Here is a 72089-nt window from a genome sequence, read left to right on the forward strand (position 1 = left end):
CAGGGACAGTAATAAAGCTGACAGTTTAGAGAAGAAAAGTTACAGGCAGCGCTAGCAGTCACATACAATGCAGAGAAATAACAATTCCTGCACTAACAGCGCTGATCACTCAACTACACAGACACAGGGCCTGGTAGGACACAGCGCTGCATACACAGACCTGAGCCACAGCGGAGGAGAGGTATGCGGGGGGACCCAGACCACGATGCTTCCGTCCAGCGCTTCCAGCAGCGTTCACCATGCGTTCTGGAGAAGATGGCCGCCGAGGAGCAGAGAGGAGGCTGGCCTGGGGGAGGAGCGCTGCCACAGGACCAGTCGGCAGCATGCAGAGAGGGCTGTGTGCAGCGGGGGAGGCGCCGGCTGTGAGACAGGGAAGGCGCGCTCCCCTGGCATGCATTTAACCCCTGGGACGCCGCAGCGCTACCGCTCTGCTGCGGTCCGCTGTCCCAGGGGGTAGTGGAAAGCGCAGGTTGGTCGCCTGGCTCCACGCTGCAGCCAGTCCCCAGGGAGCCCCCTGCCTGGGGACTTAGGACCATGTGACCAGCAGGGACCCACCGCGGGACCCCGCTGCTTACCTTTGTCCCCCTTGGATCCGGCCATGGTCCGGAACATCTGGGGTCACCGCTGTGACCCCAGATGCTCACCAGCATCTCCGGATCGGTACCGGCGTTCTGGTACCGGCGGGGGTGTAGGGAAGACAGCATGGACGTCAGGACTGACTGTCCATGCTGTACATCCAGATGTGCAGCCACAGCTGCACTGAAGAAAGCTTCAGGGGCTCTTCTAGCCCCCACTCCGACAGGTGCACCCGACGCCGGCCAGGCACCAAACTAAACTGAGGTGCCTTGGCTCGGGGGCGGGGTATAGGAGGGGGACCCTAGTGCATCCTGGGAGGCTGAAAAGCTTAACTCTATGGTGCCCAGCGACTGACGTCACACCTATACCCCAAGGTATCCTGTGGATACCCTATGGACCCTGAAGTAGAAAGTTGTATTTTGAGTCTTCTGCGACCCCGATGCGCATCCCCGTCTAGTTGGATCGCAGATCAGATGGTTTTGCAGAGAAACCTCAACCTATCGTGTATGATTTCAAATCTTATGTGAAGTCTTCTGTGAAATCGTTGCATTTTCAAAACAAATCGTCCAGGATCTTAAGGGAATAATTTCAAGGGAAATCGTACAACTCATCTTACCAACTTTTGAATCTCACCGTGTATGGCCACCATTACACTAGCCCCATTGCAGGGGCAGTTTCTCTATGTGACCATGGCCTCCTATGTCTGCAGCTGTTACCAATTATATCTCACAACCTCCAATTAAGTCATTATTATTTAATCCCCACATTATCAATTAATTCCATTTATATTCATTAACCTCCCATCATTTCCCACAGAGCGTGACTCAGAGGTGGGGGCAATGCTGATGTCTGTGCAGATTAGCGATTATTTGCTACTGCACATGCGTGAAAAGTCTTGAAAACCACTATGGCGCATACGTTCCAGAGTGTACATAGAGTCCTCAGCTGTGTTTGGTGGTGCTGGCATCAGAACCAGCGAGGCAATACCATGGGCGTTCCTGGGTGGTGTCTGGGAGGTGGCCTGAAGTGAACATACAAAAAGACTGTTTCATGGGCATCTTATGGGAGGTTCCTGAATGCAAAACCGAGGCCACAGAGGCCATTTTTATCCAGAGTTCAGAAGGATACACTGTGCCTGCCATAGGCTGGCACAAGTGTCACTGAAAGTGGGCGTGTCAGAGCTTCTAATGTCCGGCACACACTAGCACACAAGGGGAAGGCTGATACTAACCCGCGGTGACTCTGAAAAAATCTGCAGCTGTGCATTAGTGTCACCTCTAAATCAGGACTCACTTCGGGCTAGTCCTCCAGAAGAGTGGGTGGGGGATCTCGCGTCTCGTAAACTTCCTAGTGCAGTGGGAAAGATGGGAAGAGTACTGTCAGGATATATAAATCCGTGGGGAGGGAGCGAGGCCAATATGAGGCAATTCTATGACAATCACATCATTTTAGTTCCACCCTCTCTTCTTAGACTTGCGATTTGCGGGATTATATCACTATGGTGCGGTGCCTAAGGACAAACAACAGTGCCCGACCCCTGTCCCTTCAGTAGCCAGCTACTTCTCCTGAAGAGGAGTTCAAAAAAAGTCAGCAGGTATGGTGCCTGTCCCTGTACACATGCACTAAGCATGTATGTCCCTGTAAGGATTCAGTATGATTTACCGGCGGCCGCATGGCCGGCAGTTCAAATCCCCACAGCGGCAGCCCAAAAAGGATGAAAATCCTGATCACCCAAGGTAGGTATTCACTAACCTAATTCCCACTCTAACCCTCCCTTAGGGTGCCTAACCCTAACCTTCCCCCTAAGTGCCTAACCCTAATCCCCCATCTAAGTGCCTGAACCTAACCCCCCCTTCCCCTAACCTAAGCCTAACCTCCCGTGGGGGGTGCCTAACCCTAAGTTCTCCCCGGGGACCCTAAACCTAAAACCTGCGGCTGTCTGTACCCGACGCCCGGCTTACCTTCGATCGGTAAGCCGGGTGTCGGTCTCCCGGCGTAGGGAAAATGACGCCTGCCATTTAACCCTTGCCAGGATTATACAGTCGGGAAGCTGGCGGTCGGGAGTCCGTCGGCTTCCCAACTGTTTCCCCCCTGTAACTATGCCCCCAGTGTGCCTGTCCCTGTAAATGTGTGCCCAGTGTTCCTGGGGCAGGTGAGGAAGAAGGTGCTGGGGCAAAAAAAAGTAGATGAGGAGGTGGCTGCTGGGTGAGAAGAGGCAGGTGAGAGAAGCCGCTAGGCGGGAAGGGGCAGCTGAGTGGCAGAAGCAGTAGGGCGGGAACGAGTAGGTGAGGGAGAAGCTGCTGGGCGGGAAGGGACTGTGGACAGATGAGGGGAAGAGGATGATGGACAGGAGGGGGGCAAGTTATTTGGAGATGTTGCTGGGCTGGAAAGGGACAGGAAAGGGGAGAGACCAGCCCTGGGCGGGAAGGGACAGGTGAGGGGTAAGTAAACTAAGTAATAGATGGAGGGCGGCTGGGCATGTATGGAGGAAGCTGCCTGGAGGTGACTGTGTCAGGTCTCTGTACTGTACGGACCGGCGGCTGTGACAGATGATGATGATGACGACGACATTGCTGGGGGCAAAGTGGCTATTGGGACCTCCTGTAACGTTCAGCAGCAGCAGAGGATACACTATAATCACGTGATGTTTTCTTAATTCTTATGCGGGACAGTGCCGCCTTTTCTCAAGCAAAGTTGGTCTTCGGGAAAATGGCCGACGCCAAAGAAGTTTAAAACTTTGTCACTGCATAACTCTAGTGTTTCTCTAGTAATCCAACTCCGTCACTTAACTCTACTGGCGGCGGCACTAGGACCCAGGCTCTCCGAGTCCGCGGGGGCGCCGCCCGGTCTGATGGCTCTTTGCCGCATGATCTGTCCCGATTCCCACACACCGCGCCGCTGAGGAAGATGAGCATTGAGGCTACCCAAGGAGATGGTGGGGAAGAGTGGGTTGTCCCTTGTTGTGAGTAGGCCTGAGGGACGGGGGGCTGGGGTAACGGGGACAGAGTGACAGGAGGCAGGGGTGATGGGGGACCAGAGTGACAGGAGGCAGGGGTGATGGGGGACAAGAGTGACAGGAGGCAGATGTGATGGGGGACCAGAGTGACAGGAGGCAGGGGTGATGGGGGACCAGAGTGACAGGAGGCAGGGGTGATGGGGGACCAGAGTGACAGGAGGCAGGGGTGATGGGGGACAAGAGTGACAGGAGGCAGATGTGATGGGGGACCAGAGTGACAGGAGGCAGGGGTGATGGGGGACCAGAGTGACAGGAGGCAGGGGTGATGGGGGACCAGAGTGACAGGAGGCAGGGGTGATGGGGGACAAGAGTGACAGGAGGCAGATGTGATGGGGGACCAGAGTGACAGGAGGCAGGGGTGATGGGGGACCAGAGTGACAGGAGGCAGGGGTGATGGGGGACCAGAGTGATGGGAGGCTGGGGTGACTGGGTACCAGAGTGACAGGAGGTTTGGGTGATGGGTGACCGGGCCAGAGTGACAGGAGGCTGGGGTGATGGGAGGCTGGGGTGACCGGGCCAGACAGACAGGAGGCTGGGGTGACCGGGCCAGAGTCACAGGAGGCTTGGGTGAAGGGTGACCGGGCCAGAGTGACAGGAGGCTGGGGTGAGCGGGCCAGAGTGACAGGAGGCTGGAGTGAAGGGAGGCCGGGTGACGGGGCCAGAGTGAGTGACAGGAGGCTGGGGTGATAGGAGGCCAAGGGGCACAAGACGGGTTAAACCTCTGTTGTATGATAACATTGGTTATATTCCTTCCTACGCAAACAGACATCTTTCAGATGCCTCCTACATGAATAGTGAGTACTGACTGAAGACACTGAGCCTGATTCAGTAGTGCATGCATGCGAGTGAGGCTTACACACACACACACCAGTTTTGACCGTTCGGCAATCCGTGCCTTTCACATGCAACGGCTTTGAGCCGTTTTTAATGTTGTGGTTTGTTTTCGTAATGTAGTAGGCATGCGCAGCAGCTCTATTCAAATATAATATTAGTTTATATACAATAAATTGAAAACAGTACTACAAATAAAAGTATTAACCATATATGTGATACCCTAAACTATGAGTTTATTCACAATGTAATCATACAATATAGTATAACAGTAAAGATGACAATAGTGAATCCTTATGTTTATTATACTTTGCAAGAACAAAAACACTTGGCAATATTCATATATCAACAATGCATTTCAGTAGACGGTAACACACACATTAACACTCATGTTTATTTTATTTTTCAGGAACCAGCAGATCACTAGCGAACGCTGGACTTCGAACCTGCAAACTATAACTGGGTAAGTATTCTCTAGTGGCTATTAACAAATTACTAATTTTGCAATTCTCTTAACATCTCTAAAATAAATTAAAAAAAACCTCACGTGAGTAGGATAAACGGACAAGGTTACGTCAAGTATACAATTGCAAACTTGTGTTACTTTTCTATACACCTTTTTAGGAAAACGTTTTCCTCACACTACTGCTCTTTACAAGTCTCATACAGTGCTAGTTCAGCGCTGAACTAGTTAATAATGTGCACCCTTCGTTGCCCGGGATATGAAGAACAGTTCTTTGGGAATTATTTAACTGGCAATCTACTCTGTCTTTGCCAAGTCCTGTACAGACTTTCTTAAACTGCTCCAGCTACAGTACTTGTCTCTAATAATGCAACACTGTAATCCTCTGTAACTTATCCTGCTGCGATGGTGTTGGTGTTACAGTCAGTACCTTCTCTGCTTAGCAACCTTAGTTCATAGCGAGAGTATTACAAGTGCTGGCACTGAAGTGTCACCCTAACACTGCTGGTAACTGTTGTACCTAACCTCCAATATGCGGTATCAGGGGGGGTTACTCTTACTATTATGAATGCAGTCTATAAACCCCACGCTGATCCCTGCAGGGACTGCTGTGCATATGTAACGGTGGACAACTGTAGGCCTCCAGTTAACAGGCGCTAATGTCACTGAGTGTCTATTTGGGAGGTTGCAGCAGCTTTTCTTAGCCCTCCAGTATCGGCTCTCAACCTCCGGCTCCTTTACAGACTCAGTCTCTCTCTATTTCCGCAGCTCCGCCTGAGGCACTCCCTTAGGGGTCGTCCGACACACCCCTCTTAGGCTGATTGCTCTCAGGAACCTCCCCGGATGACACAGCTTGGTCCCACCGGATGTTCCCCGCCTCAGAGACCTCCGCTGCTTGGTCCCGGAGTACGGCGGCAGCCCTCAGGTAAGCATCAAGGCAGCGCAGCCCCTTCTCCAACTGCCCACACCGACTGCCGTTTTTCTCTAGTTCAAATCCTTGAGCCTGCTGCAGTACTCGCTGGTCCCCTAACGTCCACCACCGCTGAGGGGGCAGTGCAAATAGTCCCTGAACCTTAATGAAATCAGTTAAATCATGCCCTATATTAGACAATGGCAGGAGTCACATTAATATTTTTAATTTTCATAGAGGCACATCAGCGTGGGTAGGAACACAGGGTGTTGGTGGGGTGCCACATATATATATATTTTTCCTTGTCTCCCAACACATTGAAATCTTTAAATTCAAAGCAAACCGCTTGCTACTCCTTTCCAGTTGAATTTTGTATCTTTTATAAATATCTTGTGTTTTGTCCCATTATTTATTTATTAATTAACAGTTTCTATATATAGCGCAACAAATTCCGTCGCGCATAAAACTGGTCTGGCTTCTACTAATGATATCAACCTCTCAGTATCTGTCAAAGATGTCACTCATGTTGGACACTCGGGTACCACAACACTTGGAAAAGAGAGTTGTGGCGGGTACAAGCTCAGAAAACCCAGTGTGTGTAAAAGCAAACATAGCAACAGGGGTGTATCTATAATGGGTGCAGGGTGCGCAGGGCACACGGGCCCCTGCACCCATAGTATACTAACCTCTTCCGGAGTCCCACGTCGGCGCAGGGGCCCGGCGCTGTGAAAATGGCTGCCGCAGCCATTTTTCCTGTGACTCGCGCATGCGCTATAGACTCCAGGCACACTCTAGTGCCCAGAGTCTATAAGTGCGGCGCTTGTCGTGCACAGCTCAGTGCGCTACCAGCCGCAGGAGGGAGAGGAGGGGGCCCACGTCAGAGACTGCACATGGGCCCCCTCCTCTGTAGAAACGCCCCTGCATAGCAACATGTACTTCAGTGACGGCACGGCAGCCGTCATTGTCAGTGGATATTCCCGGCTGCAACAGCGACCGTGCCATCTGAAAGGACCCATCTATTTACATAGTTCACTAAAATTAGTACACGGCAAAGAAACGCTCGTTTTTGTGCCGGCCTGTCAAAACCGGTGTGTGTGAAATAGCCCATGCTTGGCTGGCCGGAGCCCCGGTGCCATCCACCATCGCGACCATCGATGATCGCGATGGTGATCCCAGCCTGCGACCTCCGTTGCAGGCTGGGATCGCAACTGCAGCATACACCTCCTGCTGCATTTGCATTAATGCAAGGACGGAATTGCAAAGCTGCCTGCTTGCAGCTTTGCAATTGCGATCCTTGCTGAATCAGGACCACTGTCTGCCCAGGCAGGATCAAATTCTTCAGAGGTTCCCCATTACAGGGAAACTACCATATAGGTAAGGTGCATTTTTATTTAGTACATACATAAAAAAACAGTATTTTTTTAAGGAGGGAGCCAAAGGTGCTTTTTTGTCCTGGGCTCTATTTGGTCTAGAACTGGCGGATCGGACAACTTATCCACATCGGGCAGTGTGTACCCGCTGTGTCGCTGACGATGCGCCATCTCGGGCGTCGTCAGTGACATCGTCCGTCTGGCCTGCATGCCGTATGTAGCGTGGCCCCCGCTGTCGTTCCATCGCTGCTGACATCGGCAAGTGTGTACACACTTGCCGATGCCTGGACCCGCCGCAGACAACATCATGCTGGGTACTCATCAATAAGTGTGTTCCCAGCATTAAGATGGTATGTCATAGTGATTGCTCTCTGTGGGTCTTATACAGGGTAAGTCACGAGTGTAGGATGAAACTTTTTTTCGGTGTCAATTTAAGATTTTATTATTTTATTTAAATGTGCATTTGTGTCTTCTCGTAGTCCGCGTATATTTATTTGTTTCATGTCTCTCCCTACGACTAATAATGGGTACACAATGAGCGATGTGTACCAGTACGATATGTTAGCTCGACAGACCGACATACAGTACATCGGGTACACATTAGAAGGAGGTAATGAACGACGAAACAATCCCTCGTTCCATCCTTCATTACCTGCAATGGGGCCACATGCAATATTGTCTGGTTGTACATGCAGCAAAGCCGACCGGGCAATTCCGCATGTGACCGTGGGATCGTGTATATGTCGTTTCGATTCGTCCAGAAATTGCATATCATGCCGACGTCGTCTCGCTGTGTACCCAGCTTAAGACTGTGGCTGGAATGGTCGTGTAATTGCAGGAAGTGGGTGTACAATCGCGGAAAGTGGGCATGCAGTCGCAACCAAAGTACCGCAAGAGCGTGTTCTGGATGGGTGTGTTACATGTTGTTACATTTTTTTTTTTTTTCATCAGGGTCCATAGGGATCCACAGGGATACCTTGGGGTATAGGTGGAGGTTAGGACCAGACATTTAAAGCTGTTGACTCCCAGGATGCACTGGTCCTTCCCTCTTTACCCCACCCCCAAACTAGAGGGCCTCCAGTAAGTTCTGGTGTCTGCAGGAGCTAGATCACCACAGTGGGCTGCTTTTATTATTTTTTTTTATTTATTACTACACTGTGTTCAGCATCAGACTGTACATGACACGTCTGTGCTGACACTCCATCACCCCTTCGGGCGTCGTGACTCCAGTGCTGTGTGGTACTCTCAACGGGCTCCCGGGGACCTTGCTAGCTGGCCCCGCGGGATGACCGTAGACTGCAACTTGGAATTATGGGCAGGTAAGGCGGGTTACCGCGCTTATGCAGTCTTTCCTCCGGTCTCAGAGGACGAGTGTGTACACCGGGGTAGTCCGCGTGCTCCACTAAGACCACCAGGGTTCATATGGTGCGGGAAACCAGCATCCCTGGGGTCATTTATCAGTCAGGGGAGGTCAGCTTTTCCTGTTTAAGCGGCCCCTCCCCCAGCTCAAGGCGCCATTCCGCAGGTCTAAACCGCTCAGAGCTGCATTTTCTCTTTGGCCACGCCCTCTCAGCGGTCTCCAGGCCCCACTGACATCAGAGCCGGAAGCTCACTGGGGCTTGCGGCCATAAGACACTACCACAAGGGTCTCGTCGCAAGCCCGAAGGTCAACCTGGCCGCTCGCAATAGCTGTGGGTGGACACCCACAGCTATGCGAGCGGCCAGGAGGCTGCCCCCCCCAAAAAAAACGCCCTGATTCAGAGTGAGCGCTCTGTCAGAGCGTCCATCTTTGAATCAGGGCCTTTGCGCCATCCGTTATAATACCCTGGGCCCATCTGTTCTCACAGACCCTGTCCAAGGGCCCCCTGGGCTTCCTTTACTCAGGTGCTAAATACATTTGTGGACCACCTAACAGTCCCGGCAGTGGTTCCTCCTTTGGGATTGCCACAGCAGGTACAGGCTGTAATTCCCCCTATGGGGTTGCCACAACAGATACAAACTATACCAGTGCCTCCTCTGCCCGCTACCTTAGAGATGAAGGTATCCACAGCTGTTAAAAATATATTACAGGGTGAGAAATCATTACTCAGTAAAAATAAGCGTCCTCTGGTTTCCCCTCAGTCTACGTTCCTCTCAAATTCTGAGGTGTCCTTTGATGAGGCGGGAGAGCCTGATTTATCTACTACTGAGTCCCCCTCAGGGGAGGAGGAACTGTAGGCAAAGATCAATATCCCTGCCCTAGTACGAGCAGTTAGAGATATACTTCATATAGAAGATAAACCCGCTCCAAAGTCAAAGCACCCTCTGTTTAAAAAACAAAAGGTTAATTCTACAGTGTCTCCTATTTATGATCAGCTAGTTGAACATGTGATGGCTGCCTGGCAGACACCCGGTAAAAGGTTTCAGCCACATAAAAGACTGACCCATTGTTATCCTTTTCCAGCTGATCATTGTACGAAATGGGAGACTCCCCTGGCAGTGGAATCTCATATCGCGTGGTTGATCAAGAGTTCTACCTTACCTATTCCGTCTGCTCCCTCGCCAAAGGATCCCATGGATAAATATGTAAAAACTGGTCTGAAAAGTATGTATTCTCTTTCAGGAGCCTCCGCTCGCCCATCCATGGCTATTGCTTGGGTGACTAAAGCAATTGAAGGCTGGACAGATGCCCTCGAGGAGTTCCTCCCTGAGGACGCCTCTCGGGACATGCTTTCCCTTGTTTGCTCACATTAGAGATGCAGCTTTATACATAGGGGATCCTACGCTGGATGTGAGTCTTTTAACCTCCAGAATATCGTCCATGTCAGTGTCTGTCCGCGGCTCTCTGTGGTTATGGTCCTGGAAGGCGGATGCAGACTAAGGAAGGCCTTAGAACCGCTCCCTTACACGGGGGACATTCTTTTTGGCCCTGACTCTGACAAGATTGTCCCCTCTTTGGCGGCCTCTAATGGTGCGTACACACTGGGCAATAAAGTGGACGACTGAACGATATCGTTATCGTTCAGTCGTCCACTTTATCGTCCATTTTTAACCCCAAAAAGATGAACGATGACGACGACGCGCGTTCCCGCGGGTCGTTCGTCATCATCGTTCATCGGGCTGACATGCAGGCCAACCTGACGATCTCGTCAGGTTGCTGCATGTCAGGGAATGGGGGAGAGAGCCCGGCGCTGAACGATATCGTTAATGATATCGTTCAGCGGCTGTGCTCAATGTCATGAACGACATTGAGCACAGCCTGCCGGGGACAACACTACACGATATAGCTCAGGGAGCATATCGTGTAGTGTGTACCCACAATAAGACTGCTTTTATGCCATCTGCAATAGCTGCTAAACGGACAACGTCTTTTAGAGTCTTTCGTCCCCAAGAAAAACCTAGCAGTCCTTTCCTTGACAGCAGGATTCCTCTAAGTCAGCCAAACCTAGGCCCAAGCAGGCCTGGGCCACCCGCCGTCCTGCTGCAAAATCAGAAGATAAACTGTCCGCCTGATGGGACGGGCCTCCCTCTGGGGGATCCCAGGGTAGGAGGCAGACTTCTCTTTGCCCAGCGCTGGCGTCAAATCACCTTAGACGCTTGAGTACAAGAAGTGGTATCTTACGAGTACGCCCTCTTTTTCCTAAGACGACCACCCCACCAGTTTTTCTGCATGGGCTTTTTCTCGTACCCAATCAAGGCCCTGCTTATACAAAAGGCTATTCAGTCATCACTGCAGGTGGGGGTGATGGTTCCGTTCCCTCTATCTCAGAGAGGGACTGGTTATTACCGACCCATTCTCAACCTCAATTCCCTGAACAAGTTCATCAGGGTGCCCAGATTTTGGATGGAAACCCTGCGCTCTATAGTCCTAGCTATGTAGCCTGGGGACTTTATGGTGTCGCTGGATATTCAGGACGCTTACCTACATATACCTATAGCGCCTTGTCACCAGAAATTTCTCAGGTTTGCTGTTCTACAGCAACATTTCCAGTTCCAGGCTCTGGCCTTTGGACTTTCTACAGCCCCATGGGTTTTTACCAAGAATACGGAATGATCGGGCCGACCTTCCAGGACCGCTGGACACCAGTCGAGATAGTTCTAACAATCAACTCCGAGCAGCATACAAAGCCCTCATTGTGGCGCAACATATTCTTCAGGGAAGACCTTAGCAGGTACAGTCCGACAACGCCACGGCAGTAGCCTACCTCAATCACCAAGGAGGCACTTGAAGTCTGGCAGCCATGTCAGATGTAGCTCACATTCTCACATGGGCAGAAAACACCTTCTGGCAATTTCAGCAGTGTTCATTCCCGGTGTGCTGAATTGGGAAGCGGACTTCCACAGCCATCATGATGTACAGGCCGGAGAATGGTCTCTTCACCCAGAAGTGTTTCAAACGCTTATGGACAAGTGGGGCCTCCCAGAGGTGGACCTCATGGCCTCTCGAAACACAATCACAAACTGATGGTGTACGGATCAAGAACAAGGGATGCCGCAGCAGCCTTCGAAGTTGCATTGTCCATAAAGTGGACGTTTAGGTTGGCTTACCGGTTTCCTCCAGTCCCCCTCCTTCCTGGAATCCTTCGGAAGTTCAAGCAAGATGTAGCCACTGTCCTTCTAGTGGCTCCAGCGTGGCCCAGACGACATTGGTTCTCAGACCTTCAGAGGCTCTCAATCGATGCTCCTCTTCTGCTGCCTCAATGGTCGGATCTGTTATCTCCGGGTCCTTGTCTAGTACTACAGACTATGCTCAAGGCACGTAACCCGGCTTCTTCCCGGATCTGGCATACATACTTCCAGTGGTGTAACGCCAGAAGTTATGACCTGCATATCTTTGTGGTTTCAAGAGTCCTTGCCTTCCTTCAAGCTGGATTGGACCTTGGACTTCGCATGGCCTCACTTAAAGTTCATGTCTCTGCTATGTCTAACTGGTTCCAACGCAAATTGCTACATTACCGGATGTTCACACCTTTGTACAGGGTGTTCTCCGCATTCAACCTCCTTTTGTCCCTCCTGTGGCTCCTTGTGATTTGTCTGTTGTTCTTCAGGCTCTGCAGAGCCCTCCTTTTGAACCCCTGGAATCAGTGGATCTCAAATGGTGAACATTGAAGACTATATTTCTACTTCAGGGTCCATAATGTATCCACAGGATACCTTGGGGTATAGGTGACGGCGGCAGACATCCGGGCACCACAGAGTTTAATAATTCTCCATCCTCCCAGGATGCACTGGGGTCCCTCTCCTGTACCCCACCCCGGAGCCGCAGGCACTAGGTTTTCGTCGGTGCCCGGCCGGAGTCGGAGGCACTGTACAGAGTGGGGGTCCTGAAGTTTTCTTCGCAGCTGTGGCTGCACACTAAAATGAGTGTACAGCATGGACAGTCAGTACTGACGTCCATGCCGTCACTCCTACACCACGCTGGTACCAGAACGCCGGTACTGATCCGGGGATCCTGGTGGGTAACTGGGGTCACAGCTAGCGGTGACCCTGGTTACCCGGACTGTGGCCGGATTTACGGGGGTTCAGGTAAGCGGCGGGGTCCCGTGGCGGTCCCCGCCGAACAGCACAGTCCTAAGTCCCCAGGCAGGGGGCTCCCTGGGGACTGGCTGCAGCGTGGAGCCAGGCCACAGAAACCTGCGCTTCCACTACCGCCTGGAACAGCGGGCCGGACGAGAATCAGAAAACGTCCAGCGTCCTGGGGGTTAAATGCATGCCAGGGGAGCGCGCCTTCCCTGCTCAGCAGCCGGCGCCTCCCCTGCTGCACACGACCTCTCCACAGCGGTTTGGCTTCAGCAAGCGCTCCTCCCCCGGGCCAGCCTCCTTTCTGCTCCTCGGCGGCCATTTTCTCTGGACTTGGCAAGCGCTGCTGGATGCCGATAACGGCGGCATTGTGGTCTGGTTCCCCCTGCATACCTCTCCTCCGGTGCAAGGTCAGTGTGTGCTCCGCTAGGCTGATGTCTGTGTAGTTGATGAAGCACTGATAGTGCAGGGTTTTTCTTCTGCATTGTATGTGACTTAATGCTAGTGCTGCTGTCTGTAACTTTCACTTTCTACTATCAGCCATTTTAACTATCCCTGTCTTCTCTGCTAAAGCCATTGCGATGCGGTGTTGCAAGGGGTTATTGCCTCACTATACAATTATTTGTTGGTGTGGTGTGTCACATACAGCTCCGGTCGCTCATCATGTCTGACAGTGAGCATGATTTTTCTCTTCAGCCAAAGTGTACTATATGTCTCGTACCACTAGTGGAGGGTGATGGCAACTCTGAGGGGTTATGTAAGGCGTGTCTTAGCCAGGCAAGGCTGATTTCTGTCACTGTACCTGTGCAGGATCCGCCCTGGGCTTGTTTTGCTAAGGCACTTACAACCCTAGTGTTCCAGCTAGCGACACCCCCTGCGTTTCCCCAGATGGGGTTTTCACAGCAGTCTATGGTGTCGTCCCCTATACAGGGGTTCCCCAGACAGTAGTACCCCAGAGTCTCCTGATCTCGCCCCCTCATGTCGCACAAGAACCTGCGTGGGTTAGTTCATTGTCCACCTCGGTACAACACCTGACGGACGTTTTAAAGGGGAAACCATCATTGCGGCCGCACAAGCGACAGCTGCAACCTCAGACTGATCAGTGTGATCAGGATGAGGTGACGTCCGATGACGGAGAGCTGCTTGACCTGTCGGACCAGGAGACTTTCCGTAATAAAGAGACGGAGTCTAAGGTCTATATACCGGGCCTTATACGTTCGGTCCGCACGGCCTTGGTTATTGAGGATGACGTACCTCTCGTAGCCAAATCAAAATATGCCTTTTTCAAGGATATCAAAGGGGATGCTACTGTGTTTCCCCTTTCTGGTCAGCTAGTGGATCATTTAGAGGAGGCGTGGAAAACGCCAGGTAAACGTTACCAGCCCCAAAGACGTTTGGCAGTGGCATACCCCTTTGCGGAAAATTATTTCTCCAAATGGGAAACCCTGCCACAAGTGGATTCTCACGTCACACGTCTGGTGAAGAGTGCTACATTGCCAATGCCTTCCATGTCCTCCTTAAAGGATCCCACGGATCGCAAGGTTGAAATATGTCTCAAATCCATGTATTCCCTTGCAAGAGGTGTATCCAGACCGGCTATGGCCGTGTGCTGGGTGGCTAGAGCCATGGAACATTGGGCTGATACTTTGGAGGCGTCTCTGGACCCGGACTGGTCACCTGATCAGGTGGAGTTGGTGGGTAACCTACATTAATGAGGGGGCTCTGGATATAGGCCTGCTTGCTTCAGGGATCTCCTCGGCAGCAGTGGCAGCCCGTCTTACCCTGTGGTTGCGGTCTTGGAAGGCGGATGCTGTTTCCAAAAAGGGTGTGGAGGGTTTACCCTTTAATGGAGAAGTTCTTTTTGGCCCTGATCTGGACAAAATTGTGGCTACTCTGGCGGCAGCTAAGTCTGCGTGCTTGCCATCAGCTACAGTCACGTCAGGGTCGGGTTCTTCGTCCTTTCGGCCCTACAGAACCCAGAGTAAGTCCAGGGTACAGTCCTTTCCGAGGAGAACTGCCACCAAGAAACCTACAAAGCCTAAGAAACAGGCTTGGAGTACCATACGTTCTACTCCCAAGTCCGATGACAAACCTTGGGCCTGACGGGACGGGCCTCTCTTTGGGGGACCCCAAAGTGGGAGGCCGACTTCTGCAATTCGCCCCAAACTGGTGTCTGACCACTTCAGACACGTGGGTAAGAGAAGTGGTTTTTCAGGGGTACGCCCTCTCCTCCCGCAGGAGGCCTCCCAGCCGGTTTTTCACCACGGGTCTTCAGTCCAATCAGGACAAGGCCCGGGAATTCAAGAAGGTCTTGCACTCTATGCTCCAAGCTGTGCCAGTTCCTTTGTCTCAGAGGGGATTGGGGTATTACTCCAATCTTTTTCTGGCACAGGAACCAAATGGGTCCTACCGGCCAATCCTCAACCTCAAATCTCTCAACAGGTTTTTGAGGGTTCCACGGTTCAGGATGGAGACTCTGCGTACCATGATTTTAGCGATGGAGCCTGGGGATTTCATGGTGTCACTAGATATTCAGGACGCTTACCTGCATATCCCTATTATCTCAGCGCACTAGCGCTTCCTCAGGTTTGCAGTGGTTGAGGACCACTTCCAGTTTCAGGCTTTGCCCTTTGTCCTGGCCACAGAGCCTCGTGTGTTCACCAAAGTTATGGCAGTCATGGCAGCTCACCTGCGGATGCAGGAGGTTCGACTATTACCCTATCTGGACGATCTCCTGCTGTTGGCGGAGTCTAGAGAGATACTTCAGTGCCATCTGCAACTAACAGTCTCGTAATTGCAGACTCACGGCTGGCTGATAAATTGGAAGAAGTCCTCCCTGGTACAATCGCAGAGGATGCTCCATCTAGGAGCTCTGTTGGATTCCCAACATCAGAGGATTTTTGTGACGGAGGAAAAGATCTCTGCGTTACAGGCAAAAGTTTGCTTTTGCCTGCGGAGTCGCCGGGTGTCTATTCAGTCGGCGATGAGGTTACTGTGTTCCATGGTGTCGATGTTCGACATGGTGGAGTTTGCCCAGTTCCACTCGAGACCTCTGCAGAAGCTGATCCTCTCCAGATGGAATGGGTTGCCCCAACGGATAAAGACACAGACTATGGTGCTTTCCACAGAGGTATGGATGTCTCTGGCCTGGTGGCTACAGACTGCTCACCTGAACAGGGGGCACCCCTTTTAGATTGCAGACTGGGTCCTTTTGACGACGGACGAGGTCTCCGAGGCTGGGGAGCGGTGACGGGTCAACACTTCTTCCAGGAAAGGTGGACACTAGTAGAAGTTGCGCTTCCAATAAACATATTGGAACTGCGGGCAGTGTTCAAAGCTCTCCAGCAAGCAAGACAGGTCCTGCAGGGCAGACCCGTGCAGGTACACTCAGACAATGCCACCACGGTGGCTTACATAAACCGCCAAGGAGGGACCTGCAGTCAGGCGGCTCTGACAGAGGTGTCCCGCATTCTAGCTTGGGTGGAAAGACATCTCACCGCAATATTGGCAGTGTTCATACCAGGAATCCTCAACTGGGAAGCAGACTTTCTCAGCCGTCAAGACGTGCATCCAGGTGTTCCAGCTACTGGTGAACAGGTGGGGCCTAGATCTCATGGCCTCCCGACACAACAACAAGCTGCCGTTGTTCGGTTCAAGAACAAGAGACGCAAAGGCTTGTCTAGTGGACGCCCTGTCGGTCAGGTGGACCTTCCAGTTTGCTTACCTCTTCCCTCCGTTCTCCCTTCTTCCTCGAGTGATACGCAAATTCAAGCAAGAAGGCAGCACGCTGCTACTGATTGCTCCAGCGTGGCCCAGACGGCACTGGTACACGGACCTTCGGAGTCTCGGTGGACACTCCGATGTTGTTGCCTCAACGTTAGGACCTGCTATCTCAGGGCCCTTGTCTTCATCCGGACCTGGGTCGGCTGTCTTTGACGGCGTGGCTATTGAGACTGCCCTGTTGAGGTCCAGAGGTTTTTCTGTCTCGGTGGTCAACACCATGCTACGAGCTTGGAAACCTGGATCTGCCAGCATCTACCATCGAGTATGGCGATCTTTCTTTCAGTGGTGTCACCCTAGAGGTTATGCTCCTCAGGTGTTCAGATTGTCCAGGGTTCTGGCTTTCATACAGGCGGGCTTAGATAAGGGTCTTCGCCTTGCTTCTCTGAAGGTGCAGGTATCTGCCCTATCAGTGTGGTTTCATCGTGGGATTGCTATGCTCCCTGATGTCCGCACCTTTATGCAAGGGGTGCTACACATTCAGCCTCCCTTTGTTCCACTGGTGGCACCTTGGGATCTGGCTGTGGTCTTAAGGGCTCTTCAGGAGCTGCGATTTCAATCACTGGGCTCAGTGGATTTGAAATGGCTGACCATTAAGACTGTGGGCCTCATTCAGAGGTGGTCGGAGGATGCAAGCGGTCGCTCAGAAACTGGACGGCCACTTGCATCCTGACCGCCCGCCTCTGTTGCGTTCGTTACACTGTGGGTTAACACCCACAGCTCTAACGACCGCTCGGGTGATGGTCGCGATGGTCAGAGACCATTGCGACCATCGGGGCTTACGACGAGACCCTAGGGTAGGGTCTCACTTGTCGTAAGCCCCGGAGAGCTTCTGGCTCTGTCTGATGTCAGTGGGGCCTCCCCCAAACGGCAGGCGTTCCCATAGGAACGCCTAGGAACGCCTCCGTTTGGGCTGCCACCCCCCCGGCCCGCCTTCCAAACGGGGCGAGCTGTCAATCAACATCGACAGCTTGCCCCCTTTGGAAAGAGACCCGCTACGACCAGCGCTGTCGGTCGTAGCGGGTCTCACGCATGCGCACGAGGAAGCCGGCTCCCTCGTTCGCATGCGCACTGGCAAAACATCGAGGCGGCCTCTGAATAAGGCCACGTGTTCCTTCTAGCCATTGCTTCGGCCAGAAGGGTCTCAGAATTGGGGGCTCTCTCATGTAGGCCTCCATTTTCTAATTTTTCATAGGAACAGGGCTGTGCTTCGCACTCGTCCTGGGTTTCTTCCGAAGGTGGTATCTAGTTTCCATATCAACGAGGAAAGTATTGTACCGTCCTTTAATTCACCGGACCTTTCGGCTGGTGAGGCCATCTTGGATGTGATTCGGGTTTTAAATAATTTATCTTGACCGCACTACTTCTTTTAGGAAGTCGGACTCTTTGTTTGTCCTTTATGGCTTCCACAAGAGAGGTTGGCCTGCCACTAAACAAACATTGGCAGGATGGATTCGCCTGGCTATTTCTGAAGCTTATGTTCATGAAGGCCTTCCTGTTCCATCTTCTGTTAGGGCTCATTCCACTAGGTCTGTGGGTCCTTCGTGGGCAGCTCGACGTGGCGCCTCAGCGGTTCAGCTTTGCAAGTCAGCCACGTGGTCATCTGTCCATACGTTCGTACGGTATTATGCATTTGATACCTACGCCTCTCAGGATGCTTCCTTCGGGCGGCGGATTCTCCTTTCAGCACAGGAGCGTCCCCACCCTTAAAGGATACTGCTTTGGGACATCCCGAAGGTATCCTGTGGATACCCTATGGACCCTGATGTAGAAAATAAGAGATATGGGCCCTGATTCAGAGCCGGACGCTCTGACCCGAGCGCTCGCTCTGAATCAGGGCCCTCCTCCATTAAAATGGAGCGTCCTCCTGGACGCTCGTATAGCTGTGGGTCACCACCCACAGCATATACGAGCGTCCAAGAAGATGGTCGGACCATCGCGACCATCGGACTTGCGAGGGAAACCCTGCGGTCGGGTTTCCCAGCCGCAAGGCCAGGAGTCACTAGTGATGTCAGTAGGGCCGGCTTCAGACGGTAGGCGTTCCCATGGGAACGCCTCCGTCTGGCAGGCACGCCCACCAAAGGGGGCGTGCTATCAATAAACATCGACAGCACGCCCCCTTTGGTGCGAGACCCCGAGCGATGGAAAGCCCGTCGCTCGCCGGGTCTCGCGCATGCGCACGACGGAGCTCCCTCCGTCGTGCGCATGTGCAGTGGGGACCATCGACCCACTTGCGAGCGTACTGCCGCTCGCGAGTGGGTCTGAATGACCCCCATGGTAAGAACTTACCCTTGTTATCTCTATTTCTACGAAGTCCATAGGGTTCCACAGGACTCCCGCCCTGTCGCACCTGTTCAGCAGATGGGCTTTGCTCTGGTCACCGGTTTTTCAGTCTCCCTCTGGTGAGAATGTGATTTCTTGTGTGTTCCAGACTTCTCTCTCTTTTCTCCTCCTCCGGCCTATGGCTTGTGACGTAACTGAGTGCCTGAGGCTCGGGGGCGGGGTATAGGAGAGGGACCCCAGTGCATCCTGGGAGGATGGAGAATTTTTAACTCTGTGGTGCCCGGATGTCTGCCGCCATCACCTATACCCCAAGGTATCCTGTGGAACCCTATGGACTTCGTAGAAATAGAGATAACAAGGGTAAGTTCTTACCATATATCTTATTTTATTCTGCCTATTGCCTCTAGTGTCAGACTATGGGGCACTGTCGTGTCTCTCCCCATATCTAATTTTTCATCCAGATAGGGCAGTTCTTTGTAATCAATGAGGAAATTGTAGTCCCTGCCTTCTGTTCACCTGACCTTTCGGCTGGTGAGGCTTCATTGGATGTTGTCCATGCCCTCAGGATCTACGTGGACCATACCTTTTTCTTTTAGGAAAACAGATTCTCAATTTTGTCCTCTGTGGATTCCACAAGAAAGGCTGGCCGGCTAACAAACAGACCCTGGCCAGATGGATTCGCATTGGCTATCTCACAGGTTTACTGTCAGACGAGTCTCCCTGTGCTCATTCCACTCGCTCTGTGGGACGCCGTGGCTAAACAGCTTTGTAAGGCGGCCACGTGCTCCTGTCCACACCTTTCTGAGGTTCTATGCCAGGGGTCAGGGAACTTTTTTACCTTTTACCCCAAAATATATATAGATACGCCGACATTACCCCCCTTGATTTGAAATGAAGGAAATCATATAGTAGTGCCCCATATAATGCCCCTGTAGTAGTGCCTTCATATAATGCCCCTGTAGTAGTGCCCCCATATAATGCCCCTGTATTAGTGCCCCCGTAGTTGCGCCCCTGTAGTAGTGCCCCCATATAATGCCCCTGTAGCAGTGCCCCCATTGTTATGCCCCCATATTATGCCCATATATAATGCCCCTGTAGTAGTGCCGCCATTCTTATGCCCCTGTAGCAGTGCCCCCATTGTTATGCCCCCATATAGTGCCCCTGTAGCAGTGCCCCATATAGTGCCCCTGTAGCAGTGCCCCCATTGTTATGCCCCTATAGTAGTGCCCATATATAATGCCCCTGTAGCAGTGCTGCCATACTTATGCCCCTGTAGCAGTGCCCCCATATAGTGCCCCCATATAATGCCCCTGTAGTTGTGCCGCTTGTACAATAAATAAAATAAAAAAACACCTTAATCCCCGCTCCTGCATCCGCCGCCATCCTGTTCACCCGGCTGCTCCTCGGGACTATGGGAGAGACGTCATGATGTCTATCCCATAGTGCGCATGGGGAGAGCCGGAAGCTGGAGTCCAGAACAGAACTCCAGCCTTCGGCTAATGCAGCGCTGCAGGGAAGGAGCCAGGCACCCGCTGATAATAACATCTCAGCGGGCATCCAGCTTAGGGCCTCCCTGCGGCGCCGGGCTGGAGGTCACTGGCGCCGCAGCCGGCGCCAGTGACCTCCATTCCTGAGGGTAATGGACGGACAGTCGGGCATGCAATGATTAATATGCATTCCCGGCTGTCCGTCCATTACCCCCAGGAATTTCATTTTTACCCCATTTGGGGTAATTTACCCCTGTTCCCCGACCAGTGTTCTATGCCTTTGATACATTTGCCTCTCAGAATGCTTCATTTTGGGCACCGGATACTCCTGTCGGCTCAGGAGAGTCCCCGCTCTTGAATACTGCTTTGGGACATCCCTAAAGTATCCCTGTGGATCCATATGGACCGTGATGAAAACAATGAGATATGGTAAAACTTACATTCGTTAACTCTCTTTTTTTCAAAATCTATAGGGTCCACAGGGCGCCCGCCCTGACGCCCATGGCTTCTCTGGGTTGGTTTTCCTGGTCACTGTTCTCCGTCTCCCTTGTATGAGAGTGTGTTTCTTCTGTGTACCAGTCTTCCTTCTCTCCTGTCCTCCTCCTGCCACTGGCTTGCTAACTAACTGAAGGGCATCTGGTTTGGGGGCGCAGTATAGGGGGAAGGACCAGTGCATCCTGAGAGTCGACAGCTTAACTGTCAGGTATCTGGTCCTAACCTCCACCTAAACCCCAAAGTATTCCTGTGGACCCTATGGACTTCGCAGAAAGAGAGTTAACGAAGGTAAATTTTACCATAACTCTAATTCTTTTTGTCTTCTACCGCTGACATCTCATATTGTACAGTCTACAAGCGTGGGACTAGCAGAATTAGTTAGGAAGTGAATAATACAGAGTTGCTATATGACTATGGTGCTTGTAAACGCTGTAATATTTATTTTAACGGTTCTATTTATTCCTAGAATATTTAGCTGCGAGGAACCGGAGAGTCTTTCCTAGAAGTCACGTAAATTACATCACGGAGGATGAACGAGGACAGGAGTCACATGACTGAAAGAATATTAAACCTCGCTCTGGAGATTATCCAGCTGCTTATAGGAAAGGTGAGGTGTTCTGGGAATGCCACAGTGACATCACTCTTATCTCTATTACGAATACAGGGACCTGACTGGGGAGGTGAGGGAGTTTGGGAGTGGCTCTGTGACATCACTATTACTAAGGGTGGGTACACACCTGCACGATATTGGCCCAATTTACCCAGATCGTAACGACAAATCGGGCATATGGTGCAGTGTGTATGTCTGATTTGAGCGCCCCCGCGGTAGTGTGTGATATCGTCTGATTGGTTGTGCTGTCCAGCCAATCACACGATATCGCATGTGGTGCCATACATATTAATGAAGGACGGAACAAGTAATCGTGCAGTGTGTACCCGCAATCATGCGATGTCCAGGGTGAAGGCAAAATGCCCTGAACATTGGCACGATTGCCGGTCGTTTAGGTGTGTACCCACCCTAACACAGGGACATGACTGGGGAGGTGAGGGAGTCTGGGAGTGTCACAGTGACATCACTATTATCTCTATTGCTAACAGAAGGGACCTGACTGGGGAGGTGAGGGAGTCTGGGAGTGTCACAGTGACATCACTGTTATATCTATTACTAACACAGGGACCTGACTGGGGCGGTGAGGGAGTCTGGGAGTGTCACAGTGACATCACTATTATCTCTTATTACTAACACAGGGACATGACTGGGGAGGTGGGGGAGTCTGGGAGTGTCTCAGTCTGATCACTGCTGATTATTGGTAACATTTTAAAACCATTTCCAGAGATACTATGATGAACACCTGAAGGAGTAATTGTAAATGTTGTGTGTAGGCCACTGTATACAAAGGACACGTTCACCCATCTGTACATGATCATATCATAAGCAACTGATATAGCCCAAAGTCCCGCAGGGTGTAATGACAGTGGTCTGTGCCTGGAGATGGCCTTAGGATGATCAAAACACCCTTGCTAACATTAACTTACATATTATACAAATGAAAATACTACACAGCACAATGCAAATTATTTTAGGGGAAGTGTTCCTGATGGCAGGTTGTATCTAGTGGGTGTAACTATTAGTAACCGTGCAGGGCACTAGTTGCTCTCATCATAGGGTGTTATTATAGCGCATTCCTCCCATGAGTCTCTGCTTCCTGGCCCCCAGGGTGGCGTATGTTCTCCCTCTGGTACCGTCTGTGCTGCCTGAGTCTTCTCACCTGCACAGCTGGAAGCGGGCACCATGTAGTCAGTGTCAGATACAGGTATCAGTCCTACAGGGAAGCAATCGGGAAGCCGACTGCCTATATACCGGCAGCGGGCTTCCCGACTGTGTTATCCCGGCAAGGGTGAAATGCCGGGCGTCTAGATGTAGACGCCCGCATTTCCCCGACGCCGGGAGACCGGCGCCCGGCATCACGATCGTAGTGATGCCTGGCGCCGCGAGCGGACAGCCGCGGGGGGGAGAGTTAGGTTTAGGGCTCCCGGGGGGGACTTAGGGTTAGGCACCCCCCCGGGAGGGTTAGGGTTAGGCTAGGGGGAGGGAGAGTTAGGGTTAGGCACCCCCGGGGGGGACTTAGGTTTAGGCAGCGGGGAAGGGGGTGGTTAGGGTTAGGCACTTAGAGGGGGGATTAGGGTTAGGCACTTGGGGGGGGAAGTTAGGGTTAGGCACCCCTAAGGAGGGTTAGGGGGGTTAGGTTAGTGGATACTTACCTATCCACGATCGGGATTTCCAGCGCTGTCTGGCTGCCGCTGCGTCGCACTCTGCTCCTGTCGGGCTGCGGCCGGCGGTATATCATACCCATTCCGTCCTACAGCACATCTGAAACTGATACATTTAATACATTATGGGGGTTTGTGTTGCCGTCCTGTAAGGTGTAATTACGTTTTACAAGTAGGTGATGAGGCAGAGCAATTACATATTGTGTAGCTGTACAGTGTGCAGAACTGCTCCATGTGCTCAGAAAGGAGGAGCGCGCACACATGCGCCTATTGGGACGTCCGAGGGTCTGCCACTGCAGGGCAGGTGTAAGCGCACACTGGTAATGATGAGTTGTCACATGCCAGGCGAATATGCTGCCGGCGCGGCCTCATCTGATGGGTGCGGCTCTGCGTGACTGGGGAAATGCACTATTTTTCTGCATTATTTTTTTTCTGTTATGTCGGGTACACACGGAATGATATGCTCCATGAGCGATATCGTTCAGTGTTGTCCCCTCACCTGCCGGGCTCAATGTCGTTCCCGACATTGAGCATACACGCTGAACGATATTGTTCTTACCGACCCATCCTCAACCTCAAATCCCTCAACAAGTCCTTGAGGGTGCCTCAGTTCAGGATGGAGACCCTGCGTTCCATTATCTTGGCGATGGAGCCTAGGGACTTCATGGTGTCATTGGACATTCAGGACGCTTACCTGCATGTCCCCATTATCTTAACGCATCAACAATTCCTCTGGTTTGCATTGCTCGACCAACATTTTCAGTTCCAGGCACTGTCCTTTGGTCTGGCAACGGCGCCTCGAGTCTTTACCAAAGTCATGGCGGTAATGGCAGCCCACCTGCGGATGCATGGGGTCCGCTTGTTACCTTATCTGGACGACCTTCTGTTGTTAGCACAGTCTCTAGAGGTCCTCCAGTTTCATCTGCAACTGACAATCTCTGTATTGCAGAATCACGGCTGATTAATAAACTAGAAGAAATCCACCCTGGTTCCCTCGCAGAGGATGTTCCATCTCGGGGCCCTGTTGGACTCTCAACAACAGAGGATCTTTGTGACGGAGGAAAAGATCTCTGCATTACAAACAAGTGTACGCAGTTGCCTTCAGAGCCGCTGAATGTCTATTCACTCTGCGATGAGGTTACTGGGCTCCATGGTGTTATTTTCTACATGGTGGAATATGACTAGTTTCACTCCAGACCTCGGCAGCAGTTGATCCTCTCCAGATGGAATGGGTTGCCCCATGGTGCTTTCTCCGGAGGTTCGTCTGTCTCTGGCCTGGTGGTTGCGGACGACTCACCTGAACAGAGGACGTCCCTTTTGGGTGGCAAACTGGGTCCTTCTGACGATGGACGCCAGTCTCCGAGGCTGGGGAGCAGTGACGGGTCAACACTTGTTCCAGTGCAGGTGGACCCCGGCGTAACCTGCGCTTCCATTAAACATCTTGGAATTTTGCGCGGTATTCAATGCTCTCCAGCAAGCAAAACATGTTCTTCACGGAAAACCCGTGCAGGTACAATCGGACAACGCCACCACGGTGGCTTACATAAACCGCCAAGGAGCAGCGCTATCAGAGGTGTTCCGCTTCCTGACTTGGGCGGACGACCTTCTCCCTGCCATCTCGGCGGTGTTCATCCCTGGAGTCCTCAACTGAGAAGCGGACTTCCTCAGCCGTCAGGATGTTCATCCGGGAGAATGGTCTCTTCACCAGGAGTTGTTTCAACTCCTGGTGGACAAGTGGGGCCTTCCAGAGGTAGACCTCATGGTCTCCCGACACAACAACAAGCTGCCTGTGTACGGGTCAAGTACAAGAGACGCGGAGGCTCTTCTGGTAGACGCTCTGTCGGTCCTGTGGACCTTCCAGTTGGCGTACCTCTTCCCTCCGTTCTCCCTTCTTCCTCGAGTGGTTCGGAAATTCAAGCAAGAAGGCGGCACACTCCTGTTGATAGCTTCAGTGTGGCCCAGACGTCACTGGTACTCAGACTTTCGGAGTCTCTCCGTAGACACTCCAATGCTGTTGCCTCTATGTCTGGACCTGTTGCCACAGGGTCCTTGTTATTACTCGGACCTGAGTCGTCTGTCTTTGACGGCCTGGCTGTTGAGAAAGCCCTCTTAAGGTCCAGGGGTTTTTACAGTTCTGTAGTTAACACCATGCTAAGAGCTCGTAAGCCTACGTCTGCAAGAATTTACCATTGAGTATGGCATACTTTCTTTGAGTAGTGTCGCCCTAGAGGCTATGATCCTCAGGTGTTCCGGATATCCAGAGTGTTGGCTTTCCTACAGGCGGGCTTAGATCATGGTCTTCGCCTTGCTTCTCTGAAGGTGCAGGTTTCTGCCCTGTCAGTGTGGTTTCAGCATAGGATTGCTACTCTTCCTGATGTCCGCACCTTTATGCAAGGTGTACTTCCTATTCAGCCTCCCTTTGTTCCACCTCTGGCTCCTTGGGATCTGGCTGTAGTCCTGAGGGCTCTCCAAGGACCGCCATTTGAACCACTGGGATCAGTGGATTTGAAATGGCTTACAGCTAAGACTGTATTCCTGCTGGCCATTGCTTCGGACAGAAGGGTCTCAGAATTGGGGGCTCTCTCATGTTGACCTCCCTTTCTCATTTTTCATAGGGACAGGGCGGTGTTTCGCACTCGCCCTAGTTTCCTCCCAAAGGTGGTGTCTAGTTTCCACATCAACGAGGAAATTATTGTGCCGGCCTTTAATTGACCAGACCTCTCGGTTGGTGAGGCCACCTTGGATGTGGTGCGGGCTCTAAGGATTTATGTTGACCGCACCAATTCTTTTAGGAAGTCGGACTCCTTGTTTGTCCTATATGGCTTCTGTAAGAAGGGTTGGCCTGCCACTAAGCAAACTGTCGCAGGATGGATTTGCATGGCAATTTCTGAAGCTTATGTTCATGAAGGCCTTCCTGTTCCATCTTCTGTTAGGGCTCATTCCACTAGGTCTGTGGGTCCTTCATGGGCAGCTTGACGTGGTGCCTCTGCGGTTCAGCTTTTCAAGGCCGCCTAGTAGTCTTTTATCCATACCTTTTTTATGAGGTATTATGCATTCGATACCTTCGCCTCTCAGGGTGCTTCCTTCGGGCGGCGGATTCTCCTTTCAGCACAGGAGCGTCCCCACCCTTAAAGGATACTGCTTTGGGACATCCCCAAGGTAACTTGTGGATACCCTATGGACCCTGATGTATAAAATATGAGATATGGTAAGAACTTACCATTGTTATCTCTATTTCTACGAAGTCCATAGGGTTCCACAGGACTCCCGCCCTGTCGCACCTGTACTGCAGATGGGCTTTGCTCTGGTCACCTGTTTTTCAGTCTCCTTCTGGTGAGAATGTGATTCTTGTGTGTTCCAGAACTTTCTTCTCCCTCTTTCTTCTCCTTCGGCCTATGACTTGTTACGTAACTGGTTTGCCTTGGCTCGGGGGCGGGGTATAGGTGGGGGACCCCAGTGCATCCTGGGAGGTTGAATATTTAACTCTGTGGTGCCCGGTGTCTGATGTCATCGCCTATACCCCAAGGTATCCTGTGGAACCCTATGGACTTCGTCGAAATAGAGATAACATGGGTAAGTTCTTACCATATCTCATATTATCTGTAACCATTGGTACAGTCACTGTCTAATGTATGAAGCAGTTACCACTCCTGTCATCTGTGATTGGCCACCTGTGCTCAGTACTCTGCCTATGGCTGGACCCTACAGATGCATTGTCAGCTTTGAGCCAAGTAGTGCAAACAGCAAGGGGATGTGGCTGTCGTGGCTGTACATAGACCAATACTCCGAGCTGCTGACCAATTGGATATAGTCAGAGGGAAGTGCTGTATACACTGTACTAGAGAGTATATAGTATACATGAGGTTGTATTCAGAAAATATACCATTCGTATCTGTTTTGCATGTTTACGCTCACTAATAAAAACTCTGACAGAGCTTCAGTGTCCCACCTAGTTTTTTTGTTTCTCTCAATACACAGGATTACACAGTAGTGAAGAGGACATCCGGTGAGTGTGAGACACCCAGCAGTCGCCCCCGTGTGTCAGGAGGACTGAGCAGGACCCAGAGCCCCATCACTGTGCCTCCACCTCACTCACTGATACATGAGAGACACAATGACCAGAAGATCCTGGAACTCCCCAACAAGATCATTCAGCTGCTGACTGGAGAGGTTACTGCTGGGAATGGGACATTGTACAGTAACACCAGGGGATGTGTCTGGATGATGACTGTATCATTGTGTGTGTCAGGTTCCTATAAGATGTGAGGACGTCACTGTGTATTTCTCCATGGAGGAGTGGGAGTATATGGAAGGACACAGGGGTCTGTACAAGGACGTGATGATGGAGAATCAGCAGACTGAGAAGATAGATATGACTGACAGGATATTAAATCTCTCCCTGGACATCATCCATCTGCTGACTGGAGAGGTGAGGGATTCTGGGAATGTCACATCATCCTTGTCTCACACATGACAGCAAAGGCCTGTAGAATATAGGTACATACGACATTGGTGATAAAATAGTGAGGGCGGTGGTAATAGATTCTTTATACATATGAAGTGTAATTTGCATTATTTTTTTTATTTCTTTTTGTCAGTGACCTTGAACTGACCAGAATGTGCAAAATCAATTTACTCTTCACTATCTGAAATTTCAGCCCAATATGTAGACTGTCTTTAAAGAACTGAAACTTAATGTAAGCAATAATTGAAATTGGCTTTTATGATTGTTTTGCCTTCTTCTAAGCCAATAGATCTTCTAACTCTTAATGATATGCTACATGTATTGTTCACAAGGTATAATTTAATGAATCTTGTACACAGGATTACTCAGTAGTGAAGAAGAGCTCCAGAGATCGTGTGACACCCAGCGGCCGCCCCCGTGTGTCAGGACGACTGAGCAGGACCCAGAACCCCATCACGGTGCCTCCACCTCACTCACTGATACATGAGAGACACAATGACCAGAAGATCCTGGAACTCACCAACATCCTGGACGACGACTCCTCCGGCTCCACCTATACCCATCGTCTCTGCTTGTTCCCCTATGGAGTTCGAAGAAAAGGACTTAACCAGGTTAAGACATAAGTGTCCTTGTCTCTATTTCTAGCACAGGGACCTGACTGGGGAGATGGGTAATTCTGGGAAAGTCACAGTTTATACATTAATGTCTCTCAATATACAGGATTACACAGTAGTGAAGAAGACATCCGGAGAGCGTGAGACTGAGACATCCAGCAGCCATCCCCATGTGTCAGGAGGACTGAGCAGGACCCAGAGCCCCATCACGGTGCCTCCACCTCACTCACTGATACACGAGAGACACAATGACCAGAAGATCCTGGAACTCACCAACAAGATCATTCAGCTGCTGACTGGAGAGGTGACTACTGGGAATGGGACATTATACAGTAACACCAGGGGATGTGTCTGGGTGATGACTGTATCATTGTGTGTGTCAGGTTCCTATAAGGTGTGAGGACGTCACTGTCTATTTCTCCATGGAGGAGTGGGAGTATATAGAAGGACACAGGGGTCTGTACAAGGACGTGATGATGGAGAATCACCGGCCCCTCACATCACTGGGTAAGAGGAGACTGTCATGTAGTGTAAAGGATAAACCATAGTACTGCTCACCACTATTGCATATTCCTTGTTGCAGTATTTATCACCTATAACAACTCGTGTTTATTCCAGCACTTGATTTAAATGATCTTCAATATCATATACAGTATTTGGTTAACATAATTATATCAAACTATGCTACATGATTTATACTCTTAACTAACTTAAATGTCTCAACACATAGTTGAGTAATATTATCAGACATATATATTATATATATATATTTTTTTTTTAAATTTAGTTTATTTAGGAAACTTTTTCATAACAAAAGGAAAAACAATACAAAAAATATATCTACCCCCTAATAAGCCCGAAAAAAAATATCAAACATTTAAAAAAAATAAATAAAAAAATTTGTATACAGCCATTGTCATATAAACACATTAATAAGATTAGAGTCATATCCAGTATATAAAAATAAATAAAAATATCTGCGCAAATTAATTATCAACTATCCAATACAGCATAAAAATTACAAGCGAAGACTCAGAATACCAAATCATTATTGTGCCGCCCCGCTGAGTGCCAAAACATCGGTGTCTGAAATCTCAATCCAGCAACATAATAGGAAGCAATCCATGGGCCCCAAGTACAATCATATTTGAGAATACAGTTACGCTTAGTATATAAAAATTCATGCCCCACCACTCAGCAAAATTAGGGCCCCTTTATGCCATCCAGGTGCGGGCAATACAAACCTTGGCCAGAGTCAATGCATTTAATATATATTGACCCGTTAAACGATGAACCCTCTCTAAAAGACCCAAACCAAAAATACACATTTTAGGGAATAAAAGGGGAACACTACCTCCCGTTCTGGTGATGGACTTGGGACCAAAACGCATGGACAGCAGAGCATTCCCAGAGGAGATGCCAAAACGGGCACTGTGGAGTAGAACATGTAGGACACTTATCAGAGGCACCAGACCCAAATCTACTCAGTAGCAAGGGGCTAAGACACCCTGTGTAATCGTACTGTGGAGGTGTCAGAGACAGGGCTACTAAACATTAAAGACCACTCTTTTTTTTTTTTCGTTTATTTTTAATTAGAATATATAAGACATACACAATATAAGTCTTCAGATAAGAAAAGGGAAAACATTGTGAGTCAAATGGGCAACCGAAGGATATATTGATAAGAGAATTATAATATAACATAATATTGTAAACAATTGTACATTAGCTGCAAAAACAAAGGTAGGAGAAAGAGAAAGATACAAGAGAAAAGAAAAGAATGAAGGGAGGAGAGAAAAAAGATAAGGGGTGGGATGGGGTGGGAGGCCACACTGGTATAACATCGCAAACACGATCATCGTATGTTCGAATGAAACATCTACAAAAGTAAATGGAGAAAGAGAAGTGAATAGATAGAAGTAGATGATCAGAACAGAAGAGCCGAAAGGCCACCCAGTAGGCGGGAGCTATGTGAGGGATTTTGATAATTGTACCAAGGATTCCAAATCTGTACGAAATTAGAGGATCTATTGTTAAGATAAGCAGTGATCTTCTCCATACTTGCCAAGTGCCATATTTCATCAGTAACTAGGCGGAGAGGAGGAGTTTCTATACGTTCCCAGTATAATGCAACGAGGCATCTGGCTGTGTTCAACATTTGAACCACCCGCTTGCTGGAGATTGTGTCTAACGTTGCTATTGGCAAGCCCAAGAGAGAAGACCAAGAATCTTTGGTTATGGGAGCATTCATTACCTTACTTAACAAATTTGCAATCAAATCCCAATAACGCGCTATTTTGGGGCAAGCCCACCAGATATGAATAAAACAATCTAGAGCAGCGCAACCTCTCCAACACCGAGGGGAAAGAGAAGGAAAAATGTTATGTAATCTAGTAGGGACCAGGTACCATCTGTAAAAGAATACATAGGGGGAGGGGCCCTAGATTGTACACCCTAAGCACAATGTAAGGTGCTATCTGCTGAGACTTGTAGTGCTGCAGCAAAAACAGACAAATGCAAGTGCACACTCTACCATGCTGAACCGAATAATACTGCTAAATGGCACAAGAGGTTCTTGGCATAATAATGGCCAAAATTATGGGCCTACCAATGTCCAGGTGACCTCTATCAGGCAGGTCCCTAACACTCCTATGGAACAAATACAGGGCACGGGCCCCCCCCCAGGCCAACCCAGCAGAACCACCGCATGGCTTCACGATAGTGTGAGCTTTAAAGTGAGGGTTAAATAATAATAAAGAAAGACTATGTGTTAAGTCTTACATAAGTAGGAGGTTATAATAAAAAGTGTATAAAGTGCTACATATATAAAAAAACAAACTAAATAAGTGAAAAAGTGAACATTATGATGCCATGAAGCAGTCCAGCCACACCAGCCAGGAGAGCCCCGCACCCCAATACCCGTCCCAAAACTGACACACAGCATATATATATATGATAGGTCTTACCCTCAGTGTGCCTCATTGGATGTGCAGTCTGGAGTTCAAGGACACCTGGTCATTATGGTTAAGTTGAGGAAACACCGTATTCAATCGTAGGGCCAGAATTTTAGCATATATCTTAATATCCACATTAAGTAAAGATATGGGCACAATTTGTTGTATCTTTGCCCTCTTTAGATATTACGATAATCTTGGCCTCAAGAGCTGTTTTAGAGAGGGGAGCTCCCTGTAGTATGTCATTAAATAAGACGGACAAGTGGGGTATATGATGTTGTTGAAAGGTTTTGTAGTAGCTGGCCGTGAAACCTTCAGGGCCTGGTGCTTTGCTGCTCTTTAAAAGTTTAATAGCGGAGACGACCTCCTCCTCAGAAATCTCAGCATTTAGTGCAGAAGCTGCTTCCGAAGATAAGCGGGGTAGGTGGCATTGTGAAAGAAAATTTGGGATCTTTGGGGGTCATTCAGACCCGCTCGCGAGCGCAGGACGCTCGCAAGCGGGTCGATGTTCCCCCACTGCGCATGCGCACGACGGAGGGAGCTCCGTCGTGCGCATGCGCGAGACCCGGGGAGCGACGGGCTCTCCATCGCTCCGGGTCTCGCACCAAAGGGGGCATGCTGTCGATGTTGATTCCCATGGGAACGCCTACCATCTGAAGCCGGCCCCACTGACATCACTAGTGATGTCAGTGGGAGTGATTTTGGCTCTGATAGAGCCAAAATCACTCCAGGGCTTGCAGCAGCGAGACACTACCGCAGGGTCTCCGTCGCAAGCCCGATGGTCAAGACCATCGCGACCATCATCATGGACGCTCGCATATGCTGTGGGTGGTCACCCACAACTATGCGAGCGGCCAGGAGGCCGCTCCATTTTCATGGAGGAGGGCCCTGATTCAGAGCGAGCGCTCTGGTCAGAGCGTTCGGCTCTGAATCAGGCCCCTTGTCCCAAGTGTGGGTGAAATCCGAGAGGACCCAAATGTATTATAGAGCTTGTCATAATGTTGAAAAAAAGCCCGGGTGATGAGTTTAGGGTTTCGTAAGATGTGACCTGTGGGGGAACGGATGGAAAGCACATTACTTTGAGCAATTTTAGACCGCAACCTAGAAGCTAAAAGCCTGTCGGCCTTATCCCCTTTTTCGTAGAAGGATTGATTTGTCCATTTTAAACTAGTCTCGGCCTTAGCTGTCAAAAGTAAGTTCAATTCTCTGAAACCTGATTGTGTTTAAAAGAAAGGGATCTTATCTGCTCCGAGAGATCTTGAATACGTTTAGCGCTAGACTTAGTAGCGTGGGCAGATACTCTGATTAAATAACTCTGCATAACTGCTTTATGGGCGTCCCATAGAGGTAATGTTTGGGGTCTTATTGCAGGCAAAGTAATGCGCTAATTCCTCTGCTAGGGCGGCAGAGTTTCGAGAATGAGACTGTTGAAGGGACCTAGAGAGGGGTTTGGACCTGTCCAGGTGGCAATCAAGGGTCACATTAAAGTCTCCACCCATAACCACTATGCCCCGTCTATGAAGAGCCAGTAAACTATTAAGAGAGTTGAAAAAAGGAGCTTGAGATTGATTTGGTGCGTATACATTCACGAATGTGTATGGGATCCCATTCAAAGCCCCAACTAATTTAATTATTTCCGAGGGCGTAAAGGTAAGGTGTCGTGCAAATAGGATAGACCCTTTCTTTTTTGTGAGTGGGGTCGCAAGCATGAAATTTTACTAGGGAATCGTTTAGAGCGAAGTTCAGGGTGATGCTTACCAGCGAAATGAGTTTCCTGTAATAATATCACGTCACCCCTCAGTTGCTGGAGAGTGTGAAACAGAAGAGATCGTTTATGGGAGCTATTCAGACCCTTCGTGTTCAGAGAGAAAATCTTAAGTACCATCCTATAGAAAAAAAGAAAACAAAGACACATACAGAAAAATACCAGCGGGGCCTCTAAGTGGGAAGAGAGGACAGAAAAGGGTGAAGAAGAAGAAGAAGGGGGAGGAAAAAGCAGAAAGAGAGCAGAATATAAATTGAAGTCTGCCCATCAGATCGGACCCAGGGAGAAAGTAGGCCAAGGGGCCAAATATGTCCAGTGCCGGATGGGGGGAGTAGTCATAGCTGTCCGGAGAAAGGACGAAAGTAAAAGAAATAGAGTCTAAGGGGGTCATTCAGACCCGGTCGTTAGCACCGATGCGCTCGGACTGGGTCGATGGCCCCCCACAGAGCATGCGCACGCCGGCGCCGTCGTGCACATGCGTGAGACCCGCTACGACCGACAGCGCAGGTCGTAGCGGGTCTCGATCCAAAGGGGGCGAGCTGTCGATGTTGATTGACAGCTCGCCCCGTTTGGAAGGCGGGCCGGGGGGGGGTGGCAGCCCAAACGGGGGCGTTCCCATGGGAACGCCTGCCGTTTGGGGGAGGCCCCACTGACATCACTAGTGATGTAAGTGGAGAGCTTCCGGCTCTGACAGAGCCAGAAGCTCTCCGGGGCTTACGACAAGGGAGACCCTACCCTAGGGTCTCGTCGTAAGCCCCGATGGTCTCCGGACGCAATTAGCGCTCGCTCGTCCAGAAAATAGGGGTGGCTATTCAAATGAACCGTTCGCTGTTTGCGGTCTGTTCACACCTCTAGGTCTGAACAAGCGAACAAAACTTGCGGTCATTTTTTGGGAAACTACGCCCCCTGCCCGCTCGCATCCTACGTCATGTCCGCTATTTATTAGATTAATCGAGTACATCGACCAGGGTATGAACTGCTCGCTATTCTTGGGGTTGGTTTTTGCTACCACAATTTTGCGAGCAGTTCTGGCTATTAAATAACCAAGTGACGTGGTCAATGACGCTGCTGTTTTAATTATGCACACCCATAAAACGCCCGTTTTGACCTTTTAAGCACGCCTGCGTTCGGATCTCCACTCCCCGTTTTCAAACACCTTCCCCTGTTACCACCCACATACGCCTACTCCTGTCACTCAAATTATCAGGCATTCGCTATTTTGCGAGCACATGAATTTCGACCGCACTGACTGGTTCGCGTATAACGATCCGTACGCATGCGCAGTTGGGCAAACATCGCTCGGAGCGAACGAGCGGCCGCTTACAAGCGGCTCTGAATCAGGCCCTATATGTGTATGGTTCATTGGGTCTACATTGTATAGATAGACAGTGTTTAGCTAGACAATGGAAGATAGACAGGGACTGAAGGTCGACACACTAAAGGTCGACTGGTAACAAGGTCGACGGGTACTAAAGATCGACAGGCAGTAAGTCGACAGGTAACAAGGTCAACAGGGTCATAATGTCGACACACTAAAGGTCGACTGGTAAAAAGGTCGATCGGTATGATGATCGACAGGCAGTAGGTCAACACTCATATAATCAAATGGTCAATATTTTTTTTTTTTTAGGGTTAGTGTCAGGGTTAAGCACTTACTCCGACAGGTTGACTAGTAGCAAGGTCGACAGGTATGATGGTCGACACTTATATAGTCAAATGGTCGACACATTTTTTTTTTTTTAGGCTTAGTGTCGTGGTTAGGGTTAGGCACTTACTCTGACGGTTAGGATTAGGCACTTACTCTGACGGTTAGGATTAGGCACTTGCCCCGACAGTTAGGGTTAGGCACTTGCCTCGATGGTTAGGGTTAGGCACTTACCCCGACGGTTAGGGTTAGGCACTTTGGGTTAGGCAACAAGAGGAGTGTTAGGAATGAAGATTAGGGCAAAAAACAAATAAAAACATGGGTCGACCATTTGCGTGTCGACTATATGAGTGTCGACCTAATGACCCTGTCGACATTTAGTGTCTACCTTCTGTCCCTGTCGACCTATTGCCTGTCGGCTTCAGTCACTGTCGACCTATTGCCTGTCAACCTTGTCACCAGTCGACCTTCAGACCCTGTCGACCTTCAGTCCCTGTCTATCTATTGTCTGTCTATCTTCCATTGTCTACCTAAACACTGTCTATCTAGACAATGTAGACCTAAAGACCGGATACCGATCTATATAGGAGTCCACAGAGACCTTGTGTCCCACAGAATCCATGGTCTTCCTCAAAACCCCACATTGATAAGAAAGCAGTAAGCCTCCACAGTATCAACGGGGAAACCACAGAGGGTATTCTACATATAGATAGAACATTAAAAGAATGGAAATGAGACCAGGTATCAAGAAGGGTGCCAGAGGACGACCCAACTGCGTGCCATTCCTGGGATGGGGCTCTACGGGGCGGGGGTGTTGACAGGAGGAGAATGTTGCGAAGGAATTGGAGAGTTCGAGAGGTTTAAACGTTGAAGCAGTTGTAGGGCCTCATCAGGTGTTTTGGCAGCCAAAACTTTACCATCCGACCGAACTTGGAGGGCAAAGGGGAAGCTCCAACGATACTTAATGTTGTTGTCTCTCAGGGTCTTGGTAATATCTTTCATTTCACAACGTCTTGCCAGAGTAATGGAGGAAAGATCTTGAAAAATAAGGAGTGTGGATCCCTCAAAAGAGATAGTGGAGGATAACCTGGCTTTTGTATAGATCTGATCTTTTGCCGAATAGTAATGTAGCCTTAGAATTACATCTCTCGGGGTGTTGGCATCCAAGGACCTAGGGCGAAGTGCTCGATGAGACCTGTTTAGGAGCAACTTATCATCCAGGATGGTGGGAGCTAGGACCCGGAAGAGGCGTAGAAGATAGTCCATTAGATGGGCCGATTCCACAGTTTCAGGAATGTTGCGAATCCGGAGATTGTTACGACGACCTCTATTATCTAAGTCTTGTTTATCAGCCAAGAGCATCACGTCTGTACGCATTTGTGTCACCTCCTGTTGGGCTCTACGTGGTCCTTTGTAATACAATGGAAATCGGATGGCTGTGTTCCCGGTCTGTTCTATGGACGTCCGAAAGTCTAGGTCTCAATTTGTACAGATTAAATGTAGTCTACGCGATCTAGGTCTCTCCTATGCCATGTTGTTTCCTGCCCGTCTGCGTGTAGTGGCCGATGGACAATTTAATTTCTTTGATTCCCCATGTGAGTCTTCAACATGGCTGTATCTTAGGGGTCGTGGCAGTGATGCTCCTCCAGACTGACCTGACTTGCTGTATCATGAGCTGTGGTTGATTATGAGCGTTATCTTTCTTCATTATTCTGTTTTATAATATTATGTCTCTGGACATTGCTAGTTTAATGTATTCTTAGGCACTCTCAAATCGCTAATATTTTGAGGTACCTATTTTATATTATGACCTTTATGGTTTGTTATCCTGGGTGTCTGGGTGGGCAATTCTGCCTTGGACGATATTCCACCTTATGGTTAAGGGAAGACTAGCTCCCCCTCTCTTACCCCTTATATTAACAGGGTAAGAGAGGGGGAGCTTACCCTGTTAATATAACAGGAGCGGCTCTGATAACCGAGGTGAGGCTGGTGAGCCGAGATGGTACAGGCTGAGATGTGGCCGTGCAGGCCGAGGTGCAGCTTATGACAGTTGAGGTGCGGCTAGTGAGCCAAGATGGTACAAGCTGAGATATGGCCTTGCAGGCCGAGGTGCAGCCACGACAGCCGAGTTGTGGCTTGTGAGCCCAGATCTTACAGGCTGAGATGCGGCCTTGCTGGCGAAGGTGCAGCTATGACAGCTGAGGTGCGGCTACTGAGCCGAGATGGTACAGGCTGAGATGCGACCTTGCAGGCCGAGGTGCGGCTATGACTGCCGAGGTGCGGCTGGTGAGCCGAGATGTTCAGGCTGAGATGTGGCCTTGCAGGCCGAGGTACAGCTTATGATAGACGAGGTGCGACTAGTGAGCCGAGATGATGATAAAGGCTGAGGTGCGGCTATGACAGCCGAGATGCAGGTAGTGAGCCGAGATGGTACAGGCTGACATGCGGCCTTGCTGGCTGAGCTGCGGCTTGTGACAGCCAAGGTGGTACAGGCTGAGATGCGGCCTTGCAGGTTGAGGTGCGGCTAGAGATCCGAGATGGTACAGGCTGAGATGCGGCCTTGCTGGCCAAGGTGCAGCTATGACTGCCGAGGTGCGTCTGGGGAGCCGAGATTCTACAGGCTGAGATGCGGCCTTGCAGGCCGATGTGTGTCTGGTGAGCCAAGATGGTACAGGCTGACATGCGGCCTTGCTGGCCGAGGTGCGGCTAGTGAACAGAGATGGTACAGGCAGGGATGCGGCCTTGCAGGCTGAGGTGCGACTAGTGAACCGAGATAGTACAGGCAAGGATGCGGCCTTGCAGGCCGAGGTGCATCTATTGAGCTGAGATAGTACAGCCTAAGATTCGGCCTTGTTGGCCGAGGTGCAGCTAGTGAGCCGAGATGGTACAGGCTGAGATGTGGCCTTGCAGGCCGAGGAGCTACTGGGGAGCCGAGATGGTACAGGCCGAGATGCAACAATCTGGAAACACAGGTGCAATTAGCAAAAACTCCGCAGACAGGAACCTGAAGAGCACACGTACGAATAAGCTATAGCCGGCACCGTGGCAATGAACCAGCAGGCTTAAGAAACATGAAGGACCAATGGTAGCAAGGCAGGTGTCACTGAATCCCACAGGTGAGAAAGAAACATCATCTGGTATCACGTGCCACCGTCCTGCGTTCCAGTCTCCCAGCAACAATAGGTGCGAACGTAGTCCAGAAGCAGGGTTTGGAACAAGTGGCTGACGAGCCAGGGAAGGAGAGGTAACCGTAGCCATTGAAGGTAACAAGACGCGCTGGCGACTTGTAACAATCTTTCAGTTTTCCATCATACATGAAATTAACGTTTTGTATGACCAAAGTTTCACTTTAATGCATGAAAAGTCAGAGTCCTGTCATTCTCTCCCCACTCTGCACTGGCAAAGATTCATTACAAATCCAACAGTCTTCCACCTATATTCATCGGGCAGTGTAATAATACAGGTGTAGGAACGTGTTTCTCCATGGCTCCCTTAGTGTCTGATGTAGTAGGTAGAGAAGAACTGGTATCAAAAGGCCTAAAGTTTCAGTTCATCCTTCTCAATAGTACAGCATGAAGAAAAAGTCTCAATTCGATTTCAAAACAATAAATTTGCATTATAGATATAATTTCCCACTTACATTTTTCAATGTGATTGCCAGCCGGCAAATTCTACACCTTTACCTCTAGTAGTTCATAGTCCTGCTAAATTATAATATATATTTGCTTTAATCTACTACCACTCTCTAATAAACAGGATATACAACCTACTGTAACATCTAAATGTATGTATATTTTTGCACTATTCAATTCACTACACAAAACAATCACTCAGTCAAGCTGGCAGGTTTGTGGATAGTAAGGAATATAAATGACCAGTGTACTCCATGTCATTACTGCTTAAAATTAAAAATCTCAGAAGTCTTTTTGTCTTTGTTCTTGAAACATCCTGCTCTGTGGCTGTATAATACAGTGCATCTCCACTCTCTGGTTAAACATGATGAATCCATATTCAGTGATCACAAAATACACATATTTACGCGTTACAGCAAAGGAGAGACTCCCTTTTTAAAAATGAGTGGGTCCTACAGGATGTGCTCTGTGCACGTCGCAGCAGCCAGCCCAGTAACTTATCCAGCATCTCCCCATCCAATCAGCACGGGCGGCATCATGTCCCCATTAGAAACCCGCCCCAGCTTGCCGCCTGCTATCTTCTGGATGACACAGCGAGCGCCAGCTGCTGCAGCCAGCCAGGTAGCAGTGTATCGGCAGGGTAACTGGCCCAGGTACCATAGGATGCAATGACACTTGGAGGTGGGTGTGGCCGTGGTGTATCACCTTCTCAATGAAGCTCCTTTAGAGCCAGCTTCTGTCGCCGGGAGGAGGGTATGGTGGAGTTTCCTGCTGCGGTGACTTCAATCTGCTACCGCGATATGACGGCAGAACCAGGCGGCTTCTGTCCGGGGGAGGATATAGGTAGGAAAACAACCTTTGTCCCAGGGGTGACACCGTGTCCTGCGGCTGCACTTCTCTGAAAGTGCACACAGTTGCTGGAAACCAGCTCCGGGGAGGCAAGTGGCTGGGGCTCCGGCACCAGCGGACAGCTGAGTGAGTGACATATGGTGCACACTGTCTTTGCGGCAGCCTTCTTTCTGTGTGACTGCGCTGTCAGGTGTGTATGTTAGTATCTCAGGCTAGTCCACTGACATAAATGGTGGGGGTCAGCGCTACACCTGATGAATATTAAACCAAAGGGAATCAAATGATTTATGTTATAATTCTATTTATTAGAATACACATATAAAGGGTCACTGTGCCCCTGTAAAACAATAGGAGGAAATGGGGTGAATGGGTGGAAATGGGGATGCCTATTAAAGTATATATGCCAATACTGATTGTAAATAAGTGCTGGCAAAGTCAAAAATAAAGAATGATAAAAAATGAGGGTGAACAAAGTAACCAGCACTATAGTGCTAATAGGTCTCTTGATGTGTTGTATCAATGGTACACAGTGGTGTGGTGATGGCAGGGTAGATTACGCGGGGTGTATAAGTTGTGTCTGGCGGGGCGGCGTCCCTTATCCCCCAGGTGCACAGACTTACCCTCGGCGTCCTTTGACGGTCACCTCCAGGTGACCGTGGTCCTCTTCTCCGTCCTCGTCACGGGTCCTGGTCTTCTGCACAGAGACCGCATCGGTGCCCTGCGAGACTTCCGGGTAGCTATGCTCTCGCGAGATGGCACAGTTCTGCGGGCTCAAACAGGTCTCTGCATCCAAGACAGCACGCGACTATAACCACGCGCTGTCAGGAATAGCGGAGCGGAAGACCAGGAGACCAGGACCCGTGACGAGGACGGAGAAGAAGACCACGGTCACCTGGAGGTGACCGTCAAAGGACGCCGAGGGTAAGTCTGTGCACCTGGGGGATACGGGACGCCGTCCCGCCAGACACAATTTATACACCCCGCGTAATCTACCCTGCCATCACCACACCACTGTGTACCATTGATACAACACATCAAGAGACCTATTAGCACTATACTGCTGGTTACTTTGTTCACCCTCATTTTTGATCATTCTTTATTTTTGACTTTGCCAGCACTTAATTACAATCAGTATTGGCATATATACTTTAATAGGCATCCCCATTTCCACCCATTCACCCCATTTCCTCCTATTGTTTTACAGGGGCACAGTGACCCTTTATATGTGTATTCTAATAAATAGAATTATAACATAAATCATTTGATTCCCTTTGGTTTAATATTCATCAGGTGTAGCGCTGACCCCCACCATTTATTGCTATATCTACTATATGGGTTGGGTAATCCCATAAAGGTCAGCAGCAGGCACCTACCACATACTTTAGCCCATATTAATTGAGCGCAGGTCCCCCTCCCCCTCTTGATTCATAGTCCACTGACATGGTGGGTAACTAAGTTTATTTGCAGCAGTGTTTTTCCTTTCCATTCATTTATTGTTTTTTTTTCAGGAATTGTTGTCCCAGCTCTGTACCCCCCCACCATGCACCATCATGTCATTAGAGACCTGCACCCCTCCCCCAATCATGTCGTCACTGCCCCGTGCCCCTCAACCATAATGTCATCACTGCCCCGTGCCCCTCCACCATAATGTCATCACTGTCCCGTGCCCCTCCTTCATAATGCCACCACTGCCCCGTGCCCCCAACATCAGGTCATCACCTCCCCGTGCCCCCCAACATCATGTCATCACTGCCCCGTGGCCCTCCACCATAATGTCATCACTGACCATTATAAGCTCCTTTATATATCCACTTGGACATGGGTGATTACCTCTAAAGCTGCATACACACACAACAATTTAGTTAATGAACGATTTTAGTAAACTATTTTTTCCCTTGAAAAAATTAACTAAAATCGTTTACTAAAGTTGTTCATTTACTAAATGTAATGAACGATTTTTTAGAACTACAAACGATTTTTGCATATTAACTTACTGAAAATCGTTCAGTTGACAAGTCTGACTGAACTACAAACGTGAACGCGCATGAACGATAATCGTTCATCATTTGACTCAGAAAGTGAACGATTTTACAAACGATTATCGTTAAACGATATAGTTTAACGATAATCGTTCAAAAAATCGTTGTGTGTCTGTATGCACCTTTAGATTTTCATATGTGATTGACATTTTCATTAACCCTAAACATCTTTCGATATGTATCTTATTCACAGTGGAATTAACGTCATTTAAACCTTTTTAATGCTCTTGATATTTTAATTAGCCAAGTGTTAGTTTACTGGTTTTATGGTTATTAATAAACAACCTTTGAATTTATATGTGCTCTTGTTAATTTGTAAGCGCCCCCTTTGATATGTCATTTTGACATATCTTATGTTTGTTTAGGCCACATTTCCAGCTGTTGGGAAACTTAACCGTTTTCTGCAATGTCTCTGACCATGGTTTGGATTAAGTTAATCTTTTTTCCTTGAGTTTTATGTACTTGCTCTCCATGCAAGTTACGGGGGTGTTGGACAGTGGTCCACATTGGCTTCTTTTCAGATGTCCAGTTTTCAGTATGAGGATTTACCCTGTCTTCAGTCTTTTCAGTGACATGAAACCCAGCCATAGGGTCAGTAAGTTGGCTAGCTCCTTCTCCTGTCTGATACATTGTTGCAACAAAATTTCTGTATCCATATTGCTCTCTATCTTGAGGATCCTCACACAGTAGAGCTTTGCTCATAGAGAAATCCATAAACTAACACACTGATTAGCAGGGCGCTAATAGATAAAATATTGTATATCAATATACTTAGTGCACAAATGTATTTCATAGAGTTGCAAACACACCTGTGAACCTGTGTAAGTGCACAAAAAACTACAAAGCCAATCACCAAAAAATGAACGGGCTTTGCGCTAATTTAGAGTATATGAAAATTGGATAATAATACTATTCAATACAAGAAAACCATCTAAGATGATATATATTATTTCTATGTTAGCAGTAAAGTGGCTACTTAGTGTAGTGGTAAGGGTTCTGTTTGTGAAGATAGAAGAACAACTCAGAAGGAGTGAGGACTGGTATACATTGAGCTGTCTGTGTCCTGAAGGCTTCACTCTTTGATAAAGCTTCAATTGGGGGGGAGCGAAACCGGTCAGAGGACTGTTCTTATTTGATCTGCTGCTTGGTGGAGCTTTGTGCGGCTGGCCCTTGTATCTCCAGCACTCACCTTATAGAGGAGAGAAGACAGAGAGACATAGACTGGCCTATTCTGTAAGCCGGGAGAGTGTTCTTTCTGCGTCACAATGAAGGACTGTCACAGGCTGACGGAATTATTACCCAGGAGAACCGCTTGTACATTTGAATGATTACCTCTTAACAACTCTAACATCTTAGCCCGACAGAGCTCCAAATACATCTGAACCGGAGCTTATTAAACAAAGGAATGGACACCCAAATAACCTTACCTTTACAGTATAACATGGTGAGATTTTAATGTGACCTACTTTTCTCCATTTACATTATATTGGTGAAAAGAACCAGTTATTGGACATCGCCACCTCTCTCTTGTCGAAGCCGGATGATTGGCTGAGACAGAATCTGTTAAAATTAAAATCTTCACAACGCCATTTTGCGAATGGCAACAAGACGCCATTTTAGTGAATCCCACGTCATATCAGTACATACGGCGATGCTATTATTTAGCGTTGTGATTCCTACGCAATAGAACACTATTAAAAGTCCTTACTAAAACCATACACACATTTACTAAAACATATAATATGAACAATCCTGCAAAACAAGTACCACGGTGTACTCCACAAACACGTAGACGCACAACGCTAACTAGCATCTTTTCTTAATATCCTTATACTTACACATTGCACACTTACATAGAAAGGTTCCCCAGCATTAAGGTTAATATTCAAGGTTTTATTCATTATTAATCATGTAATAAAGCGACTGTATTTAAGATCTCAGGTTTAGTACATGATAAGCAGACCGTGTTTGGTGCTATTCTAAACCACTGTTTATTTGCAGATCACAACATGCGTCTGCAAGTTATGGATCATAGAGAGTTAGGCATTGAAATGTACTCTGTAATGTTATGTTTATTAGCCACTTTAGACTTGTTCTTAGGCGGGAAAACAGACACAAAGAGCTGTTGGAGGCTGAACTACTACAATACAAACTGACCTATGAACTGTATCGTAACAGATTTTCCAGGAAGAAGAACCAATGGGATTATGCCAACTTGTTCTATTGTATTGCCTATCTCTGTAAGAGTACATAAGCAAGCCCTCTGAATCTGATAGTTAGTCATCATCTTCTTTCTTTGACGGAGGCTTCATGTTTGATGCCGGGAATCTGGATCCAGAGCGCGTGCGTATGTAACGACTGTACCTTGTGATTGTATGATTTCTTTGCGCTAATTGTATTTAGATCACAGCGTGTAACTATCTGCTTTTTGGTGAACAATATCTTTTTGTGCTTTGGAACCACAAAGTCTGGAAAGCAATTATTTCTTGTGCGACTTATAACACTAAATAGTGATATTTAAGGTGTATAGATCATTAGTAATTCATAGTTGGGGGCTTGTAGAGTGAGATCACGCTGCCAATTTACACGGTAACACACGGTTATCGATCTCAGCAAAAAGTGGAGGCGCCATACGCAGGAAAGAATGCATTGTGCCTTCGAATACCTGCTACCACTTTGATGCTGAGAGACCGCTAGAATCCAGGGACAACGAAGGAAAAAGTTTGTTTTCCTTCGTTGATAAAAGTTCGGGTTATAAAGGGGAAGTCACACAATAGCGTACGCACATTTCCTGTATTGCTGCCATGTGTTTAATGGTCATTGTATGTATAGCGTGATTGCTTGTTAAACCTCTGTATTATACTGCTATATTAAGGGAAAAAGGTTTTATTTTCTGTACAGAAAAGGTGTGTAAGTGAAACGTGTGATTGTAAAGCAGAGGCTACTGTGTGTTAAGCCTAGGTTGAGGTTACTGTCTGTTAAACCTCAAGTGGAAACTCGGTAGGTGCCCGACTGGGCCGTACAAACTACTGGGCCAGTGTACAAAGCAGGTACACTGTGGTATTATCGAGAAACAAGGGTTTTTCTCAGTCCAAACACCCATTAATCGCAAAGTCCATTGATCAGTTAGGTTCTTTGGGCAATGCGATCGGACCGCATGATTATTTAAATTGTGATTGTGAAGTGGGTGTCGGAGTGAAACTGGTGGCAAGGTTAGGGGTTATTGGAACTTCTAGATGCTACCAGTGGGAGTAAACTCAACATAGGAAGCCAGTGGTAAAGCTTGAGTCGATTTGCCACGGGTAAAGTAAATCGCTAAGTGGTTATTTTACTCCTCGTGAAGCACACGGTCCCTAAGGGCGGGAAATCTGTGCAATACGGGAAGGAGTGCGTGAACGTTAGCCCTAGAAAAAAAAAATCATTCACCAATTGAAATTCTCTAGAAATTGTTAAGCGTTTTCCCAGATGGGTGTGAAACAATCTCTAGTAATGGTTGATGATGTGCTGCAGATGGAAGGACCGTTAGGATCGGCCAGGTATGTTATGTTTAAAAAGTATGGTGCGTATTGCGACATATTGGTCAAAATTACCAAGAAATGTAGAACACCTTTTCCTAAGATTGGTAGCTTCGATTCAGAGGTTCTGAACAATCTCAGAGACAGTATATGTTTAGTGAAGTCTCTGAAGAAAAGGGTAAAGTTTAATGATTGCTTGAAGTTGTGGCAGCACGAGGGGGATATGTGGCTTAGCGGTGTGCACGCGATGCAAACTAGCGTCTCGTGCACGACGCAAGGGAGCGAGCACGCAAATAACGTTGTGTACATGCCGCAAAGTAGCTCGCACAGCAAGGTAGCGTTGCGGAAGGTAATGTCAGTAGTTCACGCGCACCACCACCGCCCTATGCAGATGGGGGTGAAGGTACAGTCGATGTAAAAACTCATAAAAATGTAACCAGTAATTTGTACCCTCTTCTAAGTAACTATAAGGAACATGTTGATGATGTAGGTGATGAACCTTTTGTGATGTCCGCTCTCTCCCATGTTGCACAAATGTTAAATGTACCACCACAGCAAGTACAGGTACCTGCCCCGTTAGTACCAGAAATGGAGGTAGCCCCACCCGTACAGGAAGTATTAACCCCCGCTTTAACAGTAGCGGAAGTTGTTAATACCATACGTAGTAGTAGTAGGCTGAACCCTCAACTAGGTAATCAGGCCAAAGGTAGCAGTGTGGCAGGCATCCATCCCATCCGGACAATAACTGTTCCCAATGGGAATCCGGACGCACATGGTGTAGTGGCCACAAGGTATGTAGCGATGCATTGTCCATGGACAAGAGCAGAACTATGTTCTATAATGACAGATTTCCCCGACCCTAGGAAAGAACTAGCAAAGTGCCAGAGATTTATAAAGGATTTAGGTAATGCTCATGAGCCAACCAATACAGATTGGCGAGTGGTATTACGGGCATGTCTTCCACACAATACCGACGTGAAAAAGTTTTTCACGGCCTGTGTATTGGATGGAGATAGTCCCATAACTGGTACAGGTAATCAGGACAATATAACCCACATTGTCACCCAATTGGCTGTATTTTTCCCATTGTTAATTGGAGCAAAATCTTCACGGTTAAGCAGAAAGAGATTGAGTCTGCAGCAGGTTATTTTACCAGAGCGCTGCAGACTATTACCCAATACACAGGTATAGAGGATATAAAAGACAACACCCATCACAGGGAAATGACAATCACCGTGCTTATGGATGGTTTTAAAGACAATCTAAAGGCCACGGTTCAGACCTCACTTCCTGGTTGGAGGGGAGTTACAGTAGACGCACTCAGGGAATCTGCATTTGAACATGATAAAAACATCTTTAGGAAGAGAGAAATGCAGAGTGAGAAACTAATGGCTGTTAGTATCCAAGCTCTGGAAGTAATGCAAATACCACTGCAGCATTCTTACTACACTCAGCCACAATACACTCTTCCCATACAACCTCCAAACCCTTATCCCTATACACAATCACAATCTTTCCTCATTTCCCAACCCACACAACCTTTCACAACACGTCAACTACGAAGGTGTTATAGGTGTAACCAGGAGGGCCATATAAGTAAGTTCTGTAAGATTAAGAAATGGGAAACTCCAAACTAGGGAACACCGACACAGAAGGGGCACCCACAACAGAAAGGACAATTCCAGCCATCACCTGCTCATGTCGCAGCAGTGAATGCTTTACTGGAAGAAGATAGTCAGCTCTAGGGGTCAGGTCACACCTGTAGTCTACAGTCAGTCAGGTTAATTGGGGATGTTATAGAAAAACCTGTAATGATAATTGATGTAGCTGGTACTAAACATTCTTTTCTTGTAGACACAGGGGTGACCAGATCAGTGATAAAATCCCCATCTAATTTACAGGTGACCAGCGAAACAGTACCAGCAATGAGTGTAACGGGTAAAATGCAACATTATCCTTTAACCAAATCTGCAGAGGTTACTATTGGTCCATTGCATACCAGGCACGCCTTTCTCCTGGCAGCAGCGGCCCCTACTAACCTACTGGGAAGGGATTTGTTATGTAAAATGGGATGTGTCATTTATTGTACCCCTGATGGTATATTTCTAGATATCCCAGAGAGAGTTGTGCACGAGGTGAGGGATATATTGGACACTCCCCAAAGGTTAATGTTTCACTCTACTATTTCAGATAAGAATCCATCTCAGGTAGAGCAAATGTTATCTCAAATACAAGGTTCACTTTGGACCAAAGATGGACAGGACACTGGATTGATGGCAAATGTAGCACCCGTAATGGTAAATCTAAAAAGCCGTAGGCAAGCTCCAAAAATTCCCCAGTACCCGTTAAAACAGGAGGTAGAGATAGGGGTTTATCCCATAATTGAGCGGTTATTACAACAGGGAATTTTAGTCCGTACAGCGAGTGTAGCCAACAGTCCCATCTTTCCTGTGAAGAGTGGTGGGAGGGGTTATAGGCTGGTACAGGACCTTAGATGGGTTAATAAGGTAGTAGAGAGCCAATTTCCCATAGTGCCGAATCCAGCTGTCATTCTCATGCAGATCCCACCAAATGCAACCCATTTTACTGTCATTGACCTCTGCTCTGTCTTCTCTGTCCCTCTTCATCCTGACTGTCAGTACTTATTTGCATTTACATCCAGGGGGGTACAATACACATGGACACGATTGCCCCAGGGCTTTATAGCCAGCCCCAGTATCTTCTCCCAGGCCTTACACGACTGTTTACAATCTTTTCAACCTGCCAATGGATCTGTTCTAATACAATATGTGGACGATTTATTGTTGTGTTCTGATTCGTTTAGGTCATGTTTATTCATGATTCGTTTATGTCATGATACTAAACTTTTATTGCTTCATCTCTCGCATACAGGACACAAGGTTGCTAAGGACAAACTACAGCCATGCCAGGCTAAGGTTAAATACTTGGGACACTGCCTAACCCAGGGGTTACGACATCTGACTTATGACCGAATCCAAGCCATACAGACCATGACACTGCCACGTACCCAACAGCAAATCCGGACCTTCTTGGGAATGTGTGGATACTGCATAATGTGGATCCCAGGTTTTTCTATTTTGGCCTTGCCTTACAGGACTTCGTCTCTTCCTCAAAGCCCGATCGTGTCATACACAGACATGAAACAGAGCAGGCTTTCCTTAATCTTAAGGATAGTCTGACAAGAGCACCTGCATTGGGAATACCAGATTATGAAAAACCTTTTGAGTTCTATTGTACGGAAGCTGATGGTTGCGCAGCAGGTGTCCTCACACAACAACATGGTGATGCCAGTAGGCCCGTAGCATACTACAGTGCACAATTGGACACTGTGGTAAGATCACTCCCAACGTGTTTAAGAAGTGTAGCAGCAACTGCTCTATTGGTCAGTAAGAGTGAGGATGTAGTATTAGGCCATGATATGATTGTTTATACACCCCATGCTGTATCTGCTTTGCTGAATTCTGCCCAAACCAGACATGTCTCCTCAGCTAGTTCATGAAATGGGAACTAGCCCTAATAGCACCTGCAAACATCACCATTAAGCGGTGCAGTACGTTAAACCCAGCAACGTATTTACCATATCTGCCACAGGATGCACAAAGGGTGGAGAGAGGAGAGTCGCTGGCGGAAGGTGAGTTCTACAGGTATATTGATGCACATGATTGTATGGAATATCTGAATCAGACCTTTACTGCAAGACCTGACATACGGGATACACCTTTAGAAAATATAGATGTGACATTTTACACGGATGGGAGTTGTCATAGACAGACTGACACTGGAGAGTTATGTACAGGTTATGCTGTGGTAAATGACGAAGACATCATAGAGGCTGAACCTTTAGGTCCACCTCATTCGGCCCAAGTGGCGGAGCTGGTGGCACTAAGGAGAGCATGTGAATTGGCAAAAGGCAAATCTGCTAATATCTACACTGACTCTAGGTACGCCTTCGGGGTAGTACATGATTTTGGTGCTCTATGGCATCTGAGAAATTTTATGACATCAGCAGACACACCAGTCCGCACACTCAAAACATATAAAAGGACTACTGACAGCGATCCAATTGCTAAAGGCAGTGGCCGTAATTAAGTGTAAAGCCCATACATGTGAGGATGATCCGGTGTCACTGGGCAATAGCAAGGCAGATGAAGCTGCCAAATGGGCAGCAGGGTTAAAAGTGAATATGCCAGTTAACCAAATGATGTTTCAAACGATTGATATGCAGAAATTAATTGAGATGCAAAATTTGCATCTCAATTCAGGAAAAGGCAGTCTGAAGGTCCAAGAGATGTGGGCAAGAATCCTCTAGACTCTGGAGAGATGGACAAGGTAAGCCAGTGGCTTCTAAGACTTACTACCCAAGCCTGGCTGAGGCAACGCACGGTCTGACTCACTTGGGAAAGCAAGGTATGTGGAAATTGGTGAGAGCATACTGGTGTGCACCGGGTTTTTCTCCCAAGCGGAAAAGAGAGCAATGTCCTGTTTGACCTGCTTGAGGAAAAATGATCCCTGCCCAGCCATCCCACATTACTCCGACCGACGGACCTTTTACAGGTAATACAATTGATTTCATCCCATTACCACCCTGCAGGAATATCAAGTATGTATTAGTGTGCACTGACGTGTTTTCTAATTGGGTTGAGGCATACCCAGCTGCCACTAATACTGCTGCGTTTACTGCTAAGAAAATAGTTCAAGAATTTGTATGCAGATATGGTATCCCTAGAATTATTGAAAGTGATAGGGGTACTCATTTCACAGGTGATGTCTTCCAAACATGTGTAAGTTGATGGGTATTAATAGTAGACTTCATACCCCCTACCGACCGCAAGCTAGTGCCAAGGTGGAGAGGATGAACGGTACTATTAAAAATAAATGACATAAGATCATGGCACAAACTGGACTGGGGTGGCCAGAAGCACTACCACTTGTCCTCCACAGTATCAGGACAACTCCTAGACCCCCCTCTCAATCTGTCCCCCTTTGAAATACTGTTTGGTAGACAACCTCATTTGATTATAAGTCCGCAGGAAGATTTGAAAAGTAACAAGGTAACTGTAAGGTATCTTATAACAATGAGTAAACAGTTAAAACAGCAACAGCAGAAACTGAAATTGTTGTCACATGATATGCCTGAAACAAACTGTCATGATGTTGAACCTGGAGAATTTGTTATGATCAGAAATTTCTTGTGTTCAGGTTGTTTGACAGATCGGTGGGAAGGTCCATATCAGGTGTTGCTGACAAGTACAACTTCCTTGAAAGTGGTGGAGAGAGATACCTGGGTCCATTCCACTCACTGTAGGAAGGTCAACCAACCAGTGGAGAGACAAGGCGGAATCGAGGCAGATAACGTAGACCTATCAATTGCGAGTCTGTTCGGGAAGGTTAAAGGTTACAGTGAGATACCTGGGCTAAAGAAATGTGTAGATCATTGTTTTCAGCAATGGAGTGGTCTGCTGTGGTTATCTTTGTGAGTTCTCATTATCCTGGGTTGTTTCGGGATCTCTGGTTTCTGTGACGGAGGACGGAGAGGGGAGCTGATAGTGATATCGATGGAGTGGAGTTGGGAGAAGGAGCAATACAGTCACAAGGGCGGTATCTGACCAACCCAGTACAGTAATTGTTAAAAGATTTGCTATTGTGGAAACTCTGAGACAGTGTGAAGGTCTATCATCTGAAGATTACTGTATTTGTGAGTTTTGTGGGTCCTTAGTTGATGAGAATTGCATCCAACAGTGCCAACCTAAGTATAACCAGTATTGGGGTGGGTATCCTTTAGAGGATTATCATACTATGGTGGGCAAAGTTTTAAACCAGACTGACTGTTGGGTGTGTTCTCATGTGCATTAGGGACAGCATAATGTAGGGTTAGTGCTGTTTCCATTAAATGTCTCTGAGGTCTTAGAATTGCAACAAGGGAAGACGCTGGATGGAAAATTTCTTAACACCAAACCACCTCATTTTAAACTCCACCAGTGCCAAGTAGATAAATCACTTTTATGTTTGAAGATCACCAACTTCAATAAACCAGGAGGTTGGGAGGTGACTGGGAACAACCAGACGATGACCTTCTCACTAAGAGCTGATTATGAGCCTATAAATTTTGAACTGTTACGCACAATTAGGTTAAGTGGGAAACACTTCCGGTATAGGTACACACTAAGTAACATCAACGAAATGGTTGGCAGAGTACCAGAAGGGTACTGTGCCAGGGTTATACAACCAGAAACGTGTGTTAGTCAGATGGGAGAACCTGAGATAGGTTCATTTGTTAGGGAAATGTGTTGGATGATCATGATGCATTCTATTCCTCATGTTCTCCCCGATGATGTATATTTTATATGTGGAAGGAAAGCGTTTAAGTGGCTCTCTCCGAGTTCCGAAGGTTTGTGTTATCTGGGAAGAGTACTCCCAGAGGTTATGACCCTTACACATGGTGAAATGCTTGGTATTCATAAAAGCACACCATCACCATATCTTCACACACAGTATGAACATAGAGATAAAAGAAATATGATACCTGGTGATGTACATAAAGCCACACAGTTAATTAGTGAAAAACTGGCTTTCAAGTTTTAGTCGCATTGGATCCTACCAGGATCGCTCGGGGTACACTAAATTTCAGATATATCCAAGATCTTGCTAAATTAATAGATAATATCACCGAGATGTATGATGACACATTTAGGTACACAGGTAAGGAGTTACTGGCCTACAAGAAAGAACTGGTGCAACATAGACTAGTTTTAAATTATTTAACAGCTGTTACTGGAGGGTACTGTGTGACCTTAGCCACCCAATTTGGTGTAAAGTGTTGCACATACATCACAAACGATACTAGTGACCCCAAGGAGGTGATAGACCGGAAGATGGATGAAATTCTGCAGTTAAAATGGGAATTTCGGAAGAACCATAATGCTTCAGTGGCTGAAGTAGAGGAAAAGGTAGAGGAATGGGTTTCTTGGTTGAATACAGTGAAATGGTTCTCCGGTCTAGGAGAGTGGGTCCAGGAAATAGTTGCTAGCATAGGTAAACTCCTGATCCTCATATTGGTTGTCATCATAGTAATTGGCTTATGTGTCAAATGTGTTCCTACTGTGTTGAAATGTGGAAAATGTAAAGATAAGGTAAATTGTAGGAATGAAATCCTGATGGTGGCCAGTAGTAACAATATGAATACTGAGGTCAAGGAAGAACTGTATTACAACCCTGAGTTAGAACGTACCATATGATGATGTAATCCAGATTTGTTTGAACATGCATAAATATATTGTTGATGTTATTTTAAAACATCTTAGATAATGCAGTCCCAATTCCCCCTTCAAGACTTCCCTTGTAGGTTAGGTGCATCCCCACATCTTTCCCATGATCCCTTATAGATCTGCGGTGTGCGTATAAGGGCAGTTTTATGTCCCTTCCAGAGACGCATTATTTAATGGTTCAAATGACCACACTGTGTCATATCATACATAACAGTAAACAGTATATTATCATGCATGGCTGAACAGGTTGTGATAGCGTTTGATTGGCTATCAAAGGGTGGACTGTCGAAGCCGGATGATTGGCTGAGACAGAATCTGTTAAAATTAAAATCTGCACAACGCCATTTTGCGAATGGCAACAAGATGCCATTTTGCGAATGCCCGCACAACGCCATTTTAGTGAATCCCACGTAATATCAGTACATACGGCGATGCTATTATTTAGCGATGTGCGATTCCTGCGCAATAGAACACTATTAAAAGTCCTTACTAAAACCATACACACATTTACTAAAACATAATATGAACAATCCTTCAAAACACGTACCACGGTGTACTCCACAAACACGTAGACGCACAACGCTAACTAGCATCTTTTCTTAATATACTTACACATTGCACACTTACATAGAAAGGTTCCCCAGCATTAAGGTTAATATTCAGGGTTTTATTCATTATTAATCATGTAATAAAGCGACTGTATTTAAGATCTCAGGTTTAGTACATGATAAGCAGACAGTCTACCACTGTTTATTTGCAGATCTCCGGTTCCATCGGCAAGGAGATTGCAACATGCGTCTGCAAGTTATGGATCATAGAGAGTTAGGCATTGAAATGTACTCTGTAATGTATGTTTATTAGCCAGTTTAGACTAGTTCTTAGGCGGGAAAACGGACACAAAGAGCTGTTGGAGGCTGAATTACTACAATACAAACTGACCTATGAACTGTATCGTAACAGAAGAACCAATGGGATTATGCCAACTTGTTCTATTGTATTGCCTATCTCTGTAAGAGTACATAAGCAAGCCCTCTGAATCTGATAGTCATCTTTCTTTGACGGAGGCTTCACATTTGATGCCGGGAATCTGGATCCAGAGCGCGTGCATATGTAACGACTGTACCTTGTGATTGCATGATTTGTTTGCGCTAATTGTATTTAGATCACAGCGTGTAACTATCTGCTTTTTTGTGAATAATATCTTTTTGTGCTTTGGAACCACAAAGTCTGGAAAGCAATTATTTCTTGTGCGACTTGTAATGCTAAATAGCGATATTTAGGGTGTATAGATCATTAGTAATTCATGCTCTAAATATAATTGTGCAGATTTTTAGTATGGTATAGAGTATACAGTACACCTGAATATATATGCTTTCTATGTTTTTTATTAATTAGACTATTTAATATAAATACAAATAAAATTATTCTGGCGTCTTGATTTTATTTGGTTCTGCCATATTTAGTAATAGTATTGAGTAGTATAATGTAATTTACATAGAGAAATCCAGTATAGACCGTTCTGGAATTCTCTACCAACATTGTGTAAAATTTTGTGGTTACTGTTGTACTTCTTTTAGGGTAGGGGTGGGCAATTAGCGCACCCCGGGCTGTTGTAGAACTGCGCATCCCAGCATGCCCTGCCACACTTTTGCTATTAGGCCATGCTAAAACTGTTGCAAGGCATGCTGGGATGTGTAGTTCAGCAATAGCTGGAGGTCCGCTTTTTGCTCACTCCTGCTTTAGGGCCATTTGTACATTAAAGTGGACTTGTTCTTTCATATTGTTACATTTTATATGTTTTGATTACAGGAATAGTAATTGCCGGGAAGATATACATTTTAAATTTTAGCAAAATAACATTTAATATGGGCACCAAATAACAGGGCTAATTGAATTCCGCCCAAAGTATGCTAAGTTAACGGGAGCTAATTTGATCACCGGGGCCCATTCAATTAGCCTGACTTAACGGGTATTTCTTTTCGGGGCTCATGAGACCTGAACAGAAATCCCCGATATGTAGTTAACAGGTGAAAAGACCCAGTTAGTTCACGGACTCTATACGTTAACTCCCATTAACTGCATTTAACTCCCATTTTTAACACTCGATCAAAACAGGTTTGGGTGAAAAAAGGGAGTCTAATTGAATAGCCTCAGGTGATAAAGTCCGAGACTACCTCCCTTTTTCACCCGTGAAGAGTTAACAGGCTTAATTGTTAACACTTTTGCCACCATATCTGAATTAATCAATACCTTATATGCTTCCAGACATCAAGAATAGGTACCAAAGGCATATGGTACCAGCTGTTTAGCAGTAAACACTTCAGTATATATCAGCCACAAACCCACGCGGTTCGCTACAATCCCACATGTTTTGCAACTAGAACCCTCGTACGAAGTTTTATTGTGACACAATGTGCAAAGTTCTGTTAATTAGATTTAGTAACATTGTCAAATCCGGTGTTAATTGACCTTCCCCACCTTCTCCTGACTCATTACTGGGAGAGGCCTCAGGTTGCACAGTTGCAATTATCATATTTGTAGTGGAAATTTCTCCCGGGGGTCATCACGGTAGCATGGACTCAGTATGATATAGTGGCACCCTAACCATAGCTAGAAGAGGGCACATTACTATGGAGACACACTATCGGTACTTTTTTAAACAGATCTATCCCCTGACCTCTGCCTGCACTCCAAGAGGAGCATTGCAAGAACCCTCTAGTGCCGAGAATCATTAAGGGCAAACAAAGTAACAAACCCTACACTAATTACATAGAACCACCTCATTCACACAGGAAAAAGACTTCAAAGCAAAGGGGAACACACTAAGGGCCTGATTAAATCGGAAGCAACTTTGATGTCGCACGCAGTGGAGTGATGATTTTCCTATGCTCATGTGTCAGTCACCCAGAGCATGCGTCTGGCAGTGTGCGTACAGATTCAACAAACTATAGGCAGTGTATGGGGCATTCCTGGGTGGTGACTTGGAGGTAACTTGAGGAGGCTAACTGAGGCACATAGAGGTAGTGATGTATGGGAGTGTCACTGATAGCGGCTGCGTATAGAGCTGATCACATAGGAGGCCATACTCAGAGACTCTGCATCTGGCATAGGGCTGGTACAAGTATGGTTGGTGTGACTAAAGACTCACCAGACAGTGATGCAGCGTGTATAGATGCTGCGATTGAGCGATCTCAGTGCTTGCACATTTGGGGACACAGAGGTACCTCAGGGAAGGGCTTTGTGATGGCATAAAGTCGCTGATATGACTGCGGAAAAATATGCAAAGGCTGTCACAGCTGTGTCTGACTCTGAATCAAGTCCTATATATCTTCCCTTGGGGGGGTAGTTATTTTTTCCTGTTCTTTCTCAAATGACAAGTTTATGCTGTGCAGTGAATTGTACAATTACATTTTATGACTGTAACCTCTGTATTTTTACCCACAGAATGTTTTAAAGATCCATCTCATTCTAAGAAATCGATCTCGTGTGATGGAGGAGACCTCACACACACTGACACTTATACACCCACAGATCATACACGGTATACATCTACTCACATTAAAAGCAACTGCATTCCAAATATGTTCTGCTCTGGAAGTGGAAAGTGTTTTACTCTTAATTCAGATCTTGTTGTACATCAGAGAAGTCACACAGGTGAGAGGCCGTATTCCTGCTCGGAATGTGGGAAAGGGTTTAGAAGTAAATCACAGCTTGTTGTACATCAAAGATGTTATACAGGTGAGAGACCGTATACTTGCTCGAAATGTGGGAAATGTTTGAAACAAAAGTCACAACTTGTTAGACATCAGATGAGTCATACAGGAGAATACAAATATTCCTGCTCTGAATGTGGGAAATGTTTTGCATGGAAATCAGAACTTGTTATACATCAGAGAAGTCACACAGGAGAGAGACCATATTACTGCTCAGAATGTGGGAAAGGGTGTACAAGTAATTCAGAGCTTGTTATACATCAGAGAAGTCACACAGGAGAGAGACCATATTACTGCTCAGAATGTGGGAAAGGGTGTACAAGTAATTCAGAGCTTGTTATACATCAGAGAAGTCACACAGGAGAGAGACCATATTACTGTTCAGAATGTGGGAAAGGGTTTGCATGTAATTCAAACCTAGTTATACATCAGAGAATACATACAGGTGAGAGACCGTATTCTTGCTCTGAATGTGGGAAAGGGTTTGCTAGTAATTCAGGACTTGTTATACATCACAGAATACATACAGGAGACAGACCTTATTCTTGCTCAGAATGTGGCAAAGAGTGTACAAGTAATTCAGAGCTTGTTGTACATCAGAGAATACATACAGGAGAAAGTCCATACTCTTGCTCGGAATGTGGGAAAGGGTGTGGAAGTAAATCAGATCTTGGTAAACATCAGAGAATACATACAGGAGAGAGATTGTATTGCTGCCCAGAATGTGGGAAAGGGTATGGAAGTAATTCAGAACTTGTTAGACATCAGAGAAGTCACACAGGAGAGAGACCGTATTCCTGCTCTGAATGTGGGAAAAGCTTCACACGTAATTCACAACTTGTTAAGCATCAGATGAGTCACACAGGAGCATACATATATTCATGCTCTGAATGTGAGAAAGGTTTTGCATGTAAATCAGAACTTGTTTTACATTACAGAAGTCACACAGGAGAAAGACCATATTCTTGCTCAGAATGTGGGAAAGCGTATATATGTAATGCAGAACTAGTTGTACATCAGAGAATACATACAGGAGAGCAATCGTATTCTTGCTCGGAATGTGGGAAGGGGTTTAGAAGAAATTCAGGACTTGTTTTGCATCAGAGAAGTCATACAGGAGAGAGACCATATTCTTGCTCTGAATGTGGGAAAGGGTTTAGAAGTAAATCACAGCTTGTACATCAGAGATGTCATACAGGTTAGAAGCCGTATTCTTGCTCGGAATGTGGCAAAGGGTATGGAAGTTATTCAGAACTTATAGAACATCAGAGAAGTTATACAGATGAAATACCATATTCTTACTCTGCCATTTTCCAGTCGTTTCTACAGCGCCGGACCCCCGCAGTATACCCATGATCATGCTGTGACTGTGAGGAGAGGACGTTATAGTAATCAGAACTTGCTGTATATAAGAGAAGTCACACAGTATAGGCATGATCATGCTGTGACTGTGAGGAGAGGACGTTATAGTAATCAGAGCTTGCTGTATATAAGAGAAGTCACACAGTATACCCATGATCATGCTGTGACTGTGAGGAGAGGACGTTATAGTAATCAGAACTTGCTGTATATAAGAGAAGTCACACAGTATAACCATGATCATGCTGTGACTGTGAGGAGAGGGTGTTATAGTAATCAGAACTTGCTGTATATAAGAGAAGTCATACAGTATACCCATGATCATGCTGTGACTGTGAGGAGAGGACGTTATAGTAATCAGAGCTTGCTGTATATAAGAGAAGTCACACAGTATACCCATGATCATGCTGTGATTGTGAGGAGAGGATTATAGTAATCAGAGCTTGCTGTATATAAGAGAAGTCACACAGTATACCCATGATCATGCTGTGACTGTGAGGAGAGGACGTTATAGTAATCAGAGCTTGCTGTATATAAGAGAAGTCACACAGTATACCCATGATCATGCTGTGATTGTGAGGAGAGGACGTTATAGTAATCAGAGCTTGCTGTATATAAGAGAAGTCACACAGTATACCCATGATCATGCTGTGACTGTGAGGAGAGGACGTTATAGTAATCAGAGCTTGCTGTATATAAGAGAAGTCACACAGTATACCCATGATCATGCTGTGACTGTGAGGAGAGGACGTTATAGTAATCAGAACTTGCTGTATATAAGAGAAGTCACACAGTATACCCATGATCATGCTGTGATTGTGAGGAGAGGACGTTATAGTAATCAGAGCTTGCTGTATATAAGAGAAGTCACACAGTATACCCATGATCATGCTGTGACTGTGAGGAGAGGACGTTATAGTAATCAGAGCTTGCTGTATATAAGAGAAGTCACACAGTATACCCATGATCATGCTGTGACTGTGAGGAGAGGACGTTATAGTAATCAGAACTTGCTGTATATAAGAGAAGTCACACAGTATACCCATGATCATGCTGTGACTGTGAGGAGAGGACGTTATAGTAATCAGAGCTTGCTGTATATAAGAGAAGTCACACAGTATACCCATGATCATGCTCTGACTGTGAGGAGAGGACGTTATAGTAATCAGACCTTGCTGTATATAAGAGAAGTCACACAGTATAGCCATGATCATGCTGTGACTGTGAGGAGAGGACGTTATAGTAATCAGAACTTGCTGGATATAAGAGAAGTCACACAGTATACCCATGATCATGCTGTGACTGTGAGGAGAGGGTGTTATAGTAATCAGAACTTGCTGTATATAAGAGAAGTCAGACAGGAAATGTTTTAAAACAATTCAAAAACATGTTACACATCAGAGAAATAACATGGAAACATACCCATATTGATTCTCTGTGTGGCAAATGTAGATGTTTATGTTTTGCGCTGCGGAATATGTGAGCACAATAATAACTTAATAAACAAACTGCACCAAGCCCAGAGTGTGATTATTTAACTTGAAGTTTACGCCTTAGACTCACAGCATAAAACTAGCACCTCGCTTTATGGTACCAGCTTCTTTACTGGTTCCCTATGTTTGTGGGGTGCCCCTTCTGAAACCTCTTGTTAATCGGTTTTCTTCAGGGTCCATAGGGCTCCACAGGGAGACAATGGGGTGTAGGTGGTACTTGGAGGACCAGACACTAACAGCAAAGTTTTTTCCTTTCCCAGGATGCTCTGGTCCTTCCCCCTATACCCTGCCCACAGCCTGAAGGTAACTGAGTTTCGTTGATGTCAGGCAGGAGCTGGATCACTATTTTAACAGTGGGGCTGCTATTAAGCAGCCCAAGCTTATTTTTATGATTTACTTTTATTTTGATTTATTTTACTACAGAGCAGCAGCAGCGCGAGACAGTCCTTTGGACGTCTGCACTGCTGCTCCATAACCAGTGCCGTGACTCCAGCCTTCGGCTAGGTACTCCCGGCAGGGCTCTGAGGGGGACCTATCAAGACCCCAGACTGCAGCCAGGAGTCAAGGGAACCGGTAAGGCTGGGACCCGCGTCTATGCGCAGTCTTTCCTTCTGTCTCAGGAGACAGACCGGAGGTGCTGATGTGGACACCGATACGACCAGGACTCCACTAGAACACCTGGGCATAACCCATACTGGCGCAGGGCACAGATTACGGCCAGGGACCCAGTGTTTGATGTCAGCATAGTGGAGAATGTCCTCTCCCTGCGGCCCCTCCCCTGGCTCGGTGCCATTCCACTGTGGTCTTGCCCCTGAGACACTCTACACTCACCCTCCACCCCCTTAAACTCACGGCAGCCATTTTCTGCATCAGCCTCTGGTCCCCGGGAATGCTGTGTCCGGTCTCCCTGTATACCTCTCCCAGGAGCCAGGTTTATACAGCGCTATTTCCTACCAGCCACTGCGGTCCGTGTAGTTGATTTTAGTGCCCCCTGCAGTTATATTGTATACTCTGCATTGTATGTGACTTGTGCTAGCACTGCTGTCGGTTTCTTTTTATCTCAAACTGTCAGCTTATACCGTTCCCTGTTTTTCATTATAACCCTGGCATACTAAGGTATAGGGGGTTCATTGTACCTCACATCTCCCTATATTTGTGGGGGCTATCAAATACTATATATTGGTGTTGTGAACTACACTGTGCCATATTGCACATTTATCTGGATAGCTCACTTCACTGTGCCAGATCGTGTTACATTCTTGCAGCTATGTCTTGCAAAGGCAAGAATAACAAGCAGCCTGCTGCTCCCACTTTGGTGTATTGCAAATCCTGCTTGGCAGGTTAAGGGTCAGAGGACCTCATTCAGGACCTGGCCCATCAGCCCCTGTCCTCTCCTTAGGACCCCCCATAGCTACTTTTTCAGAGGTGTTACCAAAAATTGCAGACCACCTAGTGGTCCCTGTGGTAGCTCCCCCTATTGCAGGGGTTCCCAACCACGGTCCTCAAGGCACATAACAGTCCAGGATTTAACGATAGCCATACTTGAGCACAGGTGACTTAATTAGTTCCTCAGTTACTTTGATTTAACCATCTGTGCTCAACCATGGATATCACTAAAACCAGGACTGTTAGTGTGCCTTGAGGACCGAGGTTGGGAATCACTGCCCTATGGGATGGCCACAGCATGTACTCCCTGCAAATCCTTTGCCTCCTCCATGGGCAGGTGTACTATCTACCTCAGTGCAGAGTCTAGCGAATACCTCTACAGCCTTTCAACAAATTCTGCAAAAAGAGAGACCCTTACCTAGTAAGCCTACTAAGTGTGCTGTGTTATCTTCCCAGTCCACCCAGCTATCAGATTCTGAGTTATCATCTGGGGAGGCCAAAGACAGATCTCTCACTCTGACTCCCCATCGGGAAAGGAGCCCCCCTCCAAGTTAAATATACCAGCACTTGCGAGAGCTGTAAAATCGATCCTTCAAATAGAGGAGGCAGAACCCACTCTTAAGGCAAAAGAGACACTAAGCAACAAAACGTAGTTGTACCAGAGTTTTCTCACTTGGATTAGCTATCTTATCATATGTGGATTCCCACGTGACACACCTAGTTAAAAACGCTACCTTACCTATCCATATTGCAACCTCCTTAAAGTAGACTACGGATATAAGGATTGAAGCCTGCTTGAAATCTATATACACTCTTACAGGAGCAAATACTCGTCCTGCCAGGGCTACGGCCTGGGTGACAAAAGCCATTGAAAGTTAGACAGAGGCCCTAGAAGATACATTTCCCTCTGATGCTTCGAGGGAACAGCTGTCATACATATCTCACATTAGATGCAGCCTCCTATTTAGGTGAAGCGGCTCTGGATACTGGTCTAACTTCCAAGGCATTTGCTACTTCCGTGGTAGCTCAACGTATTGTTCGGTTTCGCTAATGGAAAGTAGATTCAGATTCTAAAAAGGCTTTGGAGTCTGCCTTATTCTGGAGAGATCCTGTTTGGCCAGGAATTGGGCAAGATTGTGACTACCTTGGCAGTTCCAAGACGGCGTTCTTGCCCTCTGCATTTACTATGAAACCTCGGATGTCCTCCTTTTGTCCTCTAGGAAAAGCTAAAGGTCAGTCCTTCCCAAAGCAGTCGACATCCACTAAGACCTCCAAGCCTAGGACCAAACAGGCCTAGGCTACTAGACATCCACCTACCAAATCTGAGGACAAGCCTGACAGGGCTGGCCTCTCCCGAGGGCTCCCAGGATGTAATGCCACTTCTTAAATTCGCCCAGTTCTGGTGTCAGACCAGAACTGGGTAAAAGAGGTGGTCTCCCATGTATACACCCTTTCATTCCTGATGCAACCCCCCCAGCAGTTCTTTTGCACAGGACCTCCATCGGACCCAAGCAAAACCCTGCTGCTCCAGGAGGCCATTCAGTCCTTACTGCTCTCAGGTGTAATAACTCCGGTCCCCTCACAACAAAGAAAAGGCTATTTTTCCATAATTTTCTTGGTTCAGAAGCCCAACAAGTCTTATCTGCCTATCCTTAAGTCTATGAACAAGTTTATCAGGGTGCCCAGGTTTCGTATGGAAATCCTACACTCTATTGCCCTGGCTATGGAGCCTGGGGACTTTATGGTGTCTCTGGACATTCTAGACACTTACCTACATGTACCTATAGCGCCGTCTCATCAGCAGTATCCTCCGGTTTGCTATACTACAGCAACGTTACCAATTTCAAGCTCTGCCTTTTGGCTTTCTACAGCTCCTCGGGTCTTTACCAAGATCATAGCAGTTATGGCGACCTATCTTCGTTGTCACTCAACATCGACAGCACGCCCCCTTTGGTGCAAGACCCGGAGCGACGGTTTGCCCGTCGCTATCCGGGTCTCACGCATGCGCACGACGGAGCCGGCTCCATCGTGCGCATGCGCTCTGGGCCACCATCGACCCGGTTGTGAGCGCTCAGCGCTCGCGATTGGGTCTGAATCAGGCCCATAGTACATGGTATACGCAGTATAAGCCAATCATTATCCTCTACTCGTATTATCTCTATACAGCCATCCTCAGTTGACTAGTAAAACATTAACACTTAAACAAACATTCCCTTTACAAATTATCATATATTTTAAAATAACTCACTCATCTGTATAAAAATCTAATACATTCAGCAATCACATTGAAGTAGTCCAACATTGCTATGTATCTTCTTAATCCTATTAATTCACAGAATATATGATCATCATGTCGTACACAGTAACTACTATTAACAGTAAGTATTATTCTATAAAATGACCAATTTAATTACCTAGAGGTAAATCGTGACACAAGAATACTGCAACCAGATCCCAAAGTTTAAAGGGGCATTATACGAACGGGGTTTGTTTTAGGTACAGGCACTATTTGACAATGTGCACCATTGATTTATCAATAGCGTATATGCACTTTGTGGCGCCCCCTCTTATCTTTTGTTAACAGATTTTTACTTTCCATTTTTGAAAGCAGCATTTTTGAAGCATATTTTGCACACCTGCCTAAAACTTTTGCACAGTACTGTGTATATAATATATATACTGTAATTTAGACTACAACACCTCACTATCTTTATGTATTTATGAATAATATAACAGAATGGACTCTCGTCAATTTGGGATTTTTTTTCCTTTCAAATGCTCACATGCCCCACGCCCCCAATTCAGTACAGGTGAGGAGGATGCCACAACATACCCTTGATCATGGCACTTTGCTATACCTCTGCCAGTTACGAGCTCCAGGGCTCTCTGCCTCAGGCAGCATCTGCTGTATATGGATGTGCGCCCTCTAGTGAGAACACTTTTTGAAATTCCAGTCTTTTTAAAACTGCACATGAGACCGCTAAATTCATGTCTTCTGCTCAATTCCAAATACCTAACCTATTCCATCCTACCGACCACTCAGTATAGTGCCTGGGTATTAGTTTTCCTTTACTGCAGTGTCCTTGTGCTCATTTACTATGTGGATTTCCTTTTTACCTGACTTTTGACTTCTCTCCTGTTCCTGATCCTTCACCTCTGTTTGTCCTGACCATTCCCCTGACTTTTGTGCCTTACCTGGCTGACCGTTACCAAGCTGGGTGCACTGACACTACAAGCTGGCTCCTGCTTTACCTGCATGTCACTTGCAACGAAGAACGTACTAGTGGGCACGTTAGGCTGCAAGCCTCTGTCCCAGTTAGAACCAATCCTAGCTGACAGTATGGGATCTCCAGCTTCCTAGGATGTGAGCGACAGTCTTTCACCTTTCCCTGACCAGTTTCCCAAAAATGTTTTTATAAGTTACGATATAACATTCCTGTGGACAACTGAGCTGCAACTAATCTTCCCCTCACTTAGGGTCTCATTCAGAGCCGCTCGTAAGCGGCCGCTCGTTCGTTCTGACTGATGTTTGCACAACTGCGCATGCGTACGGATTGAAATACGCATGCGCGAACCAGTCAGTGTGGCCGAAAATCGTTAGTTCGCTATATAGCGAATGCCTGCTACTTTGAGTGACAGGAGGCGTATGTGGGTGGTAACGGGGAGTGGAATTCTGAACGGAGGCGTGCTTAAAGGTCAAAACTGGCGTTTTAAGGGAGTGCATAATTAAAACAGCAGCGTCATTGACCACGTCACTTGGTTTTTTTTAACTCAGAACTGTTCGCAAAATAGCGGTTGAAAAAACCAACCACAAGAATAGCGAACAGTTCATACGCTGTTCGATGTACTCGATTAATCACATAAATAGCAGACATGACGTATGGTGCGAGCGGCCAGGGGGCGTATTTTTCAAAATTACAACCGCAAGTTTTGCTCGCTCGTTCAGACTTAGAGGCGTGAACAGACCGCAAAGTGCGAACGGTTCATTTGAATAGCCACCCCTTTTTATAAAACGAACGACCGCAAATAGCGAGCGGCCCTAAAGCTGGCCACACATCTAAAGATTATCTGTTCAACCAGCCAACTAGTTGATTGTATTCCTTACCAGATTTTCATTCCAACCAATCAGCAATATGCTCCAAAAGGCTGGAAAATGGACCAAAACTGTTATTTGAACAATAGTTTAGATCAAACATTTAACAAACTTGTCTCAACGACCATTTTCATCTGTTTTCTGGCATTTAGGAGCAAATTGCTGATCATCATTTACTCCCATACGTTACCAGATTTTCATTCCAACCAATCAACAAGTTGGCTGGTTGGACAGATAATCTTTAGATGTGTGGCCAGCTTTAGTCCTTTAGCCTCTCTCATTGGACTTCCTCTCCCACCCACTGAATTTGAAATTTCATCAGCCTGTCTTTTCCCAGGAAATATTGTTTTTATTGCGGACTTCATCCACTGTAAGGTCACTCATTTGTCATACAGTTCTGCTTTCTCTCAATACTTTAAGAGGTCTTCACATCTACTCCCCCTAGCCCCAGCTCACATTTTCCTTCCCCACTCACCTATCCAGTTTAATAGTGGTAATTCCATAAGAAGATAAGAACATTGGTCTTTTTGATTCCTATCATCTCACTTTTAAATACTAATGTTAAAATTCTAGCCAAATACTTATCAAACAGAGAATTTTGATTGGCGTATCCACAACCGAAACACTGCTATGATTTCCATGGCTTCTTTAGAGTTAATATTATCCTTTATTTATATGGCGCCACAAGGGTTTTGCAGCGCCTTACAAAGTAAAATAACACATGAGCACACAAGAGAACCGTTATTAACAGTACAAAACAATGCAGGACAAGGACATGGTTTATAATCATTGCTGCATTAGCGATCATTAACACCTTAATAAGCAGGGCGTCAGAAATCAAGTGTTAGGTGCCACTGTGTGGATTTAGGACTAAATGATATCATAAGTAAGGGAAAAAGAAGCATGTGAGAGAAAGGACCCTGCTCGTAAGAGCTTACATTTGAAAGGGGAGGGGCAGACAGACAGGGATGACAAGATGGGGCAGATAGTGAGGAAGGAGCATGGAGGATTAGATTAGGATGATAGCTGGAGAACTTTGATGAAGAACTGGGTCTTCAGAGCCCTTTTGAAGATCAGTAGATAGGTGGAGAGTAAACAAGAGACGGGGTTAGAGAATTTCAAAGGTAGGGAGCAGCATGGACAAAATATTGGAGATGAAAGTGAGGGGAAGTAATCAGTTGGCAGAAGAGGGAGATGAGGTCAGAAATGTAAATGTGAGAGGATTGGATTAGGGCTTTGTAAGTGAGTGTGAGAAGCTTGAATTGGGTTCTGAACGGGAGGGGGAGGCATTTGTAGCGCGTTTGAAGAGGAAGAGTGGAGTGGAGACAGGTTGGAGGCCAGATATAAGGAGGGTTACAGTAGTCCAATCTGGAGAAGACCAGTGAGTGGATGAGGGTCTTAGTAGCAGGTGAGAAAGTGTCTGATTCTGGAAATATTTTTGAGATGGAAACGGCAGGATTGCGAAAGGTACTGAATGTGTGATATCGAAGGAAAGGGAGAAGTCAAGAATAACTCCAAGATGGCGCACTTGGGGCTGGATGAGATGGTTGTGCCATCAATAGATAATGAAATTGTAAATGGGGTACCATCGATGGTTAACAAACCCATGGCCATCCTTACTGTAAGAAAGTTACCAGGTCTAACCATTAGAGGAAGCTCTACCTTCACACAACTTTATCTTCCAACCAGAATTCTTTTTATTCTGTTTTTGTTATCAAGTATTTTTATTGAAGTTTTTAAACATTACAAAAAAAAACCATAATAATCAAAAAAAAATATTAGAAAAACTAGCACATATCTAAACAAACTATCACAGTGAGAAATAAAGTGTAAAAAAATTAAGTTTAAAGCTGCATACACACAACGATTTTGTTACCAACGATTTTATGAACGATTTTCTGTCACATTATCCGTCAGATTTTTTAAAGTGTAATGAACGATTTTTTGAACTACAAACGATTTTTGTAACTTCTCTTAATGAAAATCGTTCAGTTAGTCAGAATGAGCTACAAACAGGAACGTGCATGAACGATAATCGTTCATCGTCATAACTCAGAAACTGAACGATTTTTTCAACGATTGAACGATAACGATGTCGTTATAGTTAAATCGTTAAAAAAATCGTTACGTGTGTATGCACCTTGACAGGTCAAGTTGAAAATACATTTGGTAGCCCACGTGGAAAGTATAGCCGAAAATTAATCAAACACATATATTATACTATCAAACAATATCAATGATAATACAGAGACTAAGGTGCAAACTGGCAGAGGTACAAAGTCAAAGAAAATCTTGGAACCTTTAAGCAGAATCATGGAAAAGGGATGACTAGAGCATAATGGGAATCTTGCCATAGGACCACACATTATCAAATTTTTGCTTCCGGTACATAATCGTTCATGAGAAACAGTTATATTGACTAAAGCCACCGAAGAGGGAAAAGAAAGGGGATCAGGAGCAATCCATGTTCCCGGCAGTACAGACTCAAGCCTATGTTAAAATATTCACGTAGAATCGTAATGCAGATTTTTCTCCAGGTCGAGACCAAAGATACAAGTAAGTAGTAAAGAAATCTGGGTACCCATATTCAGTACACAAGTAACCACCCTAGACCAAAAGGTAGCCACACTAGAACAGGACAAAAATAGATGCCAGAAATCAGCAGAGAGGAGAGCACATTTCGAGCAGGAGTCCGTAGAGGACCCTAAAAACAGAAAGTTTGCTCATGTCCAATAGACCCCGTGTAGAATATATAGTTGGATCTGCTAAAACCTGGCATATGCTGAAGCATTTCGAGGAGATAAAACACCCAAATTTAGGTCACAATAAGATCTAATATGCTAGTGAAAGATCTCCGTCCAGGAAGAGTACGGACTAATAATCGAACTAGAGCTTCATAGAGTACAGGAACTGTTTCCCTCCACTGTCCACAGAGAGCATGCCAGAGCTGAAGATACCTGTAAAATAAATGTGCTGGAAGACCATAAGAGATTCATCATTTACTGGCTTGTCATTCAGGAGCAGCACACAGCGACCAGTAACATCACTAGTCTTTCATCGTACGCAGGCACCCTCCATTATCTGCATATTCCAGAGCCTAGCAGCAGGGATAAGTGGCTAGGAATCCTGACGGGAGGAAGACAGTGATTTGTCTGGAGATAGACCAAACACACCTTGATAAAGTCTCCCATAGGAGTTGAAACGTGTTGGTGATACAAGTACAAGACTCTCCAGTTGGCGTTTTGGATGATAGAGGAATTCACCTGGCTCCATATTCAGCTGCACATATTTCTGGTCCCGGAAAGTGTTGGACAACTGTAATGCGAGTATAGGTGTATATTACTACACCCATCCCTTCTGGTACGCCTTGATTACTTACTTATCGTGGATTTTTTAGATACATGGTGACCCATGCTGTAATTGTTATTTGTTTTTATGAATTTATGTGTTATTGTGATTGTCATTAAATACTTCACTATTGTGGACTCCACTATCTCCCCTTGTTTTCACATATGGATCTACATTGTATGGGAGTATAAGGAGTGCCTATTGTACAAGAAAAATTCAAGGTTCTACTCATTCGGAATCTTATTGAAAAGGAAGGACTTCCGTAGCCTGGGGATGAATTGATTTAATCTTTTTTTTGTCTCAAGACTGTTACATTGGATTAGTATTTGTTGATTTTGTGGCTATCATAGAAGCTCTAACAGAAAGCGAGTGTGCTGAGTGTTTTATATATCTCTTTGCAATCCTTGTTGGGGGTGCTTCTAGGGACCACCACTTTTCACTCAATAGCAGCAATCCAGTGAAGCGCAGGTTTCTAAACCATTCTATATATACACTCTAGAGTTTGGGGGGCTGAATTGCAGACATTAGCTTGGGGAGAAAAATAAGAGTCAGGCAGGGCAATCTACTCCTCGCCCACCTCTACGCCCCGTCGACACTCACAGCTCCTGCTCTGGCCCTAGCATGACCCCACATGCAGGCACCAATCACTGTGGTGTTAATATAATTCACCAGGTGACCTTCAATGCAGCACATCTCCACCACACGTCCGCCCACCAGGCTGCTGTAGGGACACACTCATGCAGAAAGGTAACTGGGGGCTGGTGTCGGGTGCTTAGGAGCCGGAAGCCGAGACAATGAAGGAGAGGTATCCCCTTCGGGGCTGGCATACGGCGGCAAGGTCGGGCCCTGCTCTCTGTCCAGGCCCGGGAGCTCCAGTCCCCTCCCTAATGGCAGCCCTGCTTTAATGAAGTATTGGGTTAATGTAACAAATGCAGAAGATTTTACAGGAATCTCCCACAAAAGGCTAATTAGTGCTGCAGACACCAGTCAGTATTATTATCACACTGCAGTGAGGTATAGGCACATATCACATTTGTGGGATAGCCCCACAGTCCAAACATTTTGGGACACTGCCTTAATTCTACCTGAACAGTTTTATGCCTCCATAGCAATGTTTTTCCTACTATGTCAGTACTTTTACCATTCGATGGTGGGATTCTGATGTTTACTGCCATCATATGGTAATGGTTTGATGGTGTTCAGCTGGTTACCTGTTTTTATTTTTATATGGTGAGAGCTGTGCCGCCCCTGGCTCTTTCCTCGCAGCTGCTCTCCAGTCACACTCAGCACTGCAGTCACTCTGGTGGCACCATGGCGGGCGTTGCATGTTGTTGCCCTGTCCTGCTCCATCTCCCAGTGATAGACACTTAATCCAGCTCCGCCTACTCCGGCTGCCCGCTCTGATGGGGCATTGCAAATGCGCTACTCTGGATAACAGCATATGCACGAATCATCGGGATGGAAATACCATCGAATGCTTATGATACGATGGTTAGATACCATCACATCGCAACATTCAGTGGCGGAAGCTCGACCCACCATTCATTAACGGGGGACGCTTAACTTGGGAACTGTGGCACGCCAGATTTCTGGTGCTGGTAAGTATAAAGGGTTTTGATAAATATCTGCTCCTGCTGAACAGGTGATACTAGATGTGCACTACTGGCAGCTTACTTTCCTTTAACAATTTCAGAATATATCACACAAAAGTCCAGCAATTAAATCAACTAAGCTGCAAAAATCAAATTAGTGGCTCGGCAGGTGGCACGCTTCAAGGCCCCTCTACAACGTGGCATGCTTCAAGGTTCCTCTACAACGTGGCACGCGTCAAGGCCCCTCTACAACATGGTACGCATCAAGGCCCCTCTACAACGTGGCACGCTTCAAGGCCCCTCTACAACGTGGCATGCTTCAAGGGCATTCTACAACGTGGCACGCTTCAAGGCCCCTCTACAACGTGGCACACGTCAAGGCCCCTCTACAACGTGGCACGCTTCAAGGCCCCTCTACAACGTGGCACACGTCAAGGCCCCTCTACAACGTGGCACGCTTCAAGGCCCCTCTACAACGTGGCACACGTCAAGGCACCTCTACAACATGGCACGCGTCAAGGCCCCTCTACAACATGGCACGCGTCAAGGCCCCTCTACAACGTGGCACACGTCAAGGCACCTCTACAACATGGCACGCGTCAAGGCCCCTCTACAACGTGGCACACGTCAAGGCTGCCCTTTATCTCCACTCCTATTTGCATTAGCTATGGAATTCCTCACAATAGCACTGAGAAAGCTCTCTCAGTTTAAAGGAATTCAAGTGGTCGACCAAATCCTAAAACTCTCACTATACGCAGACGACATGTTGCTTGTTATTTCAGACCCTTTGAAGTCAGTATCAGCTATTCTACAGACTATTCACTTGTTGGTTCTTTTGTAGGATACCATATTAACAAATCCAAGTCTGAGCTACTCCCTATCACTACATCAGCTGCTTCTCTCTCCTCCTCTCCTATTTTATCCCAATTTCAATTCAACAATTTTAATTTGAAATATTTGGGTATATATATTTCTACTCAATTATCTAATTTATATTCCATAAATTATACGCCTGCAATAATTAAGATTACTCAATGACTCTTTTCATGGGCTTCTTTACCATTATCTCTGATAGGTCGCGTTGCTGTACTGAAATCTATTATTTTCCCAAATATCTCCTATATTATTCAAATGTTATCCTTGAAACTGAATAAGGCTGATTTAGCAACTTGTGACAGAGGGTCTCATTCAGACCCGCTCGCGAGCGCAGGACGCTCGCAAGCGGGTCGATGATACCCAAATGCGCAAGCGCACAACGGAGGGAGCTCCGTCATGCACATGCGCGAGACCCGGCGAGCGACGAGGAAGCCGTCGCTCGGGGTCTCGCACCAAAGGGGGCGTGCTGTCGATGGTGAGTGACAGCACGCCCCCTTTGGGGGGCGTGGCTGCCAGACGGAGGCATTCCCATGGGAACGCCTACCGTCTGGTTCCGGCCCCACTGACATCACTAGTGATGTCAGTGGGAGTGATTTTGGCTCTGATAGAGCCAAAATCACTCCTGGGCTTGCGGCAACGAGACCCTACCGCAGGGTCTCGTCGCAAGCACGAAGGTCGCGATGGTCTTGACCATCACGACCATCATCATGGACGCTCGCATAAACTTTGGGTGGTAACCCACAGCTATGCGAGCGTCCAAGAGGCCGCTCCAATGTGAGGTAGGAGGGCCCTGATCCAGAGCGAGCGCTCTGGTCAGAGCGTCCGGCTCTGAATCAGGCCCCGATTCTTTACTACATTCCTACTGGAACAATTAAAAACCCCAAATCGCTTTGGCTAAACTTAAACTTCAATGCAAAGATGGAGGTTTAGCCATGCCCGATTTACTTGCATTTACTAAGGCTGCTACTTATCTGATTGGCTCCTAAACCGTTCTACTTACACTAACTATTTTAATGAGCAAGCTTTAGTTCACCCGGTATCCGGTCATTAGGTCTATAGTAAAAAGGTAGACAATGTTTGGGTAGACAATGGACGTTAAATAGGCACAATAAAGGTCAACTAGTAAGAAGGTCGACAGGGACAGAAGTTCGACAGGGTCATTAGGTCGACACAAATGGTTGGCACACAATGGTCGACATATCTTCTTTTTTTTTAGGGTTAGGCACTTATCGGAGGGTTAGGCACTTACTCCGACAGGTAAGGTTAAGCACTTACCCTGATGGTTAGGGTTAGGCACCAGGAGGGAGGCTTAGGCACTAGAAAGGACGGTTTGGGTCAGGCACCTACCCCGACGTTTATGGTTAGGCACAAGGAGGGAGGGTTAGGGTTAAGCACTAAGGGGAGGGTTAGGGTGAAGATTAGGGCTTAAAACAAAACATGTGTTGACCATTTCTATGTCGACCTACTGTCCCCGTCGACCTTCTTAGTAGTCAACCTTTAGTGTGTCAACCTTCAGACCCTGTTGACTTATTGCCTGTCTAACTTCCACTGTCTACCCAAACATTGTCTACAGTACCTTTTTACTGTAGACCTAATGATCCGCACCCAGTTCACCCATACAATCTCAGAGCTTTGCTTCATACCCATAAATCCTCTCTACCTTCTTCTGTACGAGTAAACATGTTATTTTATCTAGCGTGGTGGTCTATCAATAAGGCCTTACATAGAAACCCAAGTTTTGTACCTTTAATTGACAATGCTAAATTTGCCCAATGGAAAGTTGAAGGCATCAGTGCTATAAAAGATGTTTTCGACCCCGGGGCCGTGTATGCTCTACTAGTGAGTTGACAGACAGATATAATGTACCTAAGCCAGATTTATATATGTACCTACAAATTCAACATTATATCCAGTCACTACCAGCTTCATATGACTCCTCTTTAGACTCAGACCCTTTAAACTCTATCCTTTCTTTACTATCTGTCACTTCATATAAAATTAGATTTTCATATTGGGACTTCTTTTCTAAAAACATGGAGAAATTATGGACCCTAACACTTAATAAATGGTCTATAGATTTATCTCAGATATTACAAATCAAAGATTTATTGGGTACCCTACCTACAATTCTTAAATACCTTAATTCCTCCCAATTGCAGGAAATACACCTAAAATTGTTACACAGAGCCTATATTTCTCTGGGTCAAAGAAAACATATGGTTCACTCAGAAATGGGCTGTTGCCCTCAGTGTAAGATGTCCAATGGGAAACGGTATGTAATGCCAGCTGTCGAGATGCCTCCTGTCAGAATACCGACAGCGGCATTCCGATGGTTGGTATCCAGACAGGGGTTGGGTAAGTATATTTACCTTCCCCCCCTAACTCTCCCTTCTTGTAGCCTAACCCTCCCCACCCCCTAACCCTCCCTGTTAGTGCCTAACCCTCCCCCCTCTGTGCCTAACCCTTCCCCCTTAGTACCTTTTA

At 47.0% G+C, this 72089-nt stretch overlaps 1 protein-coding gene across 1 annotated transcript; it reads left to right on the forward strand.

Moving 5' to 3' along the window:
* The first annotated feature begins 3339 nt into the window (after positions 1-3339).
* LOC148436274 (uncharacterized) lies at positions 3340-57243 on the forward strand. The gene is made up of 10 exons (XM_088465091.1): positions 3340-3538; positions 4833-4886; positions 5655-5811; positions 21177-21317; positions 26960-27151; positions 27231-27410; positions 27806-28057; positions 28167-28364; positions 28444-28567; positions 55190-57243. Exons 4-10 carry the CDS (start codon positions 21240-21242, stop codon positions 56659-56661), a joined length of 2496 nt encoding a protein of 831 aa, XP_088321217.1. The 5' UTR covers positions 3340-3538; positions 4833-4886; positions 5655-5811; positions 21177-21239; the 3' UTR covers positions 56662-57243.
* Positions 57244-72089: the final 14846 nt, after the last annotated feature.

This window comes from Taudactylus pleione, unplaced genomic scaffold (assembly GCF_031769625.1).
Source record: "Taudactylus pleione unplaced genomic scaffold, aTauple2 ptg001845l, whole genome shotgun sequence".
Classification (NCBI taxonomy): Eukaryota; Metazoa; Chordata; class Amphibia; order Anura; family Myobatrachidae; genus Taudactylus; species Taudactylus pleione.

Coding starts and splice junctions, on each gene's coding strand:
- LOC148436274 (XM_088465091.1), top strand. CDS start 21,240: ATGAACGAGGACAGGAGTCACATGACTGAAAGAATATTAAACCTCGCT. Junction 21,318..26,959: donor TCCAGCTGCTTATAGGAAAG/GTGAGGTGTTCT, acceptor CTCAATACACAG/GATTACACAGTAGTGAAGAG. Junction 27,152..27,230: donor TTCAGCTGCTGACTGGAGAG/GTTACTGCTGGG, acceptor TGTGTGTGTCAG/GTTCCTATAAGATGTGAGGA.